General features: G+C 49.0%; 1 protein-coding gene and 1 long non-coding RNA gene across 3 annotated transcripts; one reads left to right on the forward strand and one right to left on the reverse strand.

Moving 5' to 3' along the window:
* Positions 1-5,548: 5,548 nt before the first annotated feature.
* LOC311511715 lies at positions 5,549-11,364 on the reverse strand. Its single transcript, XR_014709319.1, has 2 exons — positions 11,233-11,364; positions 5,549-5,829 (listed from the first exon to the last, which is right to left on the reverse strand). It is a non-coding gene; the product is annotated as an uncharacterized lncRNA (long non-coding RNA).
* SLC27A5 (solute carrier family 27 member 5) lies at positions 10,822-44,050 on the forward strand. 2 transcript variants are annotated; one of them, XM_084612523.1, is made up of 10 exons: positions 10,822-11,467; positions 20,434-20,643; positions 23,156-23,314; positions 26,382-26,506; positions 29,119-29,313; positions 29,927-30,017; positions 38,489-38,687; positions 40,251-40,348; positions 41,752-41,882; positions 42,408-42,669. In XM_084612523.1, exons 1-10 carry the CDS (start codon positions 10,990-10,992, stop codon positions 42,525-42,527), a joined length of 1,806 nt encoding a protein of 601 aa, XP_084468649.1. In that variant the 5' UTR covers positions 10,822-10,989; the 3' UTR covers positions 42,528-42,669. The 2 variants fall into 2 exon arrangements, with proteins under 2 accessions (XP_084468649.1, XP_084468648.1); XM_084612522.1 differs by lacking the exon at positions 42,408-42,669 and adding an exon at positions 42,688-44,050 and having other exon boundaries at positions 10,826-11,467.
* The last annotated feature ends 27,070 nt before the right edge of the window (positions 44,051-71,120 follow it).

A 71,120-nucleotide genomic window follows, 5' to 3' on the forward strand; every position in this document is an offset into this window, starting at 1 on the left:
ACTCTCCTGCTGGTAATAGCTCACCTTAAGTGATCGCTCTGGTTACAGTGTGTATGGTAACACCCATTGTTTCATGTTCTCTATGGATATAAATCTCCCCACTGTATTTTCCACTGAATGCATCCGATGAAGTGAGCTGTAGCTCACGAAAGCTGATGCTCAAATAAATTTGTTAGTCTCTAAGGTGCCACAAGTCCTCCTTTTCTTTCTGCCATCTAGTGTCCGTACAAGGCTATTGCAGGTGACACATTGCATCCCACTGTTTGCAGTCAACACAAACTTTTGGCATGGGCAGCATGAAAAACCAGCTCTTGTTGCCCATGAGGAAATGCACCCCTGATAGACTGTGGGGTGCCACCCTGCCCTGGTGCTAACTGCAGTCAAAGTGGTAAATTTGACTGCACTGCAGTGATGGGAATAAGATTGCTGACCGTTTCATCCAGAAAGCTACAGTGAGACTTACTGTCTTTAAACTGGGGCGTTAGTGAAGACAGCTTTTAGGTGAAGACAATGATCTCAATACACTGTAATTCTTGATAGTGGAATTATGTAGTCATAACAATTGAATCATTATTAAAATAGTAAAGATACCAATGATAGACACATTCAATAGCTAGAATGTGAAAGAAGTGTATAAATATGCTAAAAATAGCTTCCTCTCTAAACTGGCAGAGTGCCCCCTCCCCCCTCCCAAACACACACCCCTCTTCGAAAGCACCCACCGGCAAAAACAAAAAGGCAGCGCCTATGATCACAATTCCCAAAAACACTGATTAAAACCTTGTTTAAAACCCGTTATAAGCAAAACGTAATGGTGACATAACGCTTTAGCATGGGGGCCCCTTGCATAAACCGTTAGCATGTCCTTGCTAAATACTAGCTTACAGTTCCAGAGGAATGAATAGTCTTGTCTTATAGATAACTTATTATCACAGAATTGCATATCTACCAATGATGTGGCATGTTCAAGATGTACCAAAGACATGTGGAGAACTAAAAGCAATCATTTTGTAAAAGAGCAGCTTCACGTGTCTTAATATGTATCTTTGTACATCACAACAGTAGTTGTTCAACTCAATTGTGTATAGAATACTTGATAGGAGTTAACTGTATGCTAATAAGAAATAAAATTATTTTTCTGAAATTCAACTCTCCCTTTCCCATAACACAGTCTCCAACGTAACTTGGACTTTTCTCATACGAGCACCTTCAGTTTCCCATACTCCTCTACACTTAAGCTAACTTGGGCCTCAAACCTAACTTCTACTTGTGTCTTAACCTAAACCACCCTATAGTCTACACCACAATGATCCTGGACAGAACCACAGGGACAAACCTTTCTGAAACCAGGACTGTGTGACTTAAAACCAGACTAGTCGCTTGCCTACTTACATTTGAGCTCACAACTAGGGTAGACTTGTAGGCCCCGTTATCCCAACAGGTCTCTCTTGATTGAGCTGTTTCACGTTGCATATGAATAGGGGTGTGGAGGAAGAGTGAGAATGACTCCATGGTTCTCACTGAAGATGTGGGAAGTCCCCATTCTTCATCAACCAGAGGGGAGAATTGAACTGGGGTTTTCCACAGGCCAGGGGAGGATCCTACCCACTTGGCTATGGGTTATAAAAGACCCATCCTTGCCTGCCTCACACCTAACTCCTGAGATAGGTGCCTCCCATGAAGCCCAGATTTTAGGCACCTAATTCCCTGAGGGGATGTCTACACTACAGTGTAAGCCCAGGGTTGGAACTCAAACTCAAGCCTCACCCTCTCTTCTGTCTACACGCAAATCATGCTAACCCGTGGCTCGGTCCTAGGCTCCTAGGACTCCAAGAGGGTGGAGGATCTGAGCCTTAGTCAAGCCAGGAACCCAGCCAGGTTTCAAGCCCTATTGCTTTGCAGTGTAGACACAGCCCCACCAGACTCCTGCTCTGCGAGTCCATCAAAAGTATTCCACAATCCGCGGGCTGACTTTCTTTTTCCTCTGGACAGTGAAGTTTGGTGGACAGTCAGGGTCTCCCACACTGCACCATGAGCAAAGGGCTGGAATAGCCACATTTTGGGAGGGCGGTAGGAAGTCTGGGATACGGGTGGTTGGACTCGGGCCCATGGAATGCGGTGTAGATGCTCAAGCCGTAGGTTAACAAACCCCGGTCTGCTAACTCGAGTTCTACTAACCCTGGGCTTACACTGCAGGGTAGACAGACCCCTGCCCGCCCAACATGCTGGCTTTTGTGGAGCCCATTCTCAGGGGCCCGTCTCTCCCTTTTCATTATATAGGGAGTGTAGGCGCTGGCCGAAAGTTAGACACTGCAATGCCTACGTTTTCATCCTGATTGGGGATGGGAACATTTTTCAAAATGTCCAACGTTTTCACGGGCCAGGAATGCCACCCCAACCTAGTCCTGAGTACTTTTGAAAAGCCGGCTACTTCATTTAGGCCCCTTAATGGGAGCTGAGCTCTTTGGAAAACCTGGTGCTTTGCACCTCCGACTCTGAAATGCTTCAAAGATGAAGGCGCCAGGGCTTGTAAAGCAAATACAAACACAGTCCCCTTCCAGATTTTTCATTTTGATATTCATCTTGGTCGACACCACGCTGCCCACAGGTGCTGACTTTTGGTTTTGCCGGTGGGTGTCCCATCTCTGCCCCGCCCCCTCCCCCCAATGCTCCGCCCCCTCTCCACCTCTTCCTGCCCCCTCCCCCAAGAGCGCCTGCCCTGAGTGCCTCCCGCCTGCTCCTCTCTGCCCCCTCCCCAGAGGCCACCCTACCCGCTCGCCCGCTGCTTGCTCCTTTCTGCCCCCTCCTGCCTTAAGGGTGGGTGATGAGGGGAGGGGGTGGAGAGGACTGAGTGGCGGGAGCTGCCAAACAGCTGCTGGGTGGGGCCGCAGAACAGCTGATCGGTTGAGCCGCGGAACAGCTGATCAGCAGGTGGGGCCTCCTAACAGCTGGTCTGAGGCCAGCTGCGGGCCAGCGGCGGAACCACTGTTGCCAGTGGGTGCTGAGCACCCTGTATTTTTTTCCCTTTGGGTGCTTGAGCCCCAGAGCACCCACAGAGTCAGCACCTATGACACTGCCACTAAGTTTTCAGCTTTTGTTCTGCTTCCACAGAAGCTGTTGGCTGGAGGTTCGGCCTGGGTGCATTTGGGGGTTGTAGTGTACCAGAATTGGGGCAGGATCTCCCTAAGTAGTTTGAGCTCCCTTCGGGGCCATTCCTCTCCTCGGGGGTGGGGAGGAGGGGGGCAGAAGCCACCCGACCCAACCAATCAGCAGTGGGTGTATGTAGCCAGGCCTTGTATCTCTCTAATAAGATTCCAGGGTGCTTGTCCAGTCTAGCTGTGCTGTGGTCACATGTCAGATTGCAGTGTAGACGTTCCTTTATGACAGTACTTTAAACAACGAGATTTATTGTTGTAGAACATTGTTGCTGGAGGGTGTTTATGCCTGCCATCAAGTGGGTCTTTGATTTACAGGCAACCACAAACCTGGTTAAAGCCCAAGCTATGCACCCTTCTTTCAGGCTAAAAGGAAGGAGCAATTAAATGCCCCTGTGTGTAGTGATAGCTAGAACAATTGGAAGCTACCGCCCAAGGCACTGGGCCACAGAGGTGAGACACTTGGTCTGAGGGATTTCCCTGATTACAAAAGCAGGAGTGTGGGGACCAATTGATTGTGTTTCTGTGAGAGAGAGGCAGAAAGCCAGAAGACAGCCAGAGAAGCCGTTGTGAACATGGCCCTGGAAGGAAGCCTGGACAGAGATCTTCCGGCATACAGGACTGGCAGGCGAGGCAGACGTGGATTTCTGAGCAAGAAAGCTGCCTGTTCTTTGTTCCTACTGTATTTGGGGAAACAAGACCCTTGTGTTTATCATCTATAAACAAACAAGGAAACACCTGACCAGCTGTGAAGTTCTGGGGAGTTTCCAGACCAGTAAGGGGATCTGTCACTGCCTGAGCTGTAAGCCTTTGTGCCATGGGACTCTGCTGCAGATCTCCAACACCAGTAGCCAGCCCACAAGCCAAGGTCTCCCCCTGGCTCTCACCAGCCCTGTTAATCTTTGTAGGGGGACAACAGTGCTGAGTCTCCCCAAATCCGTCCTCCCTGAGGTCTTACTTACCAGACATTCAGACTGTTCCTCTACTGTTTGTCACTTCTGAAGATGTGAAACTAGTCCCCCAGCCACGAGCTTACTTTGGCGCACCCAGGCCGCACCGTTTTCCCCTCAGAGATCCGCTTGGGATGAAAATAAACACAACATTTATTGAATAGAGAACTCCCAGATTCAGAGACAGGAAAGCAACCACATACAGGTGACATAGAACATAAACTAAAAGCTGCAGCCTCAGGCATGACACTTTCCTATTATATGAAATCCCATTTCTCGTGATATCTATGGCCTGAAATGAGTTTCCCAGCTTACCCCGAAAGGATTCAGCATTCACGGGCGCCCTCCCATCTCGAGACTGTCCCTCAAGCTCTGGATCCAAACCATCCATCCAAAGGCTGTTTTAAAAAGTCTTAGGGTTTGGGTTTTTTTTTTATTATCTCTACCCACGGTGATGCCTGGTTAATCAAAATGGAGAAACTCTCTCCTGACTCGGTGCGCTTTGCAATTTCGAGGTTTTCTCCCATGGTTTCTGTTTGGTCTAATGGCCCACCATTGTCTTACCCTGGGACTGGGTGATGGAGAGAAACTCAAAACCGCTTTTGTGTAAACGACAGGTTTGGGAAGTACCTGTGTCTGCTTGCCCCAGTGAGCAGCAAAGCTCACAGATTCTGAGCCCAATTTTCTATATGCACGAAGACATAGATTCATAGCCCCAACATAGCTCATACAGACCATCAAATGCAGAGCATGACAAGCTTTCATATAGGACTTCACCCCATATAGTTTTATAGTATTACACAGGCAACCAGTTAAACTGCTCCTCGGGGGGGTTAAACCTGCTGTCCTCCCCTTGGGACGTCTACACCCTGATGGTCACTCTCACATCGTCAATTTCTCCTCTGAATGGCAAGATCCTGGCAAAGCCCAAATATTGGCTCTCTGCTCGGGCCTGCGGGGTGGCAATATAATAACAGAGCTTGGCTGTGTTCCTACTCCCTGTGATCAAAAAAGAGAGGCTGAGCTTGAAGATGATCCTTAATCTAATTATTATAATTACTACCAAAAACATGGCAGCACCCAGGGGAGATGTCGTACAAGCATATAGTAACATGCTGGGCCATGTGCCAAATAGCTCAGCATAAAACCAGAGCTAGGATCTGTCTGGCTATGAGCGATAGACAGAGGGGAGCCTAGTGGCTGGAGAACTGTGCCAGAAGATCCAGTTTCTATTCCCAGGTCTGCCCTGTGGGTGATGTTGGCCACTCCCCCCTCGCCCCTGTGCTCCAGCTTTCTTATCTGTAAAATGGGAATAATGACACTGACCTCTGGTGTGAAGCACTTTGAGATCTACAGATGAAAATCTCCAGATAAGAGCTTGCCCCGGCATGACCTCAATGCCCCTACGCAAAGCAAAAAACAACAACAACGAGGAGTCTGGTGGCAAGTTAAAGACTAGCAGATTTATTTGGGCATAAGCTTTCATGAAGCAAGATGTTAACATGACCCTGAGAATGCCTCAAAGCCAACTGGGGTCCCGGTTGTAGATCAGCAGTTCCTCACAGGCCTGACAAACTCCTCACTGCACGTAACACCCCACTTTCACGGTCTTTATCCATGAATGGTGTCGTATGAGGCGTCAGATGAAAGCCAGTGATGCCCAGGTCGTTCATGTCCTTGTTCAATGCGTGTACTGACCCTCTACAAGGAGTTATGTGCATTCACTGAAAAATAGATTGTAATGTCTGTAACAACACAGAGGTGACAAGCTGGTTTTCTGCCAGACAAAGCTTTTCTATTCATCTAGCCCTCTCCCCAGTGTAAATTAAGCACCATGGGTTAATACAATAGAAGCCCCATCTGCATACAGAACCGACAGGAGGATGTGAAATCAACAGAGAAGAGCCCCCCCACCTACCCCAGCCTCGATGGCATGAAGACATGAATATTCTGCCGTGGGAGAGCACAACTGGCTCTGTGTAGAGACACACCATGGGTGGCTGTGACAATGCCCACACTTCAATGAATTCATCTGGCCCCAAGGTCTATTTCACCCAGCCACTGCCCCCCAGTGTCACCCCCCCGGCCCATATTCCAACCCTCCAAATGGTGGAGCAGCCACAAAGTGTCCCCCATTATTAAAACAACAATAACCTGCTTCCTCTCTCACCCCCACAACAACATATTCATGCCTTCAAAATTACCCCAGGGCCAGGGACAGGCAAGTAGGGTTCACTGAGAACAATCAGCTTTGGCAACCCCAGTGGCCCCGTGGGGAAGAACGCAGAACGCCCAGCTCTGGGATGCTAGTGGTGAGGTGTATGTCAGCAACACCCCCAACTTAACAACTGTGCCAGGATGCAGCTGCTGGATGCTCTCCAAATGACCTTCCTAGACCAAGGAAGTGATCTACAGTAGATGCCTTCCCAGGCTGAGCTAATCTACTGGCATGTACAGAGATACCACAGTGATGGGCAACATAGAAATCCTAGCTAGCTAGCTAGATGGATGGGTATATGGGGATAGACAGACAGACAGACAGATGGTCAGATAGATGGATAGATAGACACAGGGGTGTAAGGGGAAAGATGGATGGATAGAGGGGTGTGTATGGAAATAGACAGATAAATATATAGGTGTTTTGGGGGATGGATGGATAGAGAGGGGTGTGTATTTAAATGGATGGAAGTAGAGGGATGTGTATGGAGTTAGATATGTAGGATGGATGGATGGATGGAAAGGGGTGTGTATGGGTTTAGATGTGTAGATGTGTGGATGGATACAGGGGTGTGTATGTGGATGGATGGAGGGGTTGAGCAGAGGGATGGATGGATGGATCGAGGGGTATGTATTTGGATGTATATATGTATGTATGGATGGATAAAGGGTTGTGTATTTGGATGGATGGATGGATGGATGGATGGATGGATAGGGGTTGGGTGGAAGGATGGATGGATGGATGGGTGGGTGGATGGATAAAGGCTTGTGTATTTGGATGGATAGATGGATGGATGGAGGAGTTGGGTGGAGGGATGGAGGGATGGATAGAGGGGTGTATATTTGGATGGCTGGATAAAGGGATGGATGGATAGAGGGGTTGGGTGGAGGGATGGAGGTGTTGGATGGATGGATGGAAGGATGGACAGAAGGGTTGGGTGGAGAGATGGATGGACGGAAAGAAAGTTGTGTATTCATTGTATCTACTAACAACGTGACCTCCCTAGCTAGCTACACACATGTTGTTCCTCTGCCTGGTTTCCAGCAGCGTCTTCAGCACAGAACACCATGAGCACCAGAGGGCTCACAGACTATCTAGACAGTGGTTCTCAGCTAGGAGTACACGTACCTCCTGGGGCATGCAGAGGTCTTCCAGGGAGTACATCAACTCATCTAGCTATTTGCCTAGTTTTACAACAGGCTACATAAAAAGCACTGGCAAGTTAGTACAAACTAAAATTTCATACAGCCAATGACTTGTTTATACTGCTCTGTATACGACACACTGAAATGTAAATACAATATATATATTCCGATTGATTTGTTTGCTAATGATACGTTAAAAATGAGAAAGTCAGTCATTTATCAAAAAGAAAAGGAGTACTTGTGGCACCTTAGAGACTAACCAATTTATTTGAGCATAAGCTTTTGTGAGCTACAGCTCACTTCATCAGATGCATATCGTGGAAACTGCAGCAGACTTTATATATACACAGAGAATATGAAACAATACCTCCTCCCACCCCACTGTCCTGCTGGTAATAGCTTATCTAAAGTGATCATCAGGTGGGCCATTTCCAGCACAAATCCAGGTTTTCTCACCCTCCACCCCCCCACACAAATTCACTCTCCTGCTGGTGATAGCCCATCCAAAGTGACAACTCTTTACACAATGTGCATGACAATCAAGTTGGGCTATTTCCTGCACAAATCCAGGTTTTCTCACATCCCCCCCACCCCCATACACACACAAACTCACTCTCCTGCTGGTAATAGCTCATCCAAACTGACCACTCTTCAAGTTTAAATCCAAGTTAAACCAGAACATCTGGGGGGGGGGGGGGTAGGAAAAAACAAGAGGAAACAGGCTACCTTGCATAATGACTTAGCCACTCCCAGTCTCTATTTAAGCCTAAATGAATAGTATCCAATTTGCAAATGAATTCCAATTCAGCAGTTTCTCGCTGGAGTCTGGATTTGAAGTTTTTTTGTTTTAAGATAGCGACCTTCATGTCTGTGATTGCGTGACCAGAGAGATTGAAGTGTTCTCCGACTGGTTTATGAATGTTATAATTCTTGACATCTGATTTGTGTCCATTTATTCTTTTACGTAGAGACTGTCCAGTTTGACCAATGTACATGGCAGAGGGGCATTGCTGGCACATGATGGCATATATCACATTGGTGGATGTGCAGGTGAACGAGCCTCTGATAGTGTGGCTGATGTTATTAGGCCCTGTGATGGTGTCCCCTGAATAGATATGTGGGCACAATTGGCAACGGGCTTTGTTGCAAGGATAAGTTCCTGGGTTAGTGGTTCTGTTGTGTGGTATGTGGTTGTTGGTGAGTATTTGCTTCAGGTTGCGGGGCTGTCTGTAGGCAAGGACTGGCCTGTCTCCCAAGATTTGTGAGAGTGTTGGGTCATCCTTTAGGATAGGTTGTAGATCCTTAATAATGCGTTGGAGGGGTTTTAGTTGGGGGCTGAAGGTGACGGCTAGTGGCGTTCTGTTATTTTCTTTGTTAGGCCTGTCCTGTTCTACAACAAAGCCCGTTGCCAATTGTGCCCACATATCTATTCAGGGGACACCATCACAGGGCCTAATAACTGGACAGTCTCTACGTAAAAGAATAAATGGACACAAATCAGATGTCAAGAATTATAACATTCATAAACCAGTCGGAGAACACTTCAATCTCTCTGGTCACGCAATCACAGACATGAAGGTCGCTATCTTAAAACAAAAAAACTTCAAATCCAGACTCCAGCGAGAAACTGCTGAATTGGAATTCATTTGCAAATTGGATACTATTCATTTAGGCTTAAATAGAGACTGGGAGTGGCTAAGTCATTATGCAAGGTAGCCTGTTTCCTCTTGTTTTTTCCTACCCCCCCCCCCCCCAGATGTTCTGGTTTAACTTGGATTTAAACTTGAAGAGTGGTCAGTTTGGATGAGCTATTACCAGCAGGAGAGTGAGTTTGTGTGTGTATGGGGGTGGGGGGGATGTGAGAAAACCTGGATTTGTGCAGGAAATAGCCCAACTTGATTGTCATGCACATTGTGTAAAGAGTTGTCACTTTGGATGGGCTATCACCAGCAGGAGAGTGAATTTGTGTGGGGGGGTGGAGGGTGAGAAAACCTGGATTTGTGCTGGAAATGGCCCACCTGATGATCACTTTAGATAAGCTATTACCAGCAGGACAGTGGGGTGGGAGGAGGTATTGTTTCATATTCTCTGTGTATATATAAAGTCTGCTGCAGTTTCCACGATATGCATCTGATGAAGTGAGCTGTAGCTCACGAAAGCTTATGCTCAAATAAATTGGTTAGTCTCTAAGGTGCCACAAGTACTCCTTTTCTTTTTGCGAATACAGACTAACACAGCTGTTACTCTGAAACCAGTCATTTATCAGTACTAGTGTGGCTGTGACACTTTTGTATTTTTATGTCTGATTTTGTAAGCATGTTGCTTTTAAGGGAGGTGAAACTTGGGGATATGCAAGACATACCAGCCTCCTGAAAGGGGTCCAGTAGTGGGGAAATGTTGAGAGCCACTGACTACCCCTTAGACACCGGAGAGCTAGCTGGACACTAGGAGGAGCACGTTAGCCTTGTTGCGTGGGAGTTCAGGAAGATTCAGCCAGAATTCCCTCCCAGGAAGTCCATGCCACCCCCAACCTCCCTTTTTGGTGGTGTAGCAGCTGCCTTACTGCTCCATGCCCAGCCAGTGCAGAAAGGGCAAAAGTCTGCCGGAGAATGTGTATGTCAAAGCAGAGGGAGTGTGTTGCATGTAAGAGAGAGAGAGAATCTTCAGGAAACTGCGTGAGACAAAAAAGAGGCAGAGAGAGAACAGTAGCAAGATAATGTGGTGGACTGCCAGAGAAAGAGAGAGTTTGCAAGATTGTGTGTGAGTGTCTGTGCAAAAGAGAACTTGGAGGGGATTCTGTATGTGTGTGTATGAGAGAGAGAGAGAGAATGTGCAGGACATTTCGTGTGTGTGTGAGTCACTGCAAGAGAGAGAATGTACAGGATGTGTGTGTGTGGCCGTGCAAAGGAGAATTTGCAGGAGGTTTTGTGTGTGTGTGTGTGTGTATCTGCTGTGCAAAGGAGAATTTGCAGGTGGTCGTGTGTGTCTGTGCAAAGGAGAATTGCAGGAGGTTGTGTGTGTGTGTGCAAAGGAGACACACACATTTGCAGAAGGTTGTATATTTGGGGGCGGGGGGGGGGAGAGAAGGGGGTGAAATTGAGCTTGAGACTTTCCAAACTACCAATTCCTATTTGAATTTGTGAGGACCGCGTATCCTCATTCACTAGACGGCTAGGAAAAAACTCTCCCCTCTGCGGCAGCCTAGATAGCCCTTGCTGGTGGGAGAGCGCCCCACAAGGTGCCCCTCGGCCCGACACCAGCTCTGGAATGTCCCATCCCACTCAGCCTGACCTGGGTGCAAGGAGCAGTCAGTGGGAGGGACTTTGGTAGCTCTCCCGCCCCGCCCGCTGTGAATAACGCCAGGCCTTGACTCCCAGCCAGGCCTTCCTGGAATCAGCCTCATGTGAAGGGGGGGAGGGGAAAGCTGGCAACTCCCAGCACTTTGTCAGTTTTATGCACACGCACAGCAGAGCTTCTGGGAGGTTGCGGTGGAGCCCTGGGTCCCAGAGGCCAGCCGAGCCATGCTTGCTCTGTGCACAGCCCTAGCCGGGCTGCTGCTCCTGCTGCCCCTGCTGGGGAACCTGCTTTTCCCCTACTGGTGGCAGGACCTGGCCACATCGCTGTCCATCGTCCACAAGGGATACAGATGTCTGCGTCGGCTCCAATGCCGCCCTCCCCTCACCCTGCTCGATACCTTCTTGGAGAAGGTGCAGAGCCACCCGGAGAAAGCCCTGCTGCTTTTCGGGGAGCAGGTCTACACCTACCGGGACATAGAGCGGCGCAGCAGCCAGGCGGCTCGGGTCCTGCGGGACGGCGTGGGGCTGCGGGAAGGGGACTCGGTGGCCGTCTTCCTGCTGAACATCCCTGCCTACCTCTGGGTTTGGCTGGGGCTGGCGAAGATCGGCTGTGCCATGGCGTGCCTGAACACCAACATACGCGCCAACTCCCTGCTGCATTCGCTCGGCGCCTGCGGGGCCACGGTGCTGCTGACTACCCCAGGTGAGTGGGGAGGCTGCTACCACCTTGGGTCACGTCTCCTGGTGAGCTGGGACAAGCTGCATCCCAGGGATGCACTCCACAGTGAGCTCCATCGCAGTGCAAGGTGTTCCTGCAGCAAGGGGGCAGGGGACCGCCCATGCTGGTTGGGTCTCTGATCCACCCCAGGGGCAGAGGCATGCGACCTCCACCGGCTTAGGGGCAATTCACAACTTCACTGCCTTAGGGGGGTCTGACCTCTCATCTCAGCTGGGTGAAGTGGTTAGAGCCCAGTGCGCTAGAAACCAGGACACCTGGGTTCTATCTTGGCTCTGGAAGGGGAGTGGGGCAGGGGTGAAAGTAACTTAAGGGACTTACCAGTATGCAGGGCTGCTTTGGTCCTAAACAGGGCGGGGGGCTCAACTGGGTGGGACCTTGGGCAGAAGGGGTGGGGATGGGGGCAGACTTCCCCAGCCAGCCTGCCCTTCATCCAGGCCCGGTGGTGATTTAAAGGGCTCGGGCCACTGCCAGGAGCCCCAGCCCCTTTAAATTGCCGGGCCCCTGGGTAGCTGCCCCTTTTGCCCCCCCCCCCCGCATCAGCGGCCCTGCCGATATGGTTGGCTGTGTACCAGCTCTTACTGGTATGTCATACCATACCAGCTTACTTTCACCTCTGGGGTAGGCTGCAGTGATTACAGCAGGGGGGTTGGGAGCCAGGACTCTTGGGTTTTGTCCCCAGCTCTGGGAGGGGAGAGGGATCTAGTGGTTAGAGCAGAGTGGGGCTGGGAGCCAGGATTCCTGGATTGTTCGCACAGCGGTCAACGACTGCAGAGTGAGGGTGGTGAGCGGGGCCCGGCTGCACACAGGGCATTTGTCCTGCCAGCTGAGGGAGCGGGAGGCACTCACTGTGGGTGTGCCTGGATCACAGCTGCATGGCGTGGGTACCAGCACTTTGGAGCCACTGTGGCCACTGTGCTCCGTGGGAAACCTGGCATGGATTTGGGGGCAGCCCTCCTCTGCCTCCTGCTCTAAACTGCTAGACCCCCAGAGCCAGGGATAGAGCCCAGGAGTCCTGGCTCCCAGCCCCGCTGCTCTAACCACTAGCCCCCACTCCCCCCCCCCCCGAGCCAGGGATAGAACCCAGGAGTCCTGGCTCCCAGCCCCCCTGCTCTAACCACTAGCCCCCACTCCCCCCCCGAGCCAGGGATAGAACCCAGGAGTCCTGGCTCCCAGCCCCCCTGCTCTAACCACTAGCCCCCACTCCCCCCCAGAGCTAGGGATAGAACCCAGGAGTCCTGGCTCCCAGCCCCCCTGCTCTAACCACTAGCCCCCACTCCCCTCCCAGAGCCAGGGATAGAATCCAGGAGTCCTGGCTCCCAGCCCCCCTGCTCTAACCACTAGCCCCCACTCCCCTCCCAGAGCCAGGGATAGAATCCAGAAGTCCTGGCTCCCAGCATCCCCCACTGCTCTAGGTCAGTGCCAGGTCCCCAGTTGCAGTCTCTCTCCATACGGTAATTTTCTCAGGACTGTGACCATTCTCGCGAATCCCCCGTCCCAGCTTGCCAGCCAAGGAGTTAAGTTGCACGTTTATTCAGTTTCTAGGGGATAGTGCAGAGAGATTATGCCCAGACTGAGTCAAGGCAAAGGCTCAGGCAACCAGGGTTAAGAGGACAAGGAAAAGGTTTGGCAGTTCAAAGCACTTGCCGCGGTGCTTTTGTGTGTGCGCACACACGTGTTTGTGTGTGGCTGTTTGCAGCGGGGTGTGCAGGCAGGGGTTTGGGAGCATGTGTGCGTGTGGTTTGTTTGTGTGGCTGTTCCCTGCATGTGTGTTTGGGCAGGGGTGTGTGCACATTTGTCTGGGAGCATGTGCATGGAAGCATGGATGTGTATCTTTGTGTGTTTGTGTGCTGGTCTAGGTGTGCGTTTGTGTGTGTGTGCGTTTGTGTGTGGGTATTTATGTACATGTGTGCTGGTCTAGAGGTGCGTGTTAGTGTGTGTTTGCATGTGTGTGTGCATGCATTTGTGTGTGTGTGTGGTTGTTTATGTGCATGCGCGCTGGTTTAGGTGTACGTGTTTAGTGTGTGTTTGTGTATGTGTGCACGAGTGCATTTGTGTGTGCGTTTGTGGGGATTTATATGCATGTGTGCTGGTCTAGAGGTGTGTGCTGGTGTTTGTGTATGTGCGTGTGTGCATGCATTTGTGTGTGTTCTTTTTTAATGCCTGTGTGTGCCTGATGGGTGATATTTGGCCAGTCCCGTCCAGTCTCTGTTTCTACAGATGAAAAATGATTCACCAGGGATTCCTATTATTGTTCTGTGGGTGTGTATGGATGCATCTATTTGTTTTGTGTATGTGTGAGAAAGTAAGTGTGCGTTTGTGTGCGTCATTGGGTGCCTGTGTGTGTTTGAATGTGTGTGTTCTTCTGTGTGTGTGTAGGCATTGGTGTGTGTGCATTTGTTCATGGGTGTGTGCACCTGAATGTTTTTGTGGGTCTCTCTGCAAGTGCACCTGCATGGGTATGTATTTGTGTGTATGCCTGTGTGTGTCTATTGTTGTGTGTCTCTGTCTACATGTGTTTTTGTGCATGCATGTGTATACATTAGTTTGTGTGTCTGTATTTGTGTGTGTCTCTTGCATGTGTATTTGTGTGCACCCGTGTATATATCTGTGTGTGTGTCTGTGTGTGCGTGTGTTTGGTGGGGACTATCTAGCTCAGGGGTTCTCAGACTTTTGTACTGGTGACCCCTCTCACACAGCAAGCCTCTGAGTGCGACCCTCCCTTATACATTAAAAACACTTTTTTATATATTTAACACCATTATAAATGCTGGAGGCAAAGCAGGGTTTGGGGTGGAGGCTGACAGCTCGCGACTTCCCCATGTAATAACTTTGTTAACCCCGAGGGGTCCCGACCCCCAGTTTGAGAACCCCTGATCTAGCTCATGCTAAAGTCCCCTCGGAGTATAATGCCTCTCTTAGAGTTCGAGGACAGAGGTTATGATGACAGCCACACCCCAGCATACACATACATGCCCACCTTTGGCACCTAATAGAGGCAATAAAACTCCACAGCTATTAAGACTAATCCCAGGCTACCGGGAGGGCATTGACAGGGGGAAACTGAGGCACAAAGTGGGTCAGCGACCTGCCCAAGGCTGCACAGCCATTAAATCCTGCCTCTCCTGGCTCCAGTTGCTTGTCCTAATTGGGCCCTGTAGCCTTGAACGCTTTTAACCATGCTCACGTGCGATGGCTGTTTTATAAATTCATGGGTTCCAGCCAGAAGGGACCATTGTAATTATCTGGTTTTAGCTCTGTATAACACAGGTCCAAGAACACAGGCCTAGAACTCCCCTGATCTAATCCCTGCGTGAACTAGAGCGTATCTTTTAAAAAAAATCCAATCCTGATTTAAAAACTGCCAGTGACGGAGCATTTCCCACCTACTCTTGGTAAGTTACTCCAATTCTTAATCACCCTCACTGGTAAAGGTGCAGAAGCCTTCTTTCCAGTCTGATTTTGTCTAGTTTCAACTTTGCCCAAACATTTCTGCTCTACTCCTCGCTGATTAGGCCTCAACTAGAGTATTGTGTCCCGTTTTGGGCACCACGTTTCAGGGCAGATGTGGACAAATTGGAGAAAGTCCAGAGAAGAGCAACAAAAAAATTATTGGTTTCAGAGTAGCAGCCGTGTTAGTCTGTATTCGCAAAAAGAAAAGGAGTACTTGTGGCACCTTAGAGACTAACCAATTTATTTGAGCATAAGCTTGTGTGCATCCGATGAAGTGAGCTGTAGCTCACGAAAGCTTATGCTCAAATAAATTGGTTAGTCTCTAAGGTGCCACAAGTACTCCTTTTCTTTTTGCAAAAAAATTATTAAAGATCTAGAAAACATGACTTATGAGGGAAGATTGAAAAAACAGGGTTTGTTTAGTCTAGAGAAGAGGGGACATGATAACAGATTTCAATTACATAAAAGACAGTTAAAAAGAAGAGGGTGAAAAATTGTTCTCGTTAACCTCTGAGGATAGGACAGGAAGCAATGGGCTTAAAATGCAGCAAGGATGGTTTAGGTTGGACATTAGGAAAAACTTCCTGTCAGGGTGGTTAAGCACAGGAATAAATTGCCCAGGAAGGTTGTGGAATCTTTGTCACTGGAGGTTTTTAAAAGCAGGTTGGACAAACACCTGTCAGGGATGATCTAGTTATTACTTAGGCCTGCCTTGAGTGCAGGGGACTGGACTAGATGACCTCTTGAGGTCCTTTCCAGTCCTACATTTCTATGACTCTGTGACTGCAGGAATTTGTTTTGCTTTCATCAAATTGCTTCTTTTTTTGGGGGGGGGGAGGGAGGAGGCGGGGGGGGGAAGCATTCTGAAAAAGATTGAGACATACAATTAAAAGGAAAGGAAGTTTTTAGATGAAAAAGTCATTTCCAGCCCAACAAATTGCAATGTTTTGTTTGGAAAAGGTTCAAACAAACTGTTTGGAGCGTTTGGTTGGAAACGACTTTTTGCTTCCAAATTGTCTTTCCTTTTCATTTTGTTTATTGAAAGCCTAAAAGCGCTTCAGATTGAGACTAAACCTTTCATCCCATTTGAAACAATTTTTGCCTCTGCTTTCGTGTCATCTGAAACTTTGAAAACTTTTGGCTTTGGGCTGATCCCAAATGATTTTCTTTCTCCCTTCAACTTTCGAAAATTGCCAAAGAACCCAAAAAATTGGTTATTCGCCCAGCTGTTGTTAAGGTGTTGGGCTGGGACCTGGAAAACTCCTGTCTGGTTCCTAGCTATTGCTCAGATTCTGGAGAGGGGCAAAATTTCACAAAGGACCCAGAGCCTCAAAGGTTGAAACTGACAGGAGTTAGGTGTCTGAAATATCTTTGGGGATCTGAGCTTTGGCATCTCAGCAAGGGTGTTTTTTCTCATATGCATCCAGCAGAGCTCCCAGTTGTGAGACTCATGAGCAGATTTTTACACTAGTCCCACCATTGAAAATTTGGCCTCTTATCTTTAAGGCCTAAATTACAATTGTTATGGTAGCAGGTAGAGGGTCTCGTCAGATCAGGGTCTTGTTGGGTTATGTGGCCTAGTGGCCTGAACTCTGATCTGGGATCTGGGGTCTACACTGGCTTGGTGGTTGGCCCTGGGCTTCCACACCCTGTGCCTCAGTTTCCCAAAGTGTGGAATGGGAATAAAGATATCTTTGTGAAGTGCTTTGAGACTGCTTGGTGAACGGACCTAGATAGTATATTTTATTGTGCTGGGCACTGCACGGGTACATAATTAGAGGCAGCTCCTGTCTGAAAGAGCTCCTAGTCTAGAGAGACAAAGGGCAGAAGGGGAAACAGCTCATCCACATTTGTCCAGCTTCATGCAGCAGGTCCAGGGCAAAGTTGAGGGATAGAACCCAGGTGTCCTGACCCCTCTTCCCCCTGGCTGGTGCAGTGTGCTGTTCATAGATGGGAGGGGAGCTGTTCTGGAAATTCTGGCCTTGATCTTGTAGCATGCCTCAGTTTCCCTGCTGCAAAACAGCAATGAAAAGCCATTTCCCTGCCTCATGGGTGGGCTCCAAGTACCAAGCTAAACAGGTGCGCTCTCCACTCAGCATGCTGGGATCCTGCTTGCAGAGACAGGGAGGTGGCCACAGGATGCCTGAAGTTGGTCAGAATTCCAGCACATGGCCAAGGCAGCATAAAATGGGATTTGCTGTCAAACTCCAGGGCCAGTGGATGGATAGCTTTAAATTCCTATTGGATTTGGTGAAAGCCTCATTGCAGTGAAACTGCTGCTGAACCTCCAGCCTGGTTTACAACCCCCTTGGCCTGAAAGAGCCACTAGATCGACCCTGACCTCTTACACAACACGGGGCCAGAGAATAATCCAGCACTTTCCAAGTAACTCTCACCCCAGGCTCTCCTAACCTTGGTGGAATACAATTAATCATATACCCAGGCAAGCTGTAAGTCTGTTCCCATGCGTTTTTAATCCTTGGCTCTCTGGCACCAGCAATGAGGGTTCAAATCTCCCCGTGATCTGTAGGTCCCCGATAGCTATCTCTGCCCCATCTGAAGTCAATGGGAGACCTACAAGAGGCCCCGAGTGAATTAGTGCCATATAAATGCCTAAGGACAAGCTCTGTGAAAGGTTTCTTTGTGTGTTTGCAAGATCAGCAGGGAGAAAGGACGTCTAGTTAATCATCCTGAGGCTCAGATGAGACGTGGTGCTGATAAGGATCAGGATAATGGGACATCTATAAAAGAAGGATCATAAAGCGATAAGCAGACACCTCCTTCCCTAGCTACCAGGGGCTTAGGACACTCCCCTGCCGGAATCTTCCTGGTGTAGTTAGAATCAACAGTAAAAGGCAGAGGGCAAATCTAATGCTGGCTTTGATCTGGGAATTAGCCCCGTGCAATAGGGAAAAAGCTGCTTTTTCTTCCTCCCATGGTTGTTATCTCAGGAGCCCCCAGAGAGACTCCGGATGAGATCAAGCCTGCATGCATGGATTGCAAGGCCAGGCGGGACCATTGTGAGCCTCTAGTCTGGCCTCTTGTCTAGCACGGGCCAGAGGACGTCCCCACAGTACCCCTGGAGCAGATCTTTCAGAAAAACATCCCAGCTTGATTTAAAAATTGTCAGTGATGGAGACTCCACAGGGACAGTCCCCGCCCCAAACAGCTGACACTCTACATAAACAAGAGGTGGGAGGGGAAGATGAGGCCCAGAGAGGGAACATTGTTGTGTTCACAGCACAGACACTGAGAAGTTAGATAAAAGTATAAAATTCTTTTGCTGGAAGGCTTATCACGAACTGATCCTGCATGCAGCACCTGTAACCATTGGCTCAATAATTTAGAGCCATAATTTTCAACCCCGAGGGTCTCAATTTAGGCCTTTACATCTATCTGTAGATGCCTACACAGGGCCAGGGCCTCGGAGCCCTGGACTCTATCACAGTTCTAGCCCTGACTTGCTGTGTGGTTTGGGATGACTCATGTCCCTGCTCTGTGCCTCAGTTTCCCCATCAATAAAATGAGCTAGATCCCTAGGTGGTGTAAATCAGTGTCACTCCATTGGTGTGAATCGGCCCTGCTCCCTTGGAGTCAACGTGGTTGACTTGGTGTATTTTTCTGGTGCCCTTGTGTATGTGTCTGTGCCTGAGTTAGGTATAGATGTGTGTTGAACTTTGTATCTGTGTGTGTGTGACATGTCCCTGGACTGTGGAACCCCCGCACCCCCTTTAACTCTCCTGGCCAGGGTGTCTCCTACGCTGCTACGCTACTGAACAGCAAATCCCACCAGGCTCTGTTCACTCAGAGAGCAGCATGCAGACACACACCTAGCAAAGTTACATGAAAACGCGTCCAGCCACTCATCAACTGCACTTCAGGGAGCAAGTTCCCCCAGCCTTGCCCCCCAGAAATGTGTGTCTTACACTGCTCAAGACTTCCTTGATCAATGCAAGCTCATTCATTAGTTCGCTACTTCTTCAAAGGGTAGTGGACATGAGCAAATCCCCCAAACACTTTGAAAAACTCACTGGTTTAGATTCGACATCAGAAGAAGTGAATTAACTAGAGAAACAGGGATTTTAAGTTTTTAAGGGGCAGTGGCATAGAAGATTAGAACTGGTTACAAAAGAAAATAAAATAGCAAAACCACAACCTAAAGCCTAAACTTTACCAGGCTTATCATTCTAAAAGCAAGAGATTTCTCTCCCCCAAAACATCACAGCAGTCCATGCTAAGTGGAACGCCTTCCAGGTAGGTCCAGCCCCTACCAAAGTCTCAATGGGGAGCTCTTTGTTTTCCAGGCGATCTTGCTTCCCTGTGTAGAGATGGGGGAAGAGGCAGGCCACGGTGATGTCGCTGTCCCTCATTTATGCTTTTCTCCAGGGGCTGGAAAAATCCATGCAGTGTCATCCATGCGGTCTCATGGGGGACGTGAGCTGCTGACCATTTTCTTCATTATGAATTGCACTTTGTTGCTTGCGCCTTTTGTCTACTCAGGGGCACTAGAATGCAGGGGATGGGGGGCAGGGCCCCATCACTTTTTACGGGGCCGTAAGGGTGAGCGACGGGGTGGGGAGGGTTGGACAGGAGCTAACAGGGGCGGGGAGAGGGGTGGTGCAGGGGACAGGGCTCAGGGAGAAGAGGCAGTGCAGGAGCAGGTCTTGGGGGAGGAGGGGTGGGGCCTTGGGGGGAGGGGTGGGGTGCGGGTCGGGGCTCAGGGGGGGGAATGGGAAGTGTGAGGGTGAGGACTCAGGTAGAGGGGTGGTGTGGGGGGCAGGGCTCAGGGAGAAGGGACAGTGCAGGAGCAGGCCTTGGGGGGAGGGGTGGGGTGCGGGTGGGGGCTCGGGGTGGAATGGGAAGTGTGAGGGTGAGGCCTCAGGTAGGGGGTGGTGCGGGGGGCAGGGCTCAGGGAGAAGGAGCAGTGCAGGGGCAGGACTTGGCGGAGGAGGGCTGGTGTGGGGGGCAGGACTCAGGGAGATGGGGTGGCATGAGGGTGGAGACGGGGTTCAGGCGACGGTGGCTCCCCACTTTTAGGGAGCTTCCTCCATTCCTGATCAACATGAGCTTTGGCACGTACGGCCTCTGTGTTTGCCGTTTCTCTGTCCTCTCTGAGGGGCTGGCCCGTGGGCGTTTCTCACAGCTTCATGCCCAAGGATGACACACATGCCTTTCAACAGGATAATGAGGTTCATTCAGTTCAGGCTTTGCCCATGACACCTCACGAGGCATGCTGTGTACAAACCATCCCCTGGCCATCTCGCGGTGGTGAACACGGGGGTACGGGGGGAACATGGGGTACCGTGTGTCACAGTGCGCCTCTGCATGCGTGTGCTGTGTCCCGCGTTTGTGTGTGTATCTGTGTGCGCCTGCACTGGCGTGCACAGCTGTCTCTGTGTCTCCATACGCCTCTGGGTGCATGTGATGCAGTGATCCGCGTTCCTCAGGGGGGAAAAACGCCTTTCTCACCCCCTCTTCAGACCTCAAAGCCGCTATTGAGGACATTCTGCCCAGCCTGCAACAGAAAGGGCTCCGGGTTTTCTACCTGAGCGCTGAGTCCCCCACCACTGGCGTGGAGCCTCTCCAGGGCCAGATAGATGCCGCATCCGAGGAGCCGATCCCCGTCGCTTTCCGAGCCAATGTCACCAGCAAATCCACCGCACTCTACATTTACACCTCGGGCACCACAGGTGAGGAGGGGAGTTGTGATGGGAGTGCTGAGCAGCTGTACCTGGCTGTTAAGTAGGCTTGGAAAGATTGTTGTTATAAGGAGGAGTGTGATACCTTTGTTACCTTTATCCTCTGAGGATAGGACCAGAAGCAATGGGCTTAAATTGCAGCAAGGGAGGTTTAGGTTGGACATTAGGGAAATCTTCCTAACTGTCAGGATAGTTACACACTGGAATAAATTACCTACGGAGGTTGTGGTATCCGAATATCCATCGTTGGAGGTTTTTAAGGACAGGTTGGACAAACACCTCTCAGGGATGGTCTAGATAATACTTAGTCCTTCCTCAGCACAGGGGACTGGACTATGGAGGTCCCTTCCAATCAATCATTTGTATGATTAGATGTTTATTGGTAAATGTCGACAAATGTCAATTTCATCATACAGGCCCAAGCCCAGCAAACAATATTTCCACTGATAATTGTCAGATTGGCAAAGTATGAAAAATGCTGCTTGAAAATGCAGTCAAGTTTGATTTAAGGATATTTCCTTTGTGCATGTTGACATGTGATGCTGACAGTTTGTCTTTGAATGGTTATAAAGATTTAAAGTTTTTGAATCTTAGCATCTGTTGCCAATAAATAATTGTGGTCTGACCCGCCTTTTGTCTGACTGCCCATAGGTGCTGACTCTGTGGGTGCTCCTGGGCTCAAGCACCCATCTAAGAAAATAGGGGGTGCTCAGCACCCCCAGGGCTGGATTAATCTTTTGTGGGCCCCGGCGTGGGGCCCCGCCCACTGCTCCTCCTGCGCTCAGCGCCGAAGCCCCACCCCTGCTCGCCTTCTTCCCCCCGAGGCCCTGCCCACTGCTCTCAGAGTGGGGCGGAGAGGAGCACCCACTGGCAAAAACAAAAGTCAGCCCCTAATTTCCCACAACTGTGAAAATTTAAATCGATAAAAAAATAAATGAAGATGCTTAAAGTCATAATTTTTGTGCAACTGTGAAAATTTAAATCAATAAAAAAAATTTAAAAATGCTTAAAAATAAACCTCTGTCAACATGATTAAAAAAAACCCCAAATTTTGCCAAGCCCATTAATAGGAAAAGGGACAAGAGATGGCATTCAAGATTCTCGTAATAGGAAAAGCACAGCCATCTTGGAAGAGGGCGGCCGTCTCTGGATGTAAAATGTTGATCGGCACTCGAGATGATTGGGAAATGTGCAGCATCACACAACGTTATTTCGTAGAATGCAGACCGAGAACACGCAAGAACCAAAAGCAGAGAGAAACAGAGGAAGACAGGCCCAGCTCATCTCACCTGGCTCTAGTCTGGCTTTTTTCAGACTGCTTGCTCAAGCTCCAAATTGCATGCTTCCCTACAGACCCCCCCTACACTGAAAGCAGGAAACCCCGTAACACTTAAAGAGAGAGTTTGCAATTTTAACACAATTTTCAATACGCCACAGGAATGGCTTTTTTTCCCGGTACATTCCTTACTTTGCACACACACAAAAGGTTAAGAAAAGGTCAACATCAGAATGAAACGTTTTGAACTCGTCAAGATGGAATTTTAATTTCCTTGGAACCAATTTTTTAAAATTTTTGGTTCATAATTTTTTGTTGATATTTTGAAAGCTTGGGACAGGAGTACTTTTCAAATTGCTGACAGTTTTCATGGGAGGAAAAAACGTGTTTCCCCTCAGCCCTAAACAGGAGTCTTCTGCATCAGTAAACTTTGCATGCTACCTAAGGGACCAGGAGATGCTTTAATAGGAATAAGTGCTGGCATCTTGGGAAATGGCATCCGTTTCCAGTTTCAAAATATGGATCAGCACTAGAGAGGGTTGGAAAATGGAATTTTTTGGGGATGAAAACAAAAAAAAAATTGTTTTCCTCTAAATTGTTCATGATTTTTGGCAAAAAAAAAAAGTCAAATTTTGATTTTGACCAATGAAAATTCAAATACTGAAATATTTTGGCCAAAGCACCAAATATTTTTATTCTGAAATACCAGCACGGTGCCTCATGGGAGTTGTAGTTCAGGCCCCCACTTGCATAGGCGCTGACTCCATGGGTGCTCGGGGGCTCAAGCACCCACAGAAAAAACATAGCGGGTGCTCAGCACCCACCAGCCACAGCTGTCCGGTGGTGCCGCAAATCAGCTGTTTGGTGGCTAGCAGGAGGCGCTTGGGGGAGGGTGGAGAGAAGTGAGTGGGCGGGGCACCTTAGGGGAGGGGGTGGAGCAGGGGAAGGACAAAGTAGAGCGAGGGTAGGGCCTCAGGGGAAGAGGTGGAAAGGGGGTGGGGCCTCAGGGCAGAACAGGGGTGGAGCACCCACAGGGAAAAATAAAAGTCAGCACCTATGCCCTCTTGACAGGGGAAGTAGTGCACCATGGGAATGCCTGGCTGTGGTGCATCATGGGAGATGTAGTTCAACCAAGAAGCCTGGCTCATAAAGGAGAAGGGGTCCATGAGGTAACAGCACTACAAAACCCACGAGGTATTACTAAACGCAATCCCTTTGTCCTACAAGGACTCCCGAAAGCTGCCATCATCACCCACTTGAAGCTGTGCAACATGGTGACCATGTTATACATAAGTGGCGTCACAGCCAAGGACGTGATCTACACCCCTCTGCCGCTGTACCACTCGGCTGCGCTGCTCGTCGGACTTGGAGGGTGCTTGGAGGTTGGTATGTACAGAGTGTCGGCACGGGTCTAAAGACACAGACGGTGCAGGGGTGCGTCCCTGGGAGAGGTGGATGGATGGAGAGGTGGTTGGGGATGGAGATAGATAGATAGATAGATGGGGTGGATGGGGATAGATAGATAGCTAGGTAGATAGATAAATATGCAAAAAAGTGCATTTTTCCCATGTCAGGTCATCTTGAAGGAAACATCATTCTTAATTCTTAATTTTTATTATTATTGTCTAGATATGGATATAAACTGGCCTTGAACAAATTTGGGCTGGAAATTAGAAGATGGTTTCTAACCATCAGAGGGGTGAGGTTCTGGGACGGCTGCCCAGAAGGAGTTGAGGCTCACTGCCGGTTTATGTTTTATGCTCCTGAAAGGTTATGCTTCAGGGTCTCAACCGACCAGAGGCAGGGGTCAGGAAAGGATACCCCCTTGCCCCCCCCCAGTGTATTCTGTTTTTTGTTGCTGTTGTTTTGTTTTTATCACCTTCCTCTGAAGCAGCAGGGATGGCTGCAGCTGGAGATGGGACACAGGACAGGGCTCTGCGGTGGCACTGAGTATTCTCTCTCTCAGGTGCTTGGCTGGATGGTTCTTGCTCATGTGCTCAGGGTTAAACTGATTGCATTAGGTGTGGTGGGGAAGGAGTTTTTCCCCAGCTCAGATTGGCAGGGACCTTAGGGGTTTTTCACCTTCCACTGCAGCTTGTGGCTCACATGCCAGAATTATCTGGGTGTATCTCACTTAACCATTGCACTGCCATTGCGGGGCCTTGCATAGGGTCCCTCCTATTCTCTGCCTGTGGCACACACCATGTCTCCTGTGGGCTATAATATACTGGTCCCATTTCAGTTGTTGGGTTTAGCGGGCAGGTGCTTGGTGGAGTGGGTGGCCCTGTGACATACAGGAGCTCAGAGAGGTGATCAGATGGTCCTTTCTAGCTTAAAACTCTATGACCCTGAGCCCCAGCCGTGGCCCAGAATCCCGCTGGGCTAGGCGCTGTACAGTCACGGAACAAAGAGACAGGCCCTTCCCTTCCCACCTAAGTTATTGCTAATTCTGCCGAGCTGGACTCTAAAACTCTTCTCTGAGTGTGAAGTTTAAACCACGTGGAATTTAGCTCCTGTGAAACCTGTTTGTTCAGGTTATTGTCACCCCTTTGCCAAGTACTCCTTCACAAAACGCAGTTGTCAACCTGTGGAACTCATGGCCAAGGGATGGCCAAAGGCATAAATGGATTAAAAAAGAATTAGATAAGTTCATGGAGGAGAGGTCCATCAGCGGCTATTAGCCAGGATGGCTAAGACTGTTATGGCCAGATGCTGGGACTGGACAACAAGGGATGGATCAGTCAATAATTGCCCTGTTCTGTTTATTCCCCCGAAGCATCTGGCACTGGCCACTGAGGACAGGATACTGGGCTTGACGGACCAATAGTTTGACCCAGGATGGCCATACTTATGTTCCTTAAGTTTCTTAAGCTGTAGAGTCTCACAGCTTGGCTTTCCACTGGATGAGATACATTCTTAAAGGCATGTTGTTTATTTTTACATTATATATGCCAGGCCTTGCACAGAGATGGTGTTGTATTAATTTAGATGGAATATGTGGGCCAAAGGTGTTAACACAACCCAGTCGCTGTCCAACATTAAACAGTGCTAAACAAGATTCAGGGTTTGGCATCCAGAGAGCTCAGCCCGCTTACGGCCACGGCAAACGCACTGTCAATTTTTTTTTAACCTGTTATTAAAGATACAGAAAGGAAGGAAAACCAGCTAACGCCTTTGAAATGTAAAGTATTGAGTAGGGCTTTCACGTGAACACATCCTGTCCCCTTCCCTTTATCTGGAGAGTTTTAAAGGAGAACACCGCTTGTCTGACAGTCTCTCCGATGGTACCAAAAATGGTAACTATCCTTCTGGGGAAAAGAGATTACGCTAGCTGAGGTGGGCTGGAGCTGTGGTTGTTGCCGCTGATGTTCGAATCTGATCCCGTTTCATCTCAGGTTGTGTGTGGGGTTCAGCTGGAGCCAGTATGGGTGTGATATCATCTGGGTTCCTCTCTCTGACCCGGACACCTGAGAGGATTAGGGCAGAGGCCAGATGTCCCAGGAGATGGTGGGGGTGGCAGCCATGATGGTGAAGCTTTCTACATAGCCTCCATCCGTTCTTTTTCTATTCCCCCACCGCAAATCTCTTTCTTTAAGGATGCACAAAGGGAGTCATGAGTGGAACAGCCAGTCCCCTCATTATTTTGACCACCAGTTAGGCCTAGTTTCTGACACACAATTTTGGTTCATTAATTGACAGTTCCACATCTTCTGGGCTTACCAAGCATGACTTTAAGACAGTCCTTGAGTTATCTCCATGGGACTTTTTGTTTAGACTACCTCAGTTTTCCTTTTCCCACTGACATTTGTTATTGTAGGTTATTGTGACATTTTATGAACTTCTACATACTTTTTACAGTTGGGCTTAAAAATAGGACAAATTTATAGTCCCAATTATTACAACAGTGGTCAGCATGCAGGGGAAATCCTTTCTTTCAGAAATCTCAGCCTGCCACCAATGATCGGTGCACTGGGAGCAACTAACTATGCCTCAAAAATCAGCTTTAGTCAGAAAGAAACTCACAGCTTCCCCTAAAAAGAAACTGCTTCACAAAACTAACCATAATTCAAACATGTCTCCAAAGACTAACCATTTGCTCTAACACCAAGAAAACGCCTATACGCAGCAGTGCCACCTGGTGACTCCTGCCATATTATTATTATTGTTTGTTTTATGATGTCACCTAGGTGTTGTAGCTCTGTTGTGCTAGGTGCTGTACAAACACAGAACAAAGAGATGGTCCCGGCCCCAAGGAGTATAAGAGGAGATACAACAAGTGGATTTAACAAATTGTCAGGCAGAACATAAGGCAATAGCTGGACGATTCAAATCAGTGGGATAAGCAATGTACCAATTGCCTCTTCAGTGCCATTATTGGGTTAGGGTAGACTGGAAAGGCTGTATTCAGTGGGGCTCACGTGCCCCCCATCACCTCTCCTTCCCTCTCCCCTAGGAGCCACCTGCATCTTGCGTCCCAAGTTCTCCGTCTCCCAGTTCTGGGATGACTGCCGGCGATACCATGTCTCTGTGATCCAGTATGTAGGGGAGGTGATGCGCTATCTGTGCAACGCGCCCAAGGTAACCCAACGCCTTTCTCAGGAATGGGGGGGATGCTAGATTGTCCTTGGTTGCTAATCCCAATGAGGGAGGTGGGGTGAAGCGGTATGGAGTCCGCTATGTCGTGTTGTTGTTATTATTATTAATACAGGGTACCAACACGGCACCAATTTAACCACAGAATCTTTTATTAAATCCAGAAGGCCAAGGCCACAACTGCTCCAAACTAGCCTTAAATGCCTAGGCAGTCATCACCTCCATACAATAATGTGCAGTGATAAGTTTTGATCGGCAACTTATAACAGAATTAGTTTAAACCCACGTTGGCTAGTGCCAACTGGTCAGACAGATACCAGCAACAAATGTTTTAAGAGTTCACCTTTTTATGCCTTGTCTACTGGAACCAGGGGTGCTGGAACAGGGGGGGCCAGGAGCCATGCCCCATCCTTCCCACTGGCCACAAGGGCAAGTGATGGGGTGGAGAGGGCGAAGAGGAGTGAGCAGAGGGCGAGACCTCGGGGGGGAAAAGGTGGTGTGGAGGCGGGCACATGGTTCAGGTGCCAGTGGGTCCCCCACTTGTAGGGAGCTTCCACCGCTCCTGACTGGAACCTACATGACTATTGTCACTGCTCCTTGAATTCTGTTCTTTGCTAAAACTGTTTAGGACAATCCCTGGTAATTGGGGCTTTTTAAGTTCAGTATTTCCAACACGATTTCTCCAGGCCTTCCCAGAACTTCTTGACACAAATTGGCAAGGGTGATATAGTCATTAGCCAAGCTAATTTAACCCCTTATATACCTATCCAATCCTTCACCTGAGGGTAAAATTCAGAGATGAGTTCAAGGCCTATGATGGCCACCATCTTGACCAACTACAGAGAATGAACCATTGTTAGGCCTGGTACAAAATGTTCTCTCTAAACTGTTTTTTGATGGAAAAAATTTGTTTTTTTGACTAAGCAAATTTTTTTAACAGAAAGTGTCTACTTTCTATGGAAAACTGGGATTTTTTGTCAAAAAAACCAAGCCCCAAAATCGAAAAATTTCAGCTGAAAACTGAAATATTTTGATTCTGAAATGCTTCCACAGTGCCACATGGGAGTTATAGTTTAGTTGCTTCTTGTTCCAATTTTCCTCTATAGGTCAGGCTCTCCAGTGGACTACATCTCCCATGATGCATTAAAACCAGGAACTCGCATGATGCACCTACTGCCTCCCCTCTCCAAGAGGGGTATCATGATGCATCATCGGAGATGTAGTCTAACCAAGGAGCCCAACCTGTGGAGGAGAATGGGAGTATCAGGCACCTGAACTATGTTTATCATGATGCACAACAACCAGGGACTCCCATGATGCACCTACGGTCTCGCCTCTGTCATCATGGTGCATTATGGGAGATGTAGTCCAGCTAGAGGCAGCTGTCCTATGAACACCACAGCAAAATTTCAGAACTGAAGTATTTGGGCTTGCGCTGAAATTTTTCAGTAGTCACATTTTTTGCCATTTTTCCAACAGTAAACAAATGAACAAACATTTTTCAAGCAACTCCACTGGGATTTTTCAGAGCTAAAAATCAGAATCTCCTAGAGCTTGAGCAAAAGGGGCCAGACTCTGGAAGCTGTAATAGGCCCTCTGTGAATCAGACATCGATGTAGATCAGGCCATGTATGTCCCACCTGAATGGTCAAAATAGTGGTTTAAGGGGTATCGATGCCTTATGGTGGCAGTTCTCTGTGTAACCACTGGTGAGTGTATGTTACAAGTCCCCCCCCCATGCCAACCTACAATGGCTATGAGTCTGTTACAGTCTTAAGCTGTAGCAGCTTCTGCTTTTAGTGCCGAGGTCGCTGGTTCAGTCTCTGGTGTGTCAGCCAAGAGGGTAGCTGTCAAATGTGCACGGGGAGATTTCACCTGTAAGGCCCTCTATGTTCCTAGCTAAGGTCCCTTGTCCTATGCAGCACGTTGGAGCTCTGGCTTGTGTTGGCCTCAAAATAGGGTTTCTGTGGCACCGTTGCTACTTTAGCCACAGTCCGGGGTCTTACAGGGGTGTTTCCGCGAGGATGATAAATCAATGAGTCGAGTCAGGGATATTCTCGGTGTGATCTTGTTTATTCACCAACCCCACCCCCCACAACAAACAAACATGCCAAGTCCTGTTTCCCTGAGCACTGTGGGAACAAACAGCAGCAGGCAGCTTCCTGGCTGCAAGATCCCCATGTCTGCCCCTCCAGCGAGCTCTGTGCCCAAGAAGCTCCATCCCTGCTTCGTCCCAGAGTCACACTTGCTCTTTTCCTCCTGGCTTTTTGCTCCCACAGCCCAGCCCCCACGTTTGCAACCAGGAAACCTCCCTCTCATTGCCCCATATCCTAGCTCTGCCCTGCCACGTGGCCTGCTGCCTTGGGTGGTTGCCCACAGCTGTTACTGCCACATAAAGGGGCTGGGTTTCTCTTTCTTCTGATATTGAAAGCGAATGTTCAGCGCCCACTCCCTGGATGGCTGCCACTGGCCCCTTACATGGGGGAATGTATGGTGCATGGGCCCCTTGGTAGCTGCCTGAACAAGCGTGAGACCCAGGGCGAGACCTGGCCTCCTCTCTGTGCCGCTCCTGGAACCCCACCCTGTTTCCCTTGCAGAGGGAGAATGAACGAGAGCACCAAGTGCGGCTGGCTGTGGGTAATGGCCTGAGGGTGGAGGTCTGGAAGGAATTCCTCCAGCGCTTTGGGCCCATCCGCATCTGCGAGTTCTATGGGGCCACGGAGGGGAACACTGGGTTTGTTAACTACACAGGGAAGATTGGAGCCGTGGGCAGGGTCAACTTCGTCCACAAGGTGAGGAATGCTATTCTGCCTCCCCTACAATGGTCAACCCACGCTAATCAGTGTGGTTCATTGGCCATAGACCATAGTCAATGATGTATTAGTGTTCATCTCCATGGAGGCATGTAATCTGAATTAAAGTGGATTAGTTAAACCAGATTAAGACACTGTGTAGACACTTTCATTCAGAATTAAAGTACTGTAGCCTTAATTTGTCTTGCCTTTATTCACTTTGGAAGGGAATTAAACTAAACTGAGGGCTCACCTACACATGGACATCCAGGAAAATTAATCCGAACTAACTAGAGGTGTGAATTTGATGTGGATTAGTTAAACCACATTAAATCCCTGTGTGGGTGCTGTTATTCAGAATGAAAGTGGCCTTAATTAGGTTTAGTTTAATTCACTTTGGAATTTTTACAATACGCCCCAAATCAAAACACAACATTTTGACAGCTGCAGTCGCACAGCTGTGGGGCTGCGTGCAGGTGAAAATCACCCGAGGACCAGACGGAATCACTGGCTGGGGGCAGGGAAGGTGGCAGATCCTGATAATGGGCACATGAGGGATGCTGGTGTCATTTTTCCAGCTGATTTCTGTCTTTGTCGCCCCGTTGCTCTCCAGATGCTCGCGCCCTTCGAGTTCATCCAGTACAACGTGGAGCGGGATGAACCCGTGCGAGATGAGAGAGGGTGCTGCATCCGAGTCCCCCCAGGTAAGAATTAAAAGCTGGCCATCAGGAGGCGCTGATGGAGGGAGCGGGCCTCTTGGGGAGGAAGCATGCTGCAGCGGTCACAGTCTTGGCCTGGCACTTCAGAGACCTGAATTCAACTCCCAACCTCAGGTGAGTCACCTAGGCCCAGATCCATTGAGCATAAGGGAAACTCGGTGCCTAAATACCATTGAGGATCTGTGCCTTGGTTGCTCTTTAGTGAAATGCGGCTAATAGCCCAGCCCTACCTTACAGGGGGAATTGTAAGAATCAGAGCATTAAAAGACTGTGAGACACTCCAGTACTCACAGCAGCCATATAAGTCCCCTAATTAGAGAGTGGAATAGTTGCTAGCAGGGATGAATAAGAGCCACGGAGCTGCAGAATCTGCAAAACTCATGCCCTGTTTTCTTCAGAGAGGGGATGGCAAAATTAGTTCAACGTCACCAGCCCTGTCCTCAGGGGTTTTAAGCCATTGCACGCACACATCAAATAGACAAGGTTTTCACAGATTTCCTGGCACGTTCGGATTTAATAGGGCGTGATGTCAAATAGCTAATTTGGTTGAAGTGTCATTTAAGAAAGTCAATCAAATACTTGATACAGCACTGTACAGAATACAGAAAGGAAACGTACATACCAATCCAAAACTGGAGAAATTAGGCATCGCGTTTCACTTCACTTCGCTTCTAACGCCCCCAAAGTCATGCCTTATATACTGATTTTGGAGAAAGAAAATCCTTCAAAATCTTTTTTTCTCATGCTCTGATCTTATTTGGAAAATTATCAATTTACTGAATCAATAAGCCAATGAAAGGTATAACTACTGTATCTGTACTGAGACCATCTGTCTCCATAATTAGCTCTTAATGACTCGGACATCTGTCAATACATTACTCAATGCTGAGACATTCATTACAGAACACATCTGCTGTGCCAAACGTGCCCTGTGCGACATGTTGTCATTTATAGCCATCCTCCATCAGTTACGCCATCTTGTCCACTACAACACACATCGAAGTTAACAGGCATGTGGACTAGGTCAGCAAGGTCAGCGGAAAAGCAGATGAGATGGTTAAATACAGTCCTACTTTAAATTAGAGACGTCCATTAGTCTAAAACAAAACAGTCTTATTTGGCATTACAGTGGGTAATATTTAAAAACCGGACACTCCAATAGGAGTGCTGGAACCTCCCCTGCCCTGCCTTTTCCCCTGTGAGGTCCCACCTGTTAGGGGCTTATTCCTTCACCCACTTACTTCCCTGGTCCTTCTCGCATGAACAGAGAGCAACAATACCCGAAGTCCAAAGGTGCAAACAATTCGATGTTTATTGGGGTGAACTTCCAGCAAGCATGATTTCAGTTTCCTTCCTTAGGATCCTCCTTCCCAGCTCTGACACCACAGAGCCTTACACCTGTGTCCCTGTTCCCATTCCTACCCTTAGCCAAACATGATTCCAACTTCCTTACTCCCATTCCCATTTCCCCCTTTAGCAAAACATGATTCCAATTTTCTTACCCCCATTCCCTGTTCCCATCTCACACACCCACATGCCCACCCCCACCCACACCCAGTCACTTCCTCATTGACTACAGATTATATAGTAAAACTTGAGTTCTGCTTAGCTATACCTTAACCAATCATTTTCCTGAAATTTAACTAACCAATCCTAACATATTGTAACATGATTATGTAACCAATTATATCCCACCACCTTAATTAGTTTACACCCAGCAAAATTAATTATACAGCAGACAGGAACAATCACAGAACCAGACAGAGATTATAGAGACAAACAACAGCAAAGTGGGAACTATAATGACAAGACAATACAGAAGTGAGGATTTCACATCCCAGCTATTGATAAGTGAGAGCTCACGAAAGCTCATGCTCAAATAAATTGGTTAGTCTCTAAGGTGCCACAAGTACTCCTTTTCTTTTTGCGAATACAGACTAACACGGCTGTTACTCTGAAACTTGCCAGACAGGATGCTATCAAACTAAGTTTCCTTTTACATTTTCTAGGCACTTCCCTTTCTCTGGAGGTGATAGGAATACAATCCTGTCCTGATAGTGCCTAACAGCCCAATAGCACCTTATTTCAATGTGACTAGTTTGGAATGTGAGGATGTGACCGTTGGCTTCCCAGCTTATGGCTGCCTCTGCTGCTTAGCCAAAGGCCTGAGCCTAAGCACAGGGCCACAAACTGTCACAGTAAGAGAAGGCCCTTACACCGGCAGACAGTGATTTCTTTCTTTTATACCTCTAGAACTAGCCAAGCGATAAGAATACACCTAAATTCTTAAAGTACAGGCCTTTGCAGACAGGCCTGAATATCTATATCCTAACAGCACCCCCGTCCCACCTATTCCCCCCAAAGCCCTGCCCCTGCCCCGCTTCTTCTCCTGAGGCCCCACCCTCGCCCACTCCTCTTCCTCCCTCACCCCTGTCGCTCGTCACTTTTCCCCTCCTACTCCCTACCCCTGCCTGGGTCAGGAGGGATTTGCCTGTGGAGCTGGGGCTGGGAGCTGCAGCCGCCTAATGAAGGTAGGAGACGGTCCTGGCTGAATACGGGCTGGCACTGATGATGACCCAGTGCCTCCCTGCCTTGCAGTAACCAGACTTTGGGTGTCCAGTCAGTAGATCTGACTTTCCAGACTAAAACCAGGCACCTGGCCACACTAGAGTTTAGACAGCACTTTGGTTTAACACAGAAAAGATTCCAGAATTTTTCGATCCAAGAATCACGAGAGTTAAATAGAGAAGAAGAATACAATATTAACATAGTCTAGTCTGACCTCTTCCATATCACAAACCAGAGATCATCACCAAGTAATTCCTTCATCAAGCCCAGAATGTCTGATTGAATTACAGGGTGACATTATAGACAATCATCCAGGGTATGTCTGCACAGCAACTAGATACCTGCTGCTGGCCCGTGGCAGCTGACTCCGGCTCGTGGGGCTCAGGCTGCGGGGTGGTTTCATTGCTGTGAGGAGGGCAGGTCCCAGAGCCCAGGCTCCAGGCCGAGCCCAGAAGTCAAAACAATGAAACAGCCTGCAGCCCGAGTCAACTGGAACGGGCCAGCCATGGGTGTCTAGTTGCCATGTAGACATACCCACAGTCTTGATTAAGAGACTCCAAGATCTAGGCTGCAGGGGTGTTCGCAGTATGTGTAGACACCCCCGGGCTAGCTTTGATCCGGTGACACACAATCCACTTTACCTCCCATGGCAAGTTGCTCCTGTTGTGTCTGTTGTTCTTTACACGACAACGCAATAGGAAGACAGGATCATGGCACAGTTGAGCTCCCACACAATGGTGTTGTCAAGCTGTACACAACCATGCTGGGCCTAGTTACTCCCACACTGCTACAGAACACAGCGAGTGCTGTCCTGGAGCCACAGGACCAAGGCTGCGTCCCTGCTTTTAAACAGTCCCTTGGTGGAACCCCTCAGTGCCCCAGGGTAGCTCCTTCCGTTGGGTTCATTGGCGAACTGGAACTCAGTCCTTGATTCAGCACAGGGAGACAACGGTTAAGACATCGTGCCTCTGGCCAAGCGAAGCTTCTACGGGATCCATTCCAGGCTCCGTGCTCAGCCGCTCCCGAAAGCCGACTCCTCCTCCCCGGCCTGCCACTGGTCCTTTGCTCTCAAGCTGGGGCTTCTGCTCAGCTTCCCTGCTGGGGGTGGGAACCCAACTCCCTCTGGCCAATAGGTTTCCTTAATGGTCCCGTTGATTGCATCCTGGGCAGCGAGGGGGTCATACACACCTTACATCTCCTGCGCTTCCCCCAGAGTACCTTTTTGCCCTTCCAGAGAGCAGTGCAAAATAGAGGGGAAACTGAGGCATACATGGGATTCATAAAAACATGACTGAAAATTACCACATTGTCATGAGTGCCCCTAGCGGACTCAGATGCTATTGAAAGGGGTACACTGCCCTATATTTGCTATGCTGCCAGTGGCTAATTAACCTTGCTTCAGATTTTATGCCTGGTTCTAGCCTGAATTTCATAGAATCATAGAATCATAGAATATCAGGGTTGGAAGGGACCCCAGAAGGTCATCTAGTCCAACCCCCTGCTCAAAGCAGGACCAATTCCCAGTTAAATCATCCCAGCCAGGGCTTTGTCAAGCCTGACCTTAAAAACCTCTAAGGAAGGAGATTCTACCACCTCCCTAGGTAACGCATTCCAGTGTTTCACCACCCTCTTAGTGAAAAAGTTTTTCCTAATATCCAATCTAAACCTCCCCCACTGCAACTTGAGACCATTACTCCTCGTTCTGTCATCTGCTACCATTGAGAACAGCCTAGAGCCATCCTCTTTGGAACCCCCTTTCAGGTAGTTGAAAGCAGCTATCAAATCCCCCCTCATTCTTCTCTTCTGCAGGCTAAACAATCCCAGCTCCCTCAGCCTCTCCTCATAAGTCATGTGTTCCAGTCCCCTAATCATTTTTGTTGCCCTTCGCTGGACTCTCTCCAATTTATCCACATCCTTCTTGAAGTGTGGGGCCCAAAACTGGACACAGTACTCCAGATGAGGCCTTACCAATGTCGAATAGAGGGGAACGATCACGTCCCTCGATCTGCTCGCTATGCCCCTACTTATACATCCCAAAATGCCATTGGCCTTCTTGGCAACAAGGGCACACTGCTGACTCATATCCAGCTTCTCGTCCACTGTCACCCCTAGGTCCTTTTCCGCAGAACTGCTGCCTAGCCATTCGGTCCCTAGTCTGTAGCTGTGCATTGGGTTCTTCCGTCCTAAATGCAGGACCCTGCACTTATCCTTATTGAACCTCATCAGATTCCTTTTGGCCCAATCTTCCAGTTGGTCTAGGTCCTTCTGTATCCTATCCCTCCCCTCCAGCGTATCTACCACTCCTCCCAGTTTAGTATTTGTCTGGGTTCAGTTTCCAGACATTGGATTTTATTCTGCCTGTGTCCACTCAGTCAAATTTCCCAGCTAACGGGCAGGATAGAACATCTAGCAAAGGTCTTTTGGTCCCCATTACTTGTATCTGACCACCTCATGGGCTTTGATGCATTTATCCAAACGCAACCCATGTGAGGTAGGGAAGTCTTATTAGGGTGACCATATTTCCCCAAGGGAAAACAGGACACCGCGTGGGGTGTTAATTTTGGGTTAATTTTAGAGGTGAGAGCAACAAGGGTGATGTCGTGGTGGGCATCTGCTATAGACCACCGGACCAGGAGGATGAGTATTTCTTCGGACAATTAACTGAAGTTTTCAGAACACGGGCCCTGATTCTCATGGGGGATTTCAATCACCCTGACATCTGCTGGGGGAGCAATCTAGCAGTGCAAGACAATCCAGGAAGTTTTTGGAGAGTGTTGGGGACAACTTTCTGGTGCAAGTGCTGGAGGAACCAACCAGGGGCCATTTTCCTCTTGACCTGCTGCTAACATACAGGGAAGAATTGGTAGGGGAAGTAGAAGTGGGTGGCAACCTGGGCAGCAGTGACCATGAGATGGTTGAGTTCAGGATCCTCACAAAAGGAAGAAAGGAAAGTAGCAAAATACAGACCCTGGACTTCAGAAAAGCAGACTTTGACTCACTTAGGGAGCTGAGGGGCAGGATCCCCTGGGAGGCTAATATGAGGGGGAAAGGAGTCCAGGAAAGCTGACTGTATTTTAAAGAAGCCTTATTGAGGGTGCAGGAACAAACCATCCCGATGTGCAGAAAGAACAGGAAATATGGCAGGCGACCAGCTTGGCTTAACAGAGAAATCTTCGGTGAGCTTAAACACAAAAATGAAGTTTACAAGAAGTGGAAACTTGGTCAGATGACTAGGGAGGAGAATAAAAATATTGCTCAAGCATGCAGAGGTGTAATCAGGAAGGCCAAAACACAACTGGAGTTGCAGCTAGCAAGGGCTGTGAAGGGTAACAGGAAGGGTTTCTACAGGTATGGTAGCAACAAGAAAAAGGTGAGGGAAAGTGTGGGACCCTTACTGAATGGGGGAGGCAACCTAGTGACAGATGATGTGAAAAAAGCTGAAGTACTCAATGCTTTTTTGCCTCGGTCCTCACAGACAAGGTCAGCTGTCCTGAGCAACACAGTATGGGGAGGAGGTGAGCAGCCCTCAGTGGTGAAAGAACAGGTTAAGGACTATTTAGAAAAGCTGGACATGCACAAGTCCATGGGACCAGATCTAATGCATCCAAGTGTGCTGAGGGAGTTGGCTGATGTGATTACAGAGCCATTGGCCATTATCTTTGAAAACTCGTGGCGATCAGGGGAGGTCCCAGACGATTGGAAAAAGGCAAATATAGTGCTCATCTTTAAAAAAGGGAAGAAGAAGGATCCTGGGAACTACTGGCCAGTCAGCCTCACCTCAGTCCCTGGAAAAACCATGGAGCAGGTCCTCAAGGAGTCCATTTTGAAGCACTTGGAGGAGAGGAAGATGATCAGGAACAGTCAACATGGATTCACCAAGGACAAGTTATACCTGACCAACGTGATTGCCTTCTATGATGAGATGACTGGCTCTGTGGCTATGGGGAAAGCAGTGGACGTGATATATCTGGACGATCTCCCACAGTATTCTTGCCAGCAAGTTAAAAAAGTATGGATTGAATGAATGGACTATAAGGTGGATAGAAAGCTGGCTAGATTGTCTGGCTCAACAGACAGTGATCAGTGGCTCGATGTCTAGTTGGCAGCCGGTATCAAGCAGAGTGCCCCAGGGGTCGGTCCTGAGGCCGGTTTTGTTCAACATCTTCATTAATGATCTGGATGATGGGATGGACTGCACCCTCAGCAAGTTTGCGGATGATACTAAGATGGGAGGAGAGATAGATATGCTGGAGGGTAGGGATATGGACCAGAGTGACCTAGTCCATATTGTTGGAGGATTGGGCCAAAAGAAATCTGATGAGGTTCAACAAGGACAAGTGCAGAGTCCTGCACTTAGGACAGAAGAATCCCATGCACTGCTACAGGCTGGGGACCAACTGGCTAAGCAGCAGTTCTGCAGAAAAGGACCTGGGGATTACAGTGGATGAGAAGCTGGATATGAGTCAGCAGTGTGCCTTTGTTGCCAAGAAGGCTAACGGCATATTGGACTGCATTAGTAGGAGCATTGCCAGCAGATCAAGGGAAGTGATTATTCCCCTGTATTCGGCACTGGTGAGGACACATCTGGAGTATTGCATCCAGTTTTGGGCCTCCCACTACAGAAAGGATGTGGACAAATTGGAGAGTCCGGTGGAGGACACTGAAAATGATCAGGGGGCTGGAGCAAATGACTTATGAGGAGAGGCTGAGGGAACTGGGCTTGTTTAGTCTGCAGAAGAGAAGAGTGAGGGGGGATTTGATAGAAGCCTTCAACTACCTGAAGGGGGGTTCCAAAGAGGATGGAGCTCGGCTGTTCTCAGTGGTGGCAGATGACAGAACAAGGTGTAATGGTCTCAAGTTGCAGTGGGAGAGATCTAGGTTGGATATTAGGAAACACTATTTCACTAGGAGGGTGGTGAAGCACTGGACTGGATTACCTAGGGAGGCGAGGGAATCTCCATCCTTAGAAGTTTCTAAGTCCCGGCTTGACAAAGCCCTGGCTGGGATGATTTAGTTGGGGTTGGTCCTGCTTTGAGCAGGGGGTTGGATTTGATGACCTCCTGTGGTCTATTCTTACCCTAATCTCCTATGATTCTTTGATTCTATGGAGGGAAAGACAGCCTCTTGGAAGTCCGGCTGGTGATTACTCAAAACCATCTCAGACTGTGGGTAACTATATCTGGGATGTCCTATACCTATTGCCTATGTGTGTGTGTGTGTGCTTAATAGCTAGTAAATAGTAGTTTTAGATAAGAGCATGCTCACTTGTATCAATCATTTATCAGACGGAAATTGCTGTGTCCCCACTCATTTGTTCCTGACACCTCCTGGAGTAAGACAGTTTAGTACTCCTGGGAGACCCCGGGTAACAGTTACACCAAAAATAAACATCAGGATGCATCTTCAGGCTTTATGCCTCTATATTAGCTAAATTCTCTTTTCTAGCAGACGTTACCTATTGCCTCTGACTGGGTTCCCAGCATACCCACATCATCACTGAAGGGATCCAGTGTTTCATGAGCAGCTTCCCGCTTCGGCTGCCCCCCAGTTTCTGGATAAAAAAACCTTAGGCACAAGCTGTCCCCCGCTTTTTGTTTCTTTCTACTGGCATGATGATTCACGTTTATGCAGAGTCAGTGAAACTCCCTCCTTTCTTAGGCCGGGCCTACACTAAAAAGTTAGGTTGACCCAGCTACATTGGTCAGTGGTGTGAAAAAGCCACCCCACCCGAGCGACATAGTTAAGCTGGTGTAGACCCTTCCATCATGCTAGATACCTCCTGTCATGGAGGTGGATTACCTATGCCAATTGGAAGACTCTGAAAGCTGGCCGGGATGGGCTGTGCTACGTAGGGGGATATCCACCGGGATTCTCATTCTCCCTTCCAGGCGAGGCGGGGCTGCTGGTGGTGAAGATCACGAAGAGCGCCCCATTCCACGGCTACGCGGGCAACCGCCAGAAATCAGAGAAGAAGGTCCTGAGGGACGTGATGAAGAAGGGAGACCTCTATTTCAACAGCGGAGACCTCCTCATGGTAGACCATGAGGGCTTCATATATTTCCAGGACCGGGTGGGAGACACGTTCCGGTAGGTTCCATGGCAAGCCATTAACCTCCTTTGATCCAGCCACTATCCCCTCACGGGTGGGATGAACTGGGGAGCCCGATGCTGGTAGCACCTATAAAACCCCTACAAGTGGCTGGGACCCTATTGTGTGATGTGCTGTACACACAGATATAACAGTAACTAGTTCTCACAGAGAAATTTACAACGGCGATAGGGCTCATTGCCTCCATTTTATAGATGGGGAAACTGAGGCACAGAGAGGGAGCATGACAGGTCCAATGTCACCCAGCAGCAGACCTGGGAATAAAACCCAGGTCTTCTCAGTCCCAGTAGGGTGCTACATCTGCTAGGCCACATTGCCTCCCCTCAGCTACAAAAAGATCGTCCAGGAGCCAAAGAATTTACTGTCTGGGTCTGGCTGGGTTTTCAGGAGCCTAACTCAGATTGCTCTTGTGTGCCTGACCACTATAGGCAAGTGCAAGCAGGAGGTGGAAGAATCAGCCATAGAAGATAAAATAAAGCCCATGGGAAAAACTGTCAAAAGCACTAAAGTAACTTAGGAGGGACTTATGTCTGCACAGCAAAAATAAAGAAAGAAATAATTGAATAAATAAATAAAATACATACCCCGTGGCATTGAGTTTAGAGCCCAGATTAACTGGTTTGGGCTTGCAGGGCTAACGCTGCCAGGCTAAAATGAGCAGTGTAGAGATTCGGGCTCGGGCTGGAACCCAGGCTCCGAGATCCTCGCCTCTCACCCCATTCCAGCTGAGCACAAATAGCTACACAGCTATGTTTAGCCCCATGAAACAGAATCAGTTGACCTGGGCTTCAAAACTTGCTGCTGCGGGTCTCTTTGTCCTTGTGTAGACGTACCCTATGTGTTATTTGGAAAAGCGATCTAGGGCTTGTCTACAATACACTACACATGCTTTACTGGTATACCCATGACAGCAGAGCCCCCTGCTGGAGACACAGTGTATGTTGACAGAAGGCGTTAAACCATAGTGGGGCCTGGCAGAATTCGATTCTTAATTTTTTTTTATTTCAACGGATGATAGCGATGTTTCTTTTAAAGACTTTTTTTTAGATGTTTATCCATGTAAATTTTCACAGCTGCACAAAATCCTGCAGGGGGGAGGGTCTGACAATTATTTAGTGTCAGTAGATGTTGAGGTTCAAAAAGATAAAAGCTTTATAAACCGCTAAAGAACAAATGATCAACATCGCATGTCAAAGTCGACAAAGTAAATATCCTTAAATCAACAAAAAATACCTGGTTTTATTGTGCATCCATTTCAAAAGGCTACATCCCTGGATTGTGATTCTAATGAGCAGCATTTTTCTTACTTTGCCGATCTGTAAATTTAGATTATTATTGATGGAAATATTTTTTCGTCGGTTTGTGTACCATCGTTTACCTTCTAAGCCTAGAGGAGGCTAGCCTAGATGATCACAGTGGTCCCTTCTGGCCTTGAAATCTATTAATCCATGTGGGTGGATGGATGGATGGATGGATGGATGGATGGATGGATGGATGGATGGATGGATGGAAAAATAGATTCCTCTGTTCTCTCTCGTCAGCTGGAAAGGAGAGAATGTTGCCACGACGGAGGTGGAGACGACGCTGGCGGCAGTGCAGTTCATTCAGGAAGTCAACGTCTACGGGGTGCCGGTCCCTGGTGCGTACCCAGCAGCAGGACATCTCATGTCACCTTGACTCTGTGGCTCACCACGGGAGGCTCCATCCTGAGGCAGCTTTTAAAAGCTATTGCGTAGCATGTCTGTGTCGGGGTCTGTGTCTTTCTTTGGGTGGGGAGGGACCCTGGGATTGAAGAAAGCCATGCAAAGCCTGGAGGAATAGTTCTCTCCACTGCAGAAATCACTGTGTTATTCAGGAGGTGAGGCCTGATGCTCAGAGTGGCCTGAAAAATCTACGGATCCTTCCATGAACAATCTGTGCCCAGGTCTCAGCATATGGTCATTAGTGCTGTGCAAATCGTGGAGATTTTAGTTCACTGGCAGTTCTGAAGAATACAATAAAAAAATTGTTTCTGGTCAAACCCAATGATCTGAGGTCTGGAAAACCAGCCTTATAGTGAGAGACGAAAACAACTCTGTCTGCTGAGTTTATCCAAGAGATGAGGTGCCATGAGCAAAGCCTACAAAGCCTATGGCTCTTTCATCTAGCACCAAAAGGCTCCTCCGATGGCTGGACGCTAGACAAACTCAGGCTAGTGATAAGATGCAAGTGTTTAAGAGTGAGGGGAATTTGCCAGTGGAGCAACTCGTCTAGGGACGTGGTAGATTCTCCATCACTTGAAGTCTAAATGTCTCTTTCTAAAGGATCTGCTGTAGCTTGAACAGAAGTTGTAGACTTCATGCAGGAATGGTGGGTAAAATTCTCTGGCCCGGGTTTCTCAAGAGATCAGACTAGATGGTCATAATGTTTATTCTGAGTTTAAAATTGATCACCCGGCCTCGCTTAGGCTAGGATACCCAAGTGTTATGTTAGCACTTCACAGGGTATGTCTACACTGCCCAGCTAACCTGGGCTCCCACCCTAGTTTTAGCTCAAAAGTCTCTCCAGTTCACACAGAACAAATCTCTGGCCTGGGTCTGGAAGCACTTTCAATCTGGGCCCACTGACACAGCTGCAGGGTTGGGTTAGAGCCCGGGCTCTGCTTTAACTCGGGCTGGAACCTGCCTGCTTTACAGTGAGGCTAAATCACTTGAATGTGGAAAGTCCTCCAGTGCCCTTCCCACAATTCCCCCCGAAGGACAGATGAGCTCTCCTGCCACTGATGCTATAGACTGGGAAAGAAGCCTAGAGCGTCTGAGCGCAAAGAACCATGGGCTGTGCCCCCAGACACAGACCTGAGTGAGTGCAGAGACAGTAACTCCAGTAGGGCTTTGCCATAGAGAGGCTCTCACCCAGGCTAGGCTAACCCAGGTGCTCAGACCCGGGATAATTGTGCAGTGTAGACAGAGCCAAAGTTAACCTGGGCCAGCTAATGCCTGCTTCACATAATGCCTTAAAACGCCTAGTCTGGACAAAGCCCGACACTTTGTGCGTGTGTTTCAGGACACGAAGGCAAGATTGGAATGGCAGCAATACGACTGAAGGAGGGGATGGTTTTTGATGGTGAAAAACTCTACACACACGGCAAGGATTTCTTGCCAAACTACGCCATTCCTCGCTTTGTCCGCCTGCAGGTAAGAGATCCTTTTGCCTGGCCCTTTAAGCCGGGGGGGGGGAGGGGGCGGTCTGAAGGACCCTGACTCAGTAGGTAAATTTTGTGGCCAAAGGCTTAACTGCGGTTCGTTATGAAATGTACTCAAGAGGCCAAATAACCAATGTCAGTCAGGTTTATTGCTATAAGCCAACAGTTCCACAGTACAAGGAAAAGGTTCGGTGTGATACCAGTCTCCGGAAAACCATCTCATGCAGCATTGTTAGAACCTAAACATAAGAACGGCCACACTGGGTCGGACCAATGGTGCATCTAGCCCAGTATCCTGTCTTCCGACAGTGGCCAGTGCCAGATGGTTCAGAGGGAATGAACAGAGCAGGGCAATTTATCGTGTGATCCATCCCCTCTTACATTCACCTTACGCAGAAATTGTGTTCCCGAGTTACCCCCGAAAGGCTGTCTTTGTATACCCTGCCTCTTTATAAGTAAAAGGTACTGCTGTGTATGTCATGTGAGACTAGATTTAACCAATCAGCTTTCTACCTAGGTAACCTGGTCCAGGACTGGCAGAACTTCTTCTGTTGTATCTCCACTCGGGAGCTGTGCTGGCATAGCTAAACCACCCAATGCTCTGAGTAATGCTGTTCCCCTCCTCCATAGGGGATGACCAGAGACAAAGCTAAAATTCTAGAGCCAAAAGCATCAGCCTCCACCTCTTTGAGCTAAAGCAGCGACTCCACTAGCAGGCAGCTGCAGTAGACTCTTATCCTCTTATGTGGCATAGAGTGAGCCGGCTCCTGCAGCACTTTGTGTGTTTTGTTACACAGGACGCTCTGGAGGTCACGGGGACATTCAAGCAGTGCAAAGGGCAGCTGGTGAAAGAGGGGTTCAATCCAGCTCTCATCAAGGACCCCCTGTTCTTCCTGGACGAATCGGAGAAGCGTTTTGTGTCCATGAGCCCTCAGATCTACAGCTCCATCCTGGACATGAAACTGAAACTCTAAGGGTCTTGCTTCTGCCTTCTGTAACTAATGTGTTAATGGTCCTAGCAATGAAGCCAGGATGCCCCCAATTTGGGTTTCTCAGGATCCATCCAAGGAGGGGTAATTGCCTCCAGGTCTGTTCTAATCTGCTGATAATCTCATGATTTTGTAATGATGGCTTTGTGCATCATTCTGCTCTCTGAGAATCTTGCAGAAAATATAGGGGTTTTTTTTTGGTGGGGGGGAGGTTCTTTACATGTGAATTTCACCCTTGAAACCTCTCACCCTCTGTTGTAGCTCATATTGAACTCCATGATGTGGAAAAGATTTGTGATTATAGAAGTGAGAATTTTTTTTGGGGGGGTGGATAGTAAATCCCCCCCCCCAATGCATTTTTTGGGGCACTGAAACTATTTGCAAATTGCAGTCAAGTTCATAGAAAAGTAGGGGAGGAAGGACCCCAAGAGGTCATCAGGTCCGGCCCTCCACGCTGAGGTAGGATCAAGTAAACCTAGATCACCCCTGACAGTTGTTTGTCCGACCCGTTCTTAATAACCTCCAGTGACCGGGATGCCAGAACCTGTTCCGCAGCCTAACTACCCTTTCAGTTAGCAAGTTTTTCCTAATAACTAACCTAAACCTCCCTTGCTGCAGATTAAGCCCATTAGTTCTTATCCTACCTTCAGTGGACAGGCAGAACAACCAATCCCCGTCCTCTTTATAACAGTCCTTAGCAAATTTGGAGACTGTTATCAGGTCCCCCCTTCAGGCTTCTTTTCTCAAGACCAAACATGTCCAGTTATTTCAACCTTTCCTCCTAGGTCAGGTGTTCTCAACCTTTGGTCATTTTTGTTCCTTTCCTTGGGATTCTCTCCGATTTGTCCACAAATTCAGTGAATAGGTTTGGCCAAAAAAAATCCCAGAAAACCAAAATTTCAGAACAGTTAAAATGGTTCACTTTGAGCTATGCCACCCGGAGGACCTTTCCCAGACCCGAAGAAGCACTCTGTGTGGCTCGAAAGTGTGTCTCTCCCACTGGCAGAAACTGGTCCCATAAAAGATATTACCTCACCCATCTGGTCTCTTCATTTGGAATCGATAGTTAATGTCATTTTGATTCATTTGAAATGTTCTGTCTGTCCTGAATGGAGTTTTTGGAGGTTTGTTTCGATGAGCCAAAAAACCATCAGCTTCAGTTTGAACCAAACCCAGTTTTGTTTTGTTTATTTTTAATTTTCTGGTTTGGACACCTGTCAGGAGTGAGAACCTGCAGCTAGTCTGGTTACCTGCTAGCTTAACTGCCTCACAGTGTAATGGCGCAGCTGGCTGCCAATTTAGGCACCTGACTGACCCTGTTGGGCTTCCCTCCAAGCCCTTTTTCTCCTCGGCTTCCCAAGAATTCAGTTCGACCCTGGATGTCGTTGCTCACATACCTTTATGAGGCCTACAGCAAAGCAGTTCGGAGTTGATCAGACTCACGCTCAGTGGGCGGATCCAGATCCAAAATGATGCAGGAACCTTCTTCCTTTACATGCATTTGCTCACACGTTGCATTGCGCATGTTACGTCAGGGGCTCTCAACCTTTTTCTCTCTGAGCCCCCCCCCAACATGCTATAAAAACTCCATGGCCCACCTCTGCCACAGTAACTGGTCTTTTCTGCATGTAAAAGCCAGGGCTGGCATTAAGGGGTAGCAAGCAGGGTGGTTGCCTGGGGGCCCCATGCCCCGGCGCCCCCCACAAAGCTACATTGCTCGGCCTTCAGTGTCAGCCCCCAGTGGCTGGGCTCAGTGCCCCGGGCTTCAGCCTCATGCGGTGGGCTTCAGCTTTCTGCCCTGGGCCCCAGCGAGTCTAACGCTGGCCCTCCTCGGAGGCCGCAGTGAAACCTGCTCGAGGCCTGCTAGGGGGCCCTGGACCCCGGATTGAGAACTACTGCGTTACGTCACAGGTCATTACGTTGTCGGGGCCGGTTCCCATACAGTGTGCTCTGTCTACACACTACTTCCGCTTTACCTCCCCTTACGTTGCGTATGTATGTGGTCCATTGTTATCTTCTCCATTGTAAACTGTCCACCTCCTCTTAGCTAATACACACATCCCCTCTCCAGCCGGCTGAGCCCTTTACCTCCCCAGTCATGCTTCCTGAGAAAAGTGGCCTCGCCCCTATCTAGTTTCTCAAGTCAAGCCAGGCCTTGGGGCTCGACTGCCCGAGAGGCTGAGGGGCTCAGCAGACCTGCTCTTAAGCCCAGCCGCAGGTTTCCTTCTGTGCAAAGCTTTCGCCCGCACCAGCCTTCGCTTCTGCTCCTGGCTTTTTTAAAAGGGATGCCCAAGCCTGGTTAAGGGGAAAAGGTCTTAAGTATTTGCTTTTCCGCTTTGGGTAAGTAAATGGAGGACTTCATTTCAAAGAGCCAGATCCTGGGGACATTTCTCTGAGCGTGAGTCCGTTCTCAGGGCTTGTTGAGATGAATTAACTACAGGAGAAGTTGATGTGCATAAATTAAAGCACAGTAAGCTCCTGCAGGGGTGGACACTCTCATTCCAAAGTGGATTTAGGGCTTGTCTACACTACAGAGCCTTGGCCAGTATAGCTATGCCAGCAGAGACCCCTAGTGGAAACTGGAGAGGGTGCAGAGAAGAACCACAGTAATGAGTTAAGGCAGGGGTGGGCAAACTGTGGCCCGGGAGCCACATCCAGCCCTACAGATGTTTTAATCCGGCCCTTGAGCTTCCGCTGGGGAGCAGGGTCTGGGGCTTTCCCCGCTCTGGTGCTCTGGCACTCCATCTGGGGAGCGGGGTAGGAGGTTTGCCCCACGCCGCATGGCTCCCAGAAGCAGCAGCATGTCCCCCCTCTGGGTCCTACCTATAGTAGCTGCCTGGAAGCTCTGCATTCTGCTCCCACCCCAAGTGCCGCCCCCACAGCTCCCATTGGCTGGGAACCACAGCCAATGGGAGCAGTAGGGACAGCGCCTGCGGACAGGGCAGCATGCAGAGCTGCCTGGCCGTGCCTCCACATAAGAGCCGGAGGGGGGACATGCCGCTGCTTCTGGGAGCTGCTTGAGGTAAGCACCACCCAGAGCCTGCACCTCTGACCCCCTTCCATGCCCCAACCCCCTGACCCAGCCCTGATCCCCCTCCTGCCCTCCAAACCCCTTGTCCCAGCCCGGAGCACCCTCCTGCACCCCAACCTCCTCCCACACCCCAACCCCCTGCTCAGCCCCGCCTCCCCAGCTGGAGCCCTCCGCTCCCCCACCCCAACTCCCTGCCCCAGCCCAGAGCCCCCTCCTGCACCCTGAACTCTTCATTTCTTGCCCCACCCCAGAGCCCACACCCCCAGCCGAAGCCCTCACCCCCTCCCACCCCTCAACCCCCAATTTTGTGAGTATTCATGGCCCGCCATACAATTTCCATACCCCGATGGGTAATAAAGGGCTGTATAATCTAGTGCAGAAAAGCAGAGCAAGAACCAATGGGCAGAAGATGGCAAATCCAAATTAGAAATTAGGTACATGTTTGTATTGGTGAGGGTGATTAACCATTGGAAGTGGATTTGCCATTGCTTGATGTCCTCAGATCAGTACTGGATGACTTTCGGGAAGACATATTTCAGTTAAACACAAGTGACTGGGCTTGATACAGGGTAATTGGGTGAAATTCACTGGTCTGTGCTGTACAACCAGTCAGACTGGATCATCTAAAGGTCTCTCCTGGCCTTAAAAATCTATAACTCTGGGAAGAGAGTTACAATACTGAATTGAAACATGTACAGAATGACCTTGTTCTCTGCACTAGAGTGGCTCAGAAGATGGTTATACTTTTACGCAAGGAAAATTTCAATTTTTCATCGAACAATCACATTTTTTGGAGGGGAGGGGTGGCCAAAATTTTTTGTTTTTTTCAACAAAACAAAATGTTTCATTTAGTCAAAAACACCAGCAAAAAGTTTCAGTGGAGAGTTTCACGCACTCTGCACTAACCTCTCCCACCTAGAGAGTGTCTCTGCAACGTAAACCTCAGGTTTATTTCCATCAGTACTGACGGTTCCCCAGCATCATGTGTGTTGAAAAATGAAAGCATGTTAATTCCCAGGACAATCAAGCCAGCATCTGTTACTATCTCTGAATCTGCTCTAGCCAGACATATTGGGAACACAATGCCAGAGCTCTGTTTTGTGTGATTTCATTACAATTTCCGTGGAATTTGTTTTTCTCTCACCACTTGCCTTTGAACTATCTTTTTGAATCCAAGCTGTCATCAATATATATTTCCATCCTTTGTGGAGGTGAAAGTAATTTTGAGACAACCAATGCAGTGAATCCGCAGACAGCATAACTCTGAGGAACAGGAATGGTCTCTATACAGTTCAAATGCATGTTAACTCTGAAACCTAATGATGATTATTTAAATTTCAGTGCTGTTCTACGACATTACGGATCACTTTTCAAGAAACAGCCGGTGACTATGCTTATCCCAATCAGCTCCTATGTCTCACCAGCAGTACTGGATTTACCATGGTGCCAGGCCTACAGTCCAAAGGGGTCCTGGCCTGGCCCGCTCTTCTCTGCCCCCTGCTCTCTCCTGTGGGGGCAGAAGCTTGATTCTGCCGGCTCCTGCTGCAGCAGGGCAGACTCCACGGGCAGCCAAGCTCCTCCCCCGCCTCTTCTCCTGGCGTGCTGCGTTCCCTCCCTTCCCCGTCTCCCTGCTGCCGATCAGCTGTTTGCTGGCAGGAGGGAGAGGGAAGAGCAGAGCCTCAGCATGCTCACTGCTCCAGGGAGGAGGAGAAGGTGGAGAAGAGGCGGGGGTGGGACCTGGGGAAGGGGCTGGAATCGGGGCTACCCCCTCCAGCCCCTTGCTGTGAGCACCCCCACGACCCCAGCCCACACCCCCAGCCCCCTGCCCTGACCCCTGCACCTCCTCACACCTCCCCAGCCCCCTGTCCTGACTCCTGCACCCCCCACACATACCCAGCTCCCTCCCACACTCCATGCCCTGACTCCTGCACCCTCCCCCACCCTGAGCACCAAACGGCAGCTCCTGCACACCCCCCCATTCCCACCTGCACCCCTCACACGAAGCAGGAGCTGCCCCAGGTAAGCGCTCCACACCCCAACCTCCTGCCCCAACCCTGAGCCCCCTCCCTCGCCCCAGCTCCTGGCCAGACCCTGCACTCCAATGCTTTTTACATTTTTTTTCTAAAGCGCTCTTATCCAAAGCGCTTTACGATAGTTAGCTAACGGTACAAACAACATGCAGGAAGATCATTCAGTGGCCCGCTGGACCCCTGTGATTTTCCCAGTGGCCTGCGGAAAAATAAGTGAGACTACAGGAACAAGGTGCCTCACTTTATTCTCATTTACTCGCTATTACTTACAGGAGGAGGATGAAGAAAAAAAGAATGAAAAACGGGGGTGGGGGGGAGATCAGAGAGAATGTTCTTTTTTCTTGGCTGGGTCCCATGGAGGGGCCCCAAAAATGAAGCTCAGCTCAGGGCCGGGGGGCCCCATTAACTCTAAATCCACCCCTGGCGGTCACGTCGCCTGGGCTGGGGATACTGTGTCAGCTGATCCGCACAGTCTCCAGCCTACCTGGGCAGTACAGCAGACATGGCCCTGCCCACTAGCTCCTCTCCACTCCCTAGCCCACCCCCCACTTGCTTCCCCACCCTGCTTAAAAATGATTGCTTGCCCTTCCCCCCCCTCCCCCCCCGGGCATTTCTGGCAGCCCTGTTGCCAGGTATCCAGTTTTAGACTGGAAACTCCAGTAGAAAACGGGACCTGAGTGTCCGGTTAGCAGTGCTGACTGGAAACTAGAAGTCCGGTTATAGGAGTAACCACATTAGCCTCCGCTTCTCCCACTCCTAACACCCACCCCAGAGGACTGGAAGAGAACCGGTCCTGCTGCTGCGGGAGGGGGCAGCTCTGTGCAGAGAGAGACGAAGAGACTGGGCTAGAACCAGGTAGGTACCCGCTCTATGTGGGCAGGGGCGCGTGGGGGATCCTGTTTACCCCCTCCCCAGCCCTGCTGCACTTGCAGTTTACCCCTGGCCCCTCCCTTGCTCCAGGGACCAACCCTAGCTCCCGCCCCGCTGTGCTTTTGCCCCCGGCCCCTTTTACAATCATTTCCCGGGGGGCCCACAATTATGTTTGGTGCCGGGCCCACAAAAAGTTAATCCGGCCCTGCTCACCAGGTGACAAAAGCCATATGTGTTACCTGCCCAGCTGCCACACTCCCCGGCTTCCACCACATGCCTTCTAGTTATGCCTTCTCAATACAGGGTTCTGCAGAACATTGCAAATGTGAAGACCATGTGAAATGAATGGAACATCACAATAAATAAGGCAGCCCACTGTGCCAATCTATTTATTTCGCGACACTCCTCCACTGAAAAGAATTTAAATATTGCTGCCGAGTTGGCCGGAGCAGTTAGCCAAAACTTGAGGCCTTGTTTCCATCAGGGAGAGAAATGGATGAGACGAGTCAGGGATATTCTTGGTGTAATCTCTATTTACTGAAAAAAAAAGTCCGGTGTCCTTGAAGAGAGTAGAAACAAACCGCAGCAGGCAGCTTCCTGGCTGCGAAATCGCCACGTCTGCCCCTCCAGCAAGCTCTGTCCCCAAGAGGCTCCATCCCTGCTTCCTCTCAGAGTCACACTCCCCCTCCCGGCTTCCTGCCCCCAAGCCCCACAGCCTGCGCCCCATATCCCAGGCCCCATATCTGCAAGCAGGGACAGCCCTCCATCTGCACGACCTAGCTCCGCCCGGCCATACGGCCTGGTGCCTTGGGTGGTTGCTACCCACCTCTTTCCCCTGCCCACCCCAGCTGTTTTTAACCACATAAAGGGACTAGATTGAGCCTTCTGATGCGCTGTGATTGTTCTTGGACCAGAGACCCACCTATTGGCAGCCACTAACTCCCTCCAGCATAACGGCAAAGCCGATGTAAAATTTCCAGCCTGGCACACCGGATTGCTGCAGAATCCAGGCAGCCAGGCTACAGAAGCCATGCGACTATGCAGCAGAATCAGGACGCCGCTCGGCGTGGAATACATGAATCCTTGCTAATGGTAAGAAATTAACTGCAACAGTGATATCCGGTAATAGTATGCACCCAAGTAGGGTGACCACATGTCCTTTATTTTAAGGGACCGTCCCTGGTTTAATTGATTTGTCTCTTAGAGAGACCACCTGTCCTTTATGATAAGATGTATTAAAATGTATTAAATATGATAAAGTACCATTTAAACATTAAATTGAAGCTTATGCTAATTGCATTGGACAGTAGAAATGTACGTGTGAGAGAAAAAATATGATATGCCAAGAGAAACGGTGTTTCCCTAAGACATCCCTTCAAATAAAGCATTGTCCCTTGTTTCTCATGTGGCTTTCCCCTATTTCCGTCTAGGAAAGGTGGTCACTCTCCACCCAAAAGGATGCTGTTTTCCGACTGTGTGGTTAGCATGGAAGAATTTTTCACCAGGAGTGGAGCCTGAGGTTTTACTAGCCATGGAAACAAGCCATCATGAGTAGCCTGGGGCTGTTAGCACAGGTTTCACATGTGGCCTTTATTTACATTGAATTTAGGGAATTTTCTCTGTATTATAAGCTTCATTGTGCAGATAATTCAGGTTACAATCACAAACACATATACAAAACCTGAGAGGGCCCATACAATAGCCAGCAGTGTATTCATACTCACATCCCCAAAGATATTATAGAGTCAGGTGGATCTCTCAAAGGGTTGTCGTCAGTGGAAGTGTGTGTGTGTGAGTCTCCTGATGGGGTCTTCCTACCCTATCTGGATCAGGGAAATGTTTTTATTCTGTGTTATGGCCACTCCTACCATAGGTTTCAGAGTAACAGCCGTGTTAGTCTGTATTTGCAAAAAGAAAAGGAGGACTTGTGGCACCTTAGAGACTAACCCATTTATTTGAGCATAAGCTTGTGTGCATCCGATGAAGTGAGCTGTAGCTCACGAAAGCTTATGCTCAAATAAATGGGTTAGTCTCTAAGGTGCCACAAGTCCTCCTTTTCTTTTTGCAAATACAGACTAACACGGCTGTTACTCTGATACTTAATATCATCACTCATTAATTGATTATACCTAACCAAAACAATAAATCCATTAAATGAAATTATTGGCTTTGATGGGGTGAACACTATTGAAAATTAAGAACCCCCCATCACATACTAATTATACATTAATACACAGCTAACATTATAATTCAATACAAATGTAACTTAAAACATAAGTATACTTAAAACATATTAGGGACTGAAATAATTGGCTGCACACGTCTTAGATTGGATGATGTTATTTATAGTGCAGTAGCACCCCCAGCCAAGTCCATTGCCCTGGGGTAAGATAATACCGCTAACTCTTAAACAACACTTTTTGTCAGAGGAGCCCAAACTGCTTGACCAAGGAGGTCAGTATCATTAGCTGCATTTTACAGATGGGTAAACTGAGGCACAGAGCAGTGCCTTGACTTGCACTCAGAGGCAGAGCTGGGACTAGGTCCCAGGTCTGCTGAGTCCTGGGATGCTGTGCTCACCACTAGGCTGCACTGCCTCCCCTCTCCCTAGTACTGCCAACTCTGAATGTTCAAAAACAGTGTGAAAAGGAGGACTTGTGGCACCTTAGAGACTAACCAATTTATTTGAGCATAAGCTCAACAATGTGTGAGGTGGGCAAAAAAACCCCCACAAGACTGGCTAAAACCATCATGAGATTAATAAATAAATAGATTTCTTCACCTTCCTGGTTTCTGAGTTTCAGGTGCTCGCTTAGGTCACGGTTTCATGGTTTTATCTGCAGCCCCCAGGGCGAGGAACTTCCTCTTTTGTAAACCAGCGGCTCCCAAATGCCTTCATGCTGTGCCCCCACCTTTGGGCTCACCTCTGTTCACACAACCCCCGGGGGTACTAGACAGAGCCCTGCAGCCCAGTGGGACCTGAGTACATGGGCTGGTTTTGGCTCGGGTCAGCCCCCTTTCTCCTGTACTGTGGTGAGAACGTGCTGACAGGTCACATTGCTGCACGGCAGATGCTGTGCAGTGAGGTGGTGGCAGGCAGCAGGGGTGGGGCCTACATGTCTTGTGACCACCAGTAACAGGGTTCACTCACTCACCATTGGGGATGCCCCTTTGTGATGGGTCTGGGGATCAGCTCTTGCCTGGTCTAGCACCCCCTGCCTTTGCTCACTCCCCCCATGGCCCCTCTTGCTCTCTGGGACTCAGGGTGTTCTCTCTTTGTGACTTAGCCCTCCGGCCTGGTCACTATGTAGTTTTCCCTTTCTGGGATATCAAAGTCTCACTGGACCAGCTCTCTGGGTGACTTTCATGAGTCCTGCAGCACTTCCCAATGGCTGGTAGGGAAACCCGGGTCCTCCCACTACCTCAGGTTCCAATCAACCTGTGGAACTCCTTGCGAGGGGACGATGGGAAGGCCAAAACTATAACTGGGTTCAGAAAAGAACGAGATAAGTTCCTGGAGGATTGGTCCATCAATAGATATTAGCCAAGATGATCTAGGACCAACCCCATGCTCTGGGTGTACGTAAACCTCTGACTGCCAGAGGCTGGGACTGGACGACAGGGATAGATCACTCGATAGTCGCCCTGTTCTGTTCATTCCCTCTGAAGCACCTGACAGTGGCCACTGTCGGAAGACAGGACACTGGGCTGGAGGGACCATTGGTCTGACCCAGTCTGGCTGCTTTTAATTTCCAGCCCAGGGACCCTATAGTCAGCAGACAAGGACTCCACTGTCTCAGCTCTCATTGCTCTTTCCCTGGTCTGGGCTTCTAAGAGGTCCCACCAAAAAAGGATGACAATTCAGATGCCCCCCCTTCCCAACTCATTCCAGTTCCCAGCACGGAGGGTTGAGTGTGGATGCTGGGAGAGTGACAGCACAGCTCGGCGAGTCCCTGCTGAATTCCCCCTTCTCCCGGAAGTGAGGTTGCCCTGCTCTGAGATTCTAGATTCTCCAGCATCCAGCATCCGACCGGCACTGTCTACTGAGAGCCCACTGAGACCGCAGGAGGAGTCCAGATTGGGGGAACCAGTGAGCCTGGCTGGAGTCAGAAGAGGACCTCACCCCAGGGTGAAGATAAAGAAAGGCGGGTGAGGAAGTGGGAATTTTCTGTAGTATTTTAATGCGCGATATGCATGGCAGGGATGGACTTGACTAGGAATTGCTACAAAATGGGGTGCTAAAGGACTAAAGAGCCGCTCGTGGGGCAGAGTGGGAGGTTTGAGGATGTGCAGGTCACAAGACTGTCTGGGGTGGAATGAGCGGGTCGTTAAAGGACTGGCTAAAAGTCCGATGAAGACAATGGAAGCCCCAGTGACTGCACAATTGACACCTAACGATGGGATGCTCCAGGCAGGCAGAGCGTGTGAACTCAGCAGGGGTCTGCAGGAGGAGGACCATGGACCAAAGTCTGACAGGAACCTAGAATAAGACCTGGCTTTTGTAGAGACTGGGGAGCTCCCCTGGGATTGGGCGACAAAGGGAGGAAGCCAAGACAGTTTCATCAGTGGCACGGCTCAAGGGAGCCCTGACTTGGCTGATATGGATGATAGCTTAAGCTCCTCTGTGCTAAATTACGGACTTCCCAGTGCTGGGTCCCAGCGGAGTAACAAAGCCCGCTCTGCTTGGCAGAGCTGCCTGCTGTCTCTGCAAATACTCATGGAGTAGGGTGACCAGACAGCAAATGTGAAAAATCGGGACAGGAGGTGGAGGGTAATAGGAGCCTATATAAGAAAAAGACCCCAAAATCAGGACTGTCCCTATAAAATTGGGACATCTGGTCACCCTACGGAGGTGCAACGAGCCCTGAAGAGGGAACAAGTCTCTGACAAGCCGTCTATCTCAGGAGGATTTGCTGAGCAGGATGGTAGGAGCCATGGGGCTCAGTCTCGGAGGCCTTGAGGCCACGGGTCCTGCCCTGAAGGAAGACTGGGACCCCTATTGGGGCTGGCCCACTGAAGAAACTTTGGAAAAGCTGGGAGGTAACCTGAATCCTGTGGATCCATGACAAGGAGACTTTTGTTTAAGCTGGCCGGCACCACAACACACCATCTCAGGACACGCAATGTCAGCGCACCATCTGCCTCAGGAAGGCGACGGGGAGGGAGCTGGGATGGGAGGAGTTTGTGTGTGTTAGATGGTAGGGGACTGGCTTATTTATCAATAATGATTAACGAACCTTATCCCCTGCCTTCCCCAGATCCTATTTTCCTGTTCCCCACCCACCCCCTTCCCCCAAGCTCCCCCCGCCTCTTCCCACCCCCACTTGGCCCCAGACCCCTGCTTCTCCTAAACCCCCACCCCTGCCCCACCTCTTCCTGCCCAATTCTGCCCCCTCCCCCGAGCGTTCCCGCTCCTCTCCCTGCCCCCCCCAGCGCCTCCTGCAGGCTAGGGAACAGCTGATCGCGGCAGGCGGGAGGCACTGGGAGGGACGGGGAGGAGCTGATTGGCAGGGCTGCTGGCAGATGGGAGGAGCTGGGGTGGGAAGTCAGGGAGCTGGCTGCTGGTGGGTGCTGAGCACCCACTATTTTTTTCCCATGGGTGCTATATAGTTGGTGCCCATGCAACAGTGTTATAAAAGGGCATTTCACAGAATCACAGAAGTGTAGGATTTGAAGGGACCTCGAAAGGTCCTCTAGTCCAGCCCCTTGCATTCAAACCCTTTCTTCTCTCCTCAGGTGGAGCGGGGACTTGAGCCAGCCCTAACCACTGGGCTGCAAGTTATGAGGCAGGGACTCCCCACCCCAGCCCTGCATTTTGTGTAGGATCGCCCATGGGGACCTGATCCGGTAGGCGAGCTCAGTGCACACTTACAGGGTTGTGCCCCTCCAGTGTATTAGGAGGAGGAATGCCCGTCTGCCCCCAGTTAGTGAATCGCTCTGGGGCCCAGGCAGCTGGACACCTGGCATGGGGCTGCCATGCGTAGGCTCGAAGGCAGGGGCAGGGAGGTCTGACTTCAAGAATTTTGGTGTCAGGAAAGTTTTAGCACCTGCGAAGTTCAGTGGCTACTGTGCGGGGGACTTTGTGAATTACATTGGGGCCTGAGTCTGGGATTTAGGTATTTCAAGTGGGCAGCTAGGTGCCTAAATCCTTTGTTGAATCCAGCCTTAAGTGACCAGTCATACACGAAGTCTGTGTCAGAGCAGTGACTTAAACCCGGAACCCTTGGTTTGGGCCCTCACTGCTACATGCCTCCCGCACACTAACCCACATAAAGCAGGCCAGGGCTATTCATCCTGCACTGAAGTCAGCTATGCAGATTAGTTAGTGTCCAGGGAAGCAGTGTGGACTAGTGGATAATGTACTGAAGTGGGATGCAGCAGACCTGGGGTCTATTCTGGTGCTGTTGGGACAGTCACTTCCCCTAGTTGTGCCTCAGTTTCCCATCTGTATAAAGGGCAATATGATACTCACCTCCTTGGTCAAGCGCTTTGAGATCTGTGGATGAAAGAGCTGTATATTATTAGCATCAGTCCAGTCCAGATTTTTAACACCATGTAAAATGAATCTCGTAATTTAGAAGGGGAAAAAAGGAATTAAGGGACTGCATTTTTTTCTGCTCTTCACTTTCTGTAGTCTTTACATGTGTGCAAAGGGGTGGCATTTTACACGAGTGCAAATGATCACACAAAGTGCAAAGCAGAGGAGCCAGATGCCCCACAGTTATTCATAGATTCCAAGGCCAGAAAGGACCACTGTGGTCATATAGACTCACCCCCGGTGGAACTGCCCCATGATAATCCCTCGAGCAGAAAAACATCCCATCTTGATTTTAAAATGGTCAGGGATGAAGAATCCACCACGACCCTTGGTAAGTTGTCCCAATTGTTAATTACTCTCACAGTTAAAAATGTGTGCTTTATTTCCAGTCTGAATTTGTTTAGCTTCAACTTCCAGCCATTGGATTGGGTTCAACCTTTCTCTGCTAGATTGAAGAGCCCATTGTGAAATATTTGTTCCCCACGGAGGTAGTGAGAGACTGGGATGAAGTCACCTTTGCTTTGTTAAGCTAAATAGATGGAGCTCCTTGAGTCTGTCACTCTCAGGCAGGTTTTCTAACCCTTTAATTATTCTTGTGGCCCTTCTCTGAACCTTCTCTAATTTATCAACATCCTTCTTGAATGGTGGGCACCAGAACTGGACACAGGATTCCAGCAGCAGTCACACGAGTGACCAATGCAGAGGTAAAATAACCTCTCTGTGCCTACTCCAGATTCCCCTGCTCATGCATCCCAGGATCGCATTCCCTCTTTTGGCCACAGTGTCGCACTGGGAGCTTGTGTTCAGCTGATTATCCACCACGAGCCTCCAAACTTTTTCAGAGTCGCTGCTCCCCAGGGTGAAGTCCCCCATGCTGTACCTATAGACAGCATTCTGGGTTCCTAGATGTATAGATTTGCATTTAGCCAGATTAAAACACACATCATTTGCTTGCTCCCAGTTTACCAAGTGATCCGGATCACTCTGAATCAGTGACGCGTCCACTTCATTATTTACCACTCCCCCAAGTCATGTGTCATCCGCAGACTTTTTCAGCGATGATTTTATGGATTCTTCCCAGTCATTGATAAAAATGTTTATGTTAATGACACTCAGTCTCAGGCCATAAACGAACTATCATCAAGGGCCCCAAAAGGTTCTGTGTTTTCACCCTCTTCTAATGCACCTGGGCATAGGACCGGGTCTGTTCCAGCACTGTAGTCCCTATGGGTGTGTCTGCATAGCAAAGGAAAAGCCGCGGCTAGCCCGTGCCAGCCAACTCGGGCTTGCAGGGCTCGGGCTGTGGGACTGTTTTATTGCTGTGTAGACTTCCAGGCTCAGGCTGGAGCCTGGGCTGTAGGACCCTGCCGAGTGAGAGGTTCCCAGAGCTCAGGCTCCAGCCCACATCCAGAAATCTACACAGTAATGAAACAGCCCTGCAGTTCGAGCCCCATGAACCCAAGTCAGCTGGCATGGGCCAGCCATGGGGGTCTAGTTGCAGTGTAGATGTATCCTATGTTACCAGTAAAGAAAGCTTGAATAGAAAGGAAGAGAAACCCTACCACACTAATAAAGATGCCAAGTTCTCATACGTGCCGGTACATGCCTGACATCAAATGGGGCTACTTGTCTCTCCAACCTCTTGAAAAGAAATCAATGACATTGTCAAGGAAGGAGGAATCTAATTTCTTCCAAATGACCCCAGAGACTTCAACTGATAATTGTTGCTGGGATTTTTACTCCCCAGTGGACAGTGTTTCCCGAAGGAAATAAACTGGCTCTGTATTAGAGTCTGAAAACAGATCAGTTTTAAATTGAAACAAGGCCAGGAAGGAATTGGGTACTGTTTTGTCAGTAAACACTGGATGCATGGGCAATGGGTATCGAAGGGAAGGGAATGCCGAGCCTCCCCAAACAGCCTTGGATGGCTCCATCGAGACTCTGTCCGCAGACCCATTCCTGCTTCTCGGCGCTGTGCTGCCAGGCAGAGGGGTTCTTCCCCCCGTGACCAGGGCCCAAGGACGGAGCTAAAGGGGGCTGGCCTGTGCTCCGGGTCTGAGAAGGGTGGGCCCACACTTCCCGGCCACCCGGCGCTCCAGGGCATGCCACCCGCTCCCCCACTCCAGTGATCCAGGGCTGGGAGGGGGGATGGCAGCTGTGTGGCGCCCCCCCCAGTCTAATAGGCAGAGAATTGGAGACCATGGGGGGGTGTAATCCGCGAGTCGCACTTTAACTGTAAAAGAGCCACATGCAGCTCTTGATCCTTGGTTTGGCCACACCTGACCTATTAACAAACTGCACTGGGAAAGGGATGAAGTCAGCACGAATGGAGTAACCATTTCCAGCATTTATTGGATAAACAATGATTGATTTTTGTTGATTAAAACCAGAAACCCTTCCTGTAGAGCCGAGGCTGCATTTCTACGCTGGTGACTCTCATCTTGCAGAGGGTGCTCCTGAAATACCTGAAGCCTGAACCCTGGACGACAGCAGTAATGGTGGCAGAGGATCAGGACTACAATTCCCAGGCTGTCTAGAGTCCAGGGCGGAGATTGAACAAGCTGGAAGCTACTACAGGAATCAGTCGTAAGCCAGAACTCAGAGACAAAGGGTTTAGTTTTACTTTGGGTTTTGGCTGCTTTTTGGAATGTAGCAGAGAGAGAAGCATCCCAGACGGAGAGAAGCCTTCTACTCTCCACATTCCCACCCTAGGAAAATCTTTAGGGATTTCTGAGACCTTGAACAGTGTCATCTCAGCAGAGACCAGACAGCCAGGAGACTGAGGAGAGCGTGAAGGTTTGGCTACCGAGAGCCAGGCTAACTGCACAGCTGACTCCAGACCAGGGAGCCATGAGGATGCTCTTACTATCCTAGGGTGTAGATAATTGGTAAGAACACACCTGCTTATTCATTTGATTATTGTGTTTTATTCCCGCCACCGAGTTCAGGTCTGTACCACCCATCCTAGCCTGCAGCAGAACCACTGTAGTGCTCAGTGAAAACACTCCCTATGTAGTTTCCACGATATGCATCCGATGAAGTGAGCTGTAGCTCACGAAAGCTCATGCTCAAATAAATTGGTTAGTCTCTAAGGTGCCACAAGTACTCCTTTTCTTTTTACTCCCTATGCTGACAGGACAGCTTCTCCCTGAGAGGCGGAAACTACGTTGACGGAAGAACACAAGGGAGAAGATTAGGAGGAGCCCTGGTGTCAACAGAGTGCTGTCTACACTGCGGGTCAGGTCAATATAAGAACATTGCTGGGGAAGTGGATTTTCCACACCCTTGAGAGACATGGTTATACCAATATAAATTGGTAGCATAGATCAAGTTTGAGTCTAAACCCAGCATTTGCCTAGGCAGGTGTTGGGAGAGAACCAGGTGATATCTATTTGCTGTCAGTGTTGGGAGGGGGGTGAGTTCATGTATTGTTCATCTTGTCTTCTATTATTCTGACCCCTTTTCACATTGTCCCTTACCCCTGAGTTCCTGTGATGGGATGTAGTCGCCACCCCAGCCCTGAACAAGTAGAATGAGGCCAGGTGGGCCAAATCAGCCGAACAAAGCTGCAATCGGAGATGATGTGTGGACAGCACTAAAGAGAAGCACTCGCCTGTGAGGGGACAGGAAGGATTCTATAAAACCAGGAGGCTGGTGACACTGTCGCCAGGGGGAGGGGGGGAGGGGGAAGCAGGAAGCAGGGAGGAAGCCTGCAGTCTATGAGGTAAGGGAGAAGGAAGGGGGGATAGGAATCCATGAGGAAGAATTCAGAGAGAGGAGCCCGATTAGGAAGGCTGGTGAAGGAAACGCTCAAAGAAGTATGGTGGGAAGTAGTCCAGGGAAGAGAGCAGTAAGATTCAGAAAAGGGCAACAAAAATGATGAGGGGTATGGAACGGCTTCTGTCCAAGGAGAGATTAATAAAACTGGGACTTTTCAGCTTGGAAAAGAGACGGCTAAGGGGGGATATGGTTGAGGTCTATAAAATCACTACTGGGATAGAGAAAGTAGATTAGGAAGTGTTGTTTACTGCTTCTCATAACACAAGAACTAGGGGTCACCAAATGAAATTAATAGGTATCAGATTTAAAACAAACAAAAGGAAGTATTTCTTCACACAATGCACAGTCCTGTGGAACTCCTTGCCACAGGATGTTGTGAAGGCCAAGACCAAAACAGGGTTCAAAAAAGAACTAGATAAATTCATGGAGGATAGGTCAATCAATGGCTATTATCTAGATGGGCAGGAATGGGTGTCCCGAGCCTCTGTTTCCCAGAAGCTGGAAATGAGCAACGGGATGGATCACTTGAATTACCTGTTCTGTTCATTCCCTCTGGGGCACCTGGCACTGTCCACTGTCGGAAAACAGGATACTGGGCTAGATGGACCTTTGGTCTGACCCAGTAGGGCCATTCTTATGTTCTTTTTCAGGAAGAACTAGATCTTATCTGCTCACAGTAGAGCTCTGGACTGGAAGCCAGAGTAGAGGATGGGCCTGGGTTCCCCTTCTATACACTGCAGAGTGGCAGCAAACGGGAAGACCGCCTGAGTCACTGCAGGAGTGAAATAGTCAGGGCAGTGGGTATGAGGACTGCCCCACCCCTGAGAGAGACTTTGAGAGCTTGAAGGGAAGGGAAAACACAGAGGAGACCTGGCTGGAGTACTGAGTCATGAGAGGCTGTACGATGCCTCTGTTAGTGTAAGGAAAGGTGCAAGGCAGCATTGAACCATGCTGGGCTAATCCCCAGAATCACCAGAAGGGGGCGTCACCCAGGTGAGTAAGAGTACACCACCATCACAGTTCCCCATATCTAACAGAGCTCCAGTTGCTGGGTTATTCCTCTGGGAATTGTGATATCTATTTTACTTTTGTGTGCTCTCACTTACATTCCTCTGTGCAAAATGGGGTGTTGAATATTTTCCAAAGGGATAAAACCCTGTAATGGGGTGTTCACCCCACACTTTCCCTGAAAAGGTTAAGGCAGACTGAGAAGGGGGCTAATTGACCCAACAAGCCACAGCTGAGGGGAATCAGGTGAAGAAGTAACCCCCTGCCTGAGTGAAGGGGCCCAGCTGAGGGGGAACAAGCTGGGCTAAGGCTATAAAAGGCAGGAAATTGGCTGGAAAAGGGGGCTGCTGGGAAAGTCTACAGTCACTCCCTGGGAGAAGGGAGGTGCGTTTGGGCTGGCAAAGCCAGGAAGGTAGGACAGGGCTCAAGGAAAAGCAGCAAGGTCTAGAAAGGAATAGTCCTTGACTGCTGGCTAGAGGGTCCCTGAGCCAGAACCTGGAATACAGTGACAGTGAGGGAGTGAATAGGAGCCTGTTTGTGGGAAGATACTTTTCTGCCTCAGAAGGGGAAGACATTTGATGACCTGCCCAGAGGGCTAAGTCACGAAGAGGCAGCAGCAGCTCCTGGGGCAAGAAAGGGGCGGTAGACCCAGAGAGAAAGGCAGAGAGATGGCATGCAACTGTGAGAAGGGAGCATTGACCTTGTGTGCTATTCCCCAGAGTGACCAGAGGAGGTGCCATTTTAGCAGTGAATGGAGCATCCCTGTCACAGGCCCTCTGGGTTCTCAGCATTAGGAAAGGTTTGCTTGGGTGGAGGCCCCAGCTGCCTTTATGAATGAACCCAGGACCAGGACCCTGAGGAGAAAAGAAAGCGAAGGGTGCAGCCATGCCCCAGCATTCGGTTCTATGAATAATTCTGTAAGGTTTAACAGAGAAAGCACGGGAATACGAGGTAGATGCCCTGATATTGGCCTTGGGTGATGCTGCTGAGGTCATCCGGCATGCCCTGCCGCTTACTGATGAGGAAAAGGGAAGACTTAGATGGAGCTGGCTTTTGGTGCCCATGTCTTAGGCAGACAGAACATGTTATATGAAAAGGCCAAAATATCATGGGTAGAGGTTGCTCCAGAGTCACTTGTGGAGCGTGGGTGCAGTTCTTTCCCCTGTCTCAGGGTCACTTTACCTGCAGTTCATTATGATAATTGAATATAAAGATTCAATGGATGGAGAAGAGGAAATCAAGAGAGAGAGAGAACATCAGAATAAGCATTATGGATTTCTGCTGTGTAGAAAACATGCTGTATTTTTTCCCTTAACCTATGCCTCAAAAGGAGTTACCTGTTGCCTCAACAGCACTTAGCCAGCAAGTGCTCCCATTGGGGTGGTAGATGAGTGCTGCGCCATTCGGTTGTGTTGGATTCCTCTCTCCATCGATGAGAAATGCTCTCCAGAAAACTATTGGAGAGCTGAAGAATTTGACAGGTGGGACCCCAAGGGAGCCAACACAATCCAAACAGAGCAGCACTTTCTTATTTAGTTCTTCAGAGAGTGCCAGCTGTGTTTGGCTACTGTTCCTGAGACTCTCTGGGGAAATGGGGGCAGAGAACCAGCAATTTCCTGACAAATATTCCTCTAGGGAAAGAGAGAATAAGCTTGTGGGGTTCTTCTTTTTTTAAAAAGAGTTAAAGATGGTAACCCAGCAGTGTGCCTGTTTCTCTCAAGAAACCAGATCCAAACCAGGCAGCACTATCCTACAGAACAACCGGAGGGAGCAGAGGTTTAGATACATGGATTCACCAAGGGCAAGTCATGCCTGACTAATCTAATTGCCTTCTACGATGAGATAACTGGCTCTGTGGATGAAGGGAAAGCAGTGAACGTGTTGTTCCTTGACTTTAGCAAAGCTTTTGACACGGTCTCCCACAGTATTCTTGTCAGCAAATTAAAGAAGTATGGGCTGGATGAATGCACTATAAGGTGGATAGAAAGCTGGCTAGATTGTCGGGCTCAACGGGTAGTGATCAATGGCTCCATGTCTAGTTGGCAGCCGGTATCAAGTGGAGTGCCCCAGGGGTTGGTCCTGGGGCCGGTTTTGTTCAATATCTTCATAAATGATCTGGAGGATGGTGTGGATTGCACCCTCAGCAAGTTTGCGGATGACACTAAACTGGGAGGAGTGGTAGATACGCTGGAGGGTAGGGATAGGATACAGAGGGACCTAGACAAACTGGAGGATTGGGCCAAAAGAAATCTGATGAGGTTCAACAAGGACAAGTGCAGAGTCCTGCACTTAGGACGGAAGAATCCCATGCACCACTACAGACTAGGGACCGAGTGGCTCAGCAGCAGTTCTGCAGAAAAGGACCTAGGGATTACAGTGGACGAGAAGTTGGATATGAGTCAACAGTGTGCCCTTGTTGCCAAGAAGGCCAATGGCATTTTGGGATGTATAAGTAGGGGCATTGCCAGAAGATCGAGGGATGTGATCGTTCCCCTCTATTGGATATTGGTGAGGCCTCATCTAGATTACTGTGTCCAGTTTTGGGCCCCACACTACAAGAAGGATGTGGAAAAATTGGAAGGAGTCCAGCGGAGGGCAACAAAAATGATTAGGGGACTGGAATACATGACTTATGAGGAGAGGCTGAGGGAACTGGGGATGTTTAGTCTTCAGAAGAGAAGAATGAGGGGGGATTTGATAGCTGCTTTCAACTACCTGAAAGGGGGTTCCAAAGAGGATGGCTCTAGACTGTTCTCAATGGTAGCAGATGACAGAACAAGGAGTAATGGTCTCAAGTTGCATTGGGGGAGATTTAGGTTGGATATTAGGAAAAACTTTTTCACTTGGAGGGCGGTGAAACACTGGAATGCGTTGCCTAGGGAGGTGGTGGAATCCCCTTCCCTAGAAGTTTTTAAGGTCAGGCTTGACAAAGCCCTGGCTGGGATGATTTAATTGGGGATTGGTCCTGCTTTGAGCAGGGGGTTGGACTAGATGACCTCCTCAGGTCCCTTCCAACCCTGATATTCTATGATTCTATGATACGATTGGTTGGAATTTCCCCAGTGGAGGTTGCAAATCATTCAGACTGGAGTACAGTTGCAGTTCTTTATGCTGTCTCTGGTAGAACGACTTGTAGTTCACAATGATCATTCAATTTAAACAGTTGATTGAAAAGGGAAAACAGCAAGAAAACACGAGAGAGAGGAAACATATGAATGAGAGTCACCGTTTTCTGCTGTGTGGTTAAAATGCTGGTATTTTTTCACTTTCTTATTTAACTCTTCAGGAAGAACACCCAAACACACTGGCACTTTCTTATAGTTATTCAAAAACCCCACCTGTGTTTGGCTATTGTTCCTGGGAGTTGTCTGATGAAATGGTGGCAGCCTCTGCCTGGGAAAACGTCCTCTAGGGAAAAAGAGCATTAGTCTGTGCCAAAGAATATAAATAAATAAAATAAACAACCAACTGGAGTTCTGCACTGAAACCCAGCAATGTGCTTGTTCTCTCAAGAAACCAGATCCAAACCAGGCAGCGCTATCCTACAGAATGACCAGAGTGCTGTGGTTAAGACAGGACTGGTTAGAATTTCCTGTTTTGAAGTTGCTCTGCATTCAGCACTGGGGGGCAAATGCAGTTCTTTGTCATATCTTAGAGTGATTGGAGAAGAGGAAACCGAGAGCAAGACAAAGCCTGAAAACGTACAAATAAGACTTGTGGGTTTGTGCTGTGTGGAGACAATGCTGTAGTTTTCCACTAGACCTACGCCTCAACAGGGGAGCACTTACCTTTCTCAATATGCCAGTAAGTGCTCCTGTTGGGGCGGTAGGTCAGTGATGGTCAATATGGGTGGCTTGTATTTGACTTCTTACCAATAGGAAAAGTTCTCAACAATGAGTCTCTTGCAGGTTTGGGGCAGAGATGACCCATGCCTGCCTATAATGAGGGATTGAGTGAAGTCAGCTGGCTTCAGCAGTCTCCCCAAACACCCCTGCCCCATTCAGGTGTCAGCTGTTTGAGGAAGGAAAGCGGTGGAATTCCATAAGAAGTCAACTCCAGGAAGAACATCCAGACACACTGGCATTTTCTTATAGAGTTATTCAAAAAGCCCCATCGTTGTTTGGCTGTTGTTCCTGGGAATGTCTGGGGAAATGGTGGCAAGCAGCCAGCCTCTGCCCGGGAAAACTTCCTCTAGGGAAAAAGAGCATTAGACTGAGCGAAAAAAATAAAAAAGAAACTGGAGTTCTGCCTTGAAACCCAGCAATGTGTTTGTTCTCTCAAGAAACCAGACCCAAACCAGGCAGCGCTATCCTACAGAGTGACCAGAGGATGCAGTGGTTTAGGTATGATTGGTTGGAATTTCCCCAGTGGAGGTTGCAAATCATTCAATGCTGAGTTGCAGTTTTTTATCCTGTCTTAGGATAAGACTCCCTGCAGATCACAGTGATCTTGAATTTAAACAGTCGATGGAAAAGGAAATACAGCGAGACAACACTAGGGAGAGGGGAAACATCTGACTGAGAGTCACCTTTTTGTGCTGTGCGGAGAAAAGTGCTTTGTTTTTTTCACTAAACCTACGCCTCAACTGGGGGCCCTCATCCTCGTCAACATTCCAGCCGGTGCTCCTGTTGGGGTGCAAAGTCAGTGAAGCTGCATTGTGATTCTGTGCTTTTCTCTTCTGACCACTGGGAAATGTTCTCAGAAATCAGGGACTCTCTTGGAGGTTCAAAGCATCCGACAGATAGGACCCTGTGTGGGCTTCACTGCAGACACAATGCCCAGACAGAGCAGCACTTTTCTATTTAGCTCTTCAGAGAGTGTCAGCTGTGTCTGGAGACTGTTCCTGGGAATTTGGGGGGGAAATGGTGGCTGTCAGCCAGCCATGTACAGGTCAATGTTCTTGTAGAAAAAGAAAACTATTAGTCTTTGCAAACCTAAGCGAGGAGTTCTCCAGGGACACCCAGCAATGTGCTTGTTCTCTCAAGAAACCAGATCCAAACCAGGCAGCGCTATCCTACAGAATGACCAGAGTGCTGTGGTTAAGACAGGACTGGTTAGAATTTCCTGTTTTGAAGTTGCTCTGCATTCAGCACTGGGGGGCAGGAGCAGTTCTTTGTCATATCTTAGAGTGAGGCAGCCTGCCATTCACAAGGATCACTGCTTTGAAACAATCAGTGACTGGAGAAGAGAATATTGAGAGTGAGACAGAGGCTGAAAACAAAATTAGTTTTGTGGATTTGAGCTGGGCGCCGGGGAGTGGGGGGGTGTTAGCCGACGGCCAAGGATGTTTGGTGAGGTGCCAGCTATGCCCGTTTATACCATCCGTGACTTTAACCGCTAGGACGCACTGTCCCTTCGCGGCGGGCAGCCCGGGCTAGGCTGACGGATGCCCCAAGGTCCTAACCACCCGTGACTTTAACTGCTAGAGCTCAGAGCTCCTTCGCAGCGGGCAGTCAATACTGACTGACAGGTGCCCCAATGGCAGCACTAAGAGCCTCTCCACACCCGTGACTTTAACTGCTAGAGCTCAGAGCTCCTTCGCAGCGGGCAGCCAGGATTGACTGACAGGTGCCCCAAGAGTTTGCCCCGTGGAGGCGGCACAACTCAACGCTAGGCTCTTAGTACTCTCACCTAATGGCCAGGCTTTAGAGCCAAAATGGCTGAGGTTCTTTAATTGTGTTGGCTGCTTTACAGTAAACCAGAGAAAACAAGTCAGGCTTATGCATAAATGGTTACCAAAATTTATTAAGCTAGATTCTAATCATGTGGTTACAAAATTGCTAGTGCCTACTTATTTAAATGTAGAGATGTTACACACACAAACAAGTTACAAAACTGAAGCCACAATCCCAAAGAAAGAAAACAAAGTATAGAGCTCTATTTCAAAATATGTGTACACTAAAGATAGGAGATCAGGTGTGGGTGCTTCTTACCCTCCTTGCATCTCTCGATTCCAGCGGTGCCAAGCCAGGATCGGTCACTCAATTCCGCGGAAAGACGAATAAGGGACAAGGCGTAGGGACCCTCTTAGCTGCAGAAGCCTTGGGAGGCTGTCACTTATCTGACCAGCAGATAGATAGTGAAAAGCACTCAAAAATCATGGTGCTGTAGGTCCCCTACTTATACCTCTGTACTCCTTTATTCTCTTTCTCCTTTCTTATGCCAAATTGAGGCTGGTCTGTCGGGGTGAAGCCAGCTTTCGCAAGAGTAGTTTACACTTGCAAAGGAGAGAAACAATAAGTTTCAACTACTGGACATTTCTTTTATCAGGGTAAATATTTTCCCACCTAGGATGTTGGTGTGTGTGCATCACGCTATTTAGTAGGGGCTAAGAGCCATGTCTGTCCCAGGGCCTCTGCCTGCTGTGAGCTTAATCGTCGTATCTGCTCCCAGAGGCACAGTGTAGCAGCACACCTGTGCTTTCACAGCTTCAAAGGCTGTGCTGGAATATATGTTAAGCGCCCTGTTCCTGCTTCCTCCTGTGTTTCCAGCAATGCTGGTCTGGGGGGGGGGGGGCTGGCTGTCTGGCTACAGGGGGTGGGGGAGACACTGTACTTTTTCACTTGATGCTTCAATTGGCTTAGCTGTATAAATAAGTTATCTTGAGCTTCAGAGAGGGGCTCACATCTGGGTGCATTAGCAAAGCGCTTTGCTAATAAACTGAGTGGTCTGACAAATTATGTGAGTCCTGAATCTGACTTTGACACCTCCAAGAGAGACCCTTATTTTGGAGAACATTTTGCTATGGTCAGAAGAGGAAGCCACAGAATCACAATGCAGCTTCACTGACTTGCACCCCAAAAGGAGCACTTGCTGGAATATTTACAGGAGTAAGTGCTCCCCTGCTGAGGCCTAGGTCAAGTGAAAAAATACAGCATTTTCTCCACACAGCACAATGGTGACTCTCACTCATACGTTTCCTCTCTCTCAACTCTTTCCTCACTGTATTCCTTTTCCATCAACAGTTTAAGTTCAATGATCATTGTGAACTGCAGGTACTCTTACCATTAGAGACTCCTTATGGGTTTCCACCTCTCACTTCCTCCAGCCTCCAGGAGAATTTACCTTTCTCAATATTCCAGCAAGTGCTCCCGTTGGGGCGGTAGGGCAGTGATGGTCCATTGGGATGGTTTGGATTTGACTTTTCACCAATAGGAAAAGTTCTCGGTGGCCACAGATTCTCCACAATATGCTGAAGGCAACAGCTTTTCCCCAGATTCAGCCCTGTCCCATTACACATCCAACACCAATGACCTTTTCCCTCCACCACACTTATCCATTTAGATGCATTTATTCCCACTGCTTCCCAAGTGTCATTGCTGTTCCATATTTTGTTAAAAGGACGAGGCCCTCCAGTGAGGACTGGGGACTTGAGTGAGATAGCCAGGACAGAAACACCAGTTTGAGAGTGGGCTGGGATGTGGCTGCAGACCCAGCAATTAGAAATATTAAGGGTCTGAGCTATCCACACCTGCTGCTGGATAAAAGAATTGTCATTGTGGTCTCCCCAGACCGTAAGATACCAGCAGTATCTTGCAATACTGAAGGAGCTCACTGTGAGTCAAGTTCAAATCTGGAACGGGAGTAATGGTAGTCATAGCTCACATAGGGCATCCCATAACAATTTCAAAGGGACTTAATTTATGCCTTTGGGATGGAGTGGATCTCATGTCCATAAGGGCTACTGGCCAGTTTAATCCTGTAGAGTCACAAATTTTAGCAAGCTTATTCTTAAGTGTACCATTTCGTCTTTCAACTGCACCTGCACTCTGTGGGTGGTAGGGACAGTGCAATAGGTGTTTGATATGCAATATACGGTCCAGGCGTTGAACAAGTTGTCCAGTAAAATGTGTACCCCGATCACTGGACAGAGTAGCAGGAATTCCCTTGGCAGGCATAATATGATGTAACAAACATTTGGCAACAGACGGTGAGTCAGCCTTGTGACAAGGAAAGGCTTCAATCCAACCGGAGAATAAACATACCATAACCCATATAAATTCATATTGTTGACACTTAGGCATTTGTGCAAGAACAGTGCTTGAGGCAGGCCCTGGAACCCCTGGGCCACTTTTACAGGTTTATCTGTAAATATTATGGCTTTGGCAAATGGTACAGGCTGCACAGTGGCGGGCTGCAAAAGAGCTAAAACAGGGCGACCCACCATCCTGTCTTTGTTACAGCAGAGACCATCCCCTCCTTTCTGACATGCGAAACACCATGTAGCAGGGTTGCCAGAGATGGGTAGAGTGAAAAGGGGGCTACAAAGGTGCCAGTAGGCGAGTGTCAAAAGGAATCGGGATGTAGAGAGCAACCCTGGGCAACCCTGGATACTCTCTCGGTTTCTGGGGCAGAGTCTTGGAGCAGGGTGAGGTCAGTGAGGGACCAGGAGGATAAGAGGAGAGCGGAGAACAAGGGAATCAGACATTTTGACTAGGCGCCCTGCAGCAGTCACAGCACGCAGGCAGGGGGGTAAGCTTTGGGCAACAGGGTCTAAAGTGGCGGAGAAATAAGCCACTGGGCGGTTCTCTTCTCTGTGCATCTGAGTGAGAACTCCAAGTGCACACCCAGATTGTTCGTGGCAGAAAAGGGTAAAAGGCTTAGAATAGTCAGGCAGCCCTAAGGCAGGGGCAGAAGCCAAACCCTGTTTGAGGGAAACAAAGGCAGAATTGACTTCAGGGGGCCACGGCATGGGGTCAGGCACAGAGAATCGAGTGAGTTCCTGGAGAGGTTTTGCAAGGGAGGCATATTGGGGAATCCATTGTCTGCAAAATCCAGCTGTGCCTAAAAACTTACCGACCTGGCGTGGGGAGCGGGGTCGGAGAAAGCTAAGGATAGCTTGGATGCAGGTGGGAGAAAGTGCACAGGAACCCTGGGAGAGGAGAAAGCCAAGGTATGTGACAGAAGCTTGACAGAGTTGTAGTTTAGAGCGAGAAGCTTTGTGACCCTTATTTGCTAGGGCAGTAAGGAGCACTAAAGAGTCAGTTTCAGAGGCAGACAATGAAGGGGAACAGAGGAGTAGATCATCTACATATTGGACTAGTGTGGACCTGGACGGGAAAACAAGGTCAGCAAGGGCTAATGCTTGGGAAAAGTGTGACGGGCTTTCAGTATACCCCTGTGGCAGAGCACAAATCAACAACAGTAAAATGAGTTGCATCTGGTGGGATAGAAGCCAGAATAATAGAATCATAGAATAGAATAATAGAATATCAGGGTTGGAAGGGACCCCAGAAGGTCATCTAGTCCAACCCCCTGCTCAAAGCAGGACCAATTCCCAGTTAAATCATCCCAGCCAGGGCTTTGTCAAGCCTGACCTTAAAAACCTCTAAGGAAGGAGATTCTACCACCTCCCTAGGTAACGCATTCCAGTGTTTCACCACCCTCTTAGTGAAAAAGTTTTTCCTAATATCCAATCTAAACCTCCCCCACTGCAACTTGAGACCATTACTCCTCGTTCTGTCATCTGCTACCATTGAGAACAGTCTAGAGCCATCCTCTTTGAAACCTCCTTTCAGGTAGTTGAAAGCAGCTATCAAATCCCCCCTCATTCTTCTCTTCTGCAGGCTAAACAATCCCAGCTCCCTCAGCCTCTCCTCATAACTCATGTGTTCCAGTCCCCTAATCATTTTTGTTGCCCTTCGCTGGACTCTCTCCAATTTATCCACATCCTTCTTGAAGTGTGGGGCCCAAAACTGGACACAGTACTCCAGATGAGGCCTCACCAATGTCGAATAGAGGGGAATGATCACGTCCCTCGATCTGCTCGCTATGCCCCTACTTATACATCCCAAAATGCCATTGGCCTTCTTGGCAACAAGGGCACACTGCTGACTCATATCCAGCTTCTCGTCCACTGTCACCCCTAGGTCCTTTTCCGCAGAACTGCTGCCTAGCCATTCGGTCCCTAGTCTGTAGCTGTGCATTGGGTTCTTCCGTCCTAAGTGCAGGACCCTGCACTTATCCTTATTGAACCTCATCAGATTTCTTTTGGCCCAATCCTCCAATTTGTCTAGGTCCTTCTGTATCCTATCCCTCCCCTCCAGCGTATCTACCACTCCTCCCAGTTTAGTATCGTCCGCAAATTTGCTGAGAGTGCAATCCACACCATCCTCCAGATCATTTATGAAGATATTGAACAAAACCGGCCCCAGGACCAACCCCTGGGGCACTCCACTTGATACCGGCTGCCAACTAGACATGGAGCCATTGATCACTACCCGTTGAGCCCGACAATCTAGCCAGCTTTCTACCCACCTTATAGTGCATTCATCCAGCCCATACTTCCTTAACTTGCTGACAAGAATACTGTGGGAGACCGTGTCAAAAGCTTTGCTAAAGTCAAGAAACAATACATCCACTGCTTTCCCTTCATCCACAGAACCAGTAATCTCATCATAAAAGGCGATTAGATTAGTCAGGCATGACCTTCCCTTGGTGAATCCATGCTGGCTGATCCTGATCACTTTCCTCTCATGCAAGTGCTTCAGGATTGATTCTTTGAGGACCTGCTCCATGATTTTTCCAGGGACTGAGGTGAGGCTGACTGGCCTGTAGTTCCCAGGATCCTCTGGGAATCTTTGAGAGAGGCAAGTTTTGATTCTGTCCACCTTTGATTTGCCTCTTCCCACCACTGCATGAAACAATCAACCTCTCCTTTTGCCAATTTAGTTTTAGGTTGGCCGAGTTTGTCTTTTGAAGACGTCTATTTGGTCTTTGTCCCAAGATCCTAACAGTGGTCACTGAATTTTGGGATTCTCCTGAGTTAGCCTTTTGCATTCCCATACACATCGTCCCCCGCCCCAAGGTCAGCCTTTTGAAGCCATCCCCCACCCATGTCATGAGGTTTTCTGTTCATTAAAACACAACAATACTAGCAACAAGACAAACACCACAGACAAACAACACAAAACATAGATCCATGGTATTCTGAGTTATTCTTCCGCTGGCGCCAGCTTGCTTGTACAGTCTAAAAACAAAAGAA

The sequence above is a fragment of the Lepidochelys olivacea genome (genome assembly GCF_965140295.1).
Source record: "Lepidochelys olivacea isolate rLepOli2 genome assembly, chromosome: 23".
Taxonomy (NCBI): Eukaryota; Metazoa; Chordata; order Testudines; family Cheloniidae; genus Lepidochelys; species Lepidochelys olivacea.

What these genes read in the sequence shown, in the direction of transcription:
- SLC27A5 (XM_084612522.1), top strand. Translation starts at nt 10,990, where the DNA reads ATGCTTGCTCTGTGCACAGCCCTAGCCGGGCTGCTGCTCCTGCTGCCC. An exon ending in GGGTCAACTTCGTCCACAAG is followed by an intron (nt 29,314 to 29,926) that starts GTGAGGAATGCT and finishes GTTGCTCTCCAG; the next exon opens with ATGCTCGCGCCCTTCGAGTT. An exon ending in CGGGTGGGAGACACGTTCCG is followed by an intron (nt 38,688 to 40,250) that starts GTAGGTTCCATG and finishes CTCTCTCGTCAG; the next exon opens with CTGGAAAGGAGAGAATGTTG.